The sequence below is a fragment of the Jaculus jaculus genome, chromosome 15 (genome assembly GCF_020740685.1).
Source record: "Jaculus jaculus isolate mJacJac1 chromosome 15, mJacJac1.mat.Y.cur, whole genome shotgun sequence".
Taxonomy (NCBI): domain Eukaryota; kingdom Metazoa; phylum Chordata; class Mammalia; order Rodentia; family Dipodidae; genus Jaculus; species Jaculus jaculus.
Genome location: NC_059116.1, coordinates 32,090,710 through 32,151,657, shown reverse-complemented (window position 1 = coordinate 32,151,657; position 60,948 = coordinate 32,090,710). Strand labels below are relative to the sequence as shown.

The 60,948-nt window shown below is 38.9% G+C and overlaps 1 protein-coding gene across 1 annotated transcript; it reads left to right on the top strand.

The window, feature by feature from the left end:
- The first annotated feature begins 10,576 nt into the window (after positions 1-10,576).
- Dsc3 (desmocollin 3) lies at positions 10,577-47,731 on the top strand. The gene is made up of 16 exons (XM_045134592.1): positions 10,577-10,655; positions 12,155-12,354; positions 13,516-13,635; positions 18,321-18,476; positions 19,862-20,006; positions 21,624-21,790; positions 24,625-24,759; positions 25,113-25,298; positions 31,919-32,178; positions 32,304-32,446; positions 34,243-34,467; positions 37,482-37,706; positions 39,687-39,808; positions 44,487-44,741; positions 47,476-47,518; positions 47,601-47,731. The coding sequence occupies exons 1-15, from the start codon at positions 10,601-10,603 to the stop codon at positions 47,500-47,502; spliced, it is 2,421 nt and encodes an 806-aa protein (XP_044990527.1). The 5' UTR covers positions 10,577-10,600; the 3' UTR covers positions 47,503-47,518; positions 47,601-47,731.
- Positions 47,732-60,948: the final 13,217 nt, after the last annotated feature.

Sequence of the window (60,948 nt, the reverse complement as noted above, 5' to 3'; positions counted from 1 at the left end):
AACGCCACCCAGAAACCGGAGGACCCCAGCAGCCTAATGATGGGGTCCACTGTGACTCTGGTTTTCCAAGAGTAACCTTCCAACTCATTCGCTATCTGAGGCTGGCTTTGAACGCCCCTGACCCTTCTTCTTCCTCTTTCCCAAGGCTGGGTTTGCAACACACACTCTTGTTGCTACCCGGGCCCCAAAGTAGCCTTTTATATAAGAATGGATTTTATATAAGAAATTATATACATATATGCAACAGCCTTCCTGCAACTCCTCCAAAGAAACCGATCCAAGTAGAGAAGACTGCAAAATGGGAGGCGCTCACAACTTTTTTTTTTTTCTTTCTGGTTGTATTTAGAAATGCTTCCAACATTTTTATTTAAAAGCGTGTGTTTGGTGTTTGTTTTTTTTTTTCCCTGAGAAAGTGATTATGGAAATAGAAGAAATTTTGGTCGTTTTATTTTCATTTTTTGGGTATCAGCTGGAGAAGAGGGCGCTGCAGGCAGGGCCCTTGGCAGAGGCGGTGCGGGAGTCCTCTGCAGCGCTCTGGGCCAGGGAGGCGCTTCAGTCCACGGCTGCTCCGCTGCTCTAGGACGTGATCACCGAGGATACTTTTAACGAGGGATTTCATAGAGCTTAGATTAAATGCTTTACTTGGAGTCTTGACTTCTGGAGAGAGTGCACAGAGATTGGTCATTACTTTCCTCTGCAATACTCGATTTGAAACACTTCGGTCTTGTGGCTGCATGAGGATCTGTACTATAAGCCCGATTTAGGTGACTCTCATCTTTGAGTACATTTTCTTAGAAATACTCCCTTTTATAGAGATTAATATACCTCTAAAAACAATTTCCTGTTCTGAGGAGAGCCTTTTCTTGAAAATTTATATATATATATTTGAGAGAGAGAAAAAAAATCAGCAGGGAGAGAAAGAGTGAGAGAGCCGCAGCAAATGAACTTCCAAACACATGTGCCCCCTTCTGCATCTGGCTTTTATGGGTCTTGGGGAATCAAATCTAGATCCTTAGGTTTTGCAGGCAAGTGCCTTAACCGCTAAGCCATCTCTCCAGCCCCTGAGGGGGGTTTCTGATAAAACAAAAAAGTCTTTAACACCAAACTGAGGCTTTTTAGCATGTCTGTCTAGCTTCTCTATCTTCTCACTACATTCTGAACTGCCTTCACGGGGATGGGGGCAAGGTGGAGAGAGAGAGAGAGAGAGAAAGAGAGAGGGAGAGGAAGGGAGGGAGAAAGAAGAGGAGAGGAGAGGAGAGAAGAGAAAGAGGAGAAGGAGAAGGAGAAGGAGAAGGAGAAGGAGAAGGAGAAGGAGAAGGAGAAGGAGAAGGAGAAAGGAGGGCCAGAAAGAGGAGGGAGAAGAGAGGAAGTTAGGGGGAAAACCCTGACAAACCATCTCATCATTATTGAAAGCTCCTAAGTATCTTTGAGTGATTTTCCTTTTAATTTATTAGGGATGGTGAAAACTAATTTGCACTAGATCAGCTGATTTCTGCAAGGTTCAGATAATGGGGTTCTCTTATGTATGTGCTCAGTACTATTTTCTATATCACATCTGCTTGGAAATTGCATTATCCATTATAAGGGTAAGTGGTATGTACTAGGTTAGAGTGTATCATGTTCCTAAAAGGGGTCTTCTTTCAACCCCTCCCATACTTCTCTACATTTCCCCTTTGGGGTACATGAAATCTAGCTGTCTGGATTGGCAAATGTGCCCTCTGTCCTTTCCAGGTTTGTGTTATTAATTATTGAAGTAGTGTGACTCTTACCAGGGAAACGTTTGTTTTTAATAACATATGACATACATATCTTGCTAAAATAATAGGGAATATAACAACTTTTGTTGACTTTTATATCCATGAAAAAAAATCTCAGCTAAAATAAGTAAATGAGAAGTAGTTTGTTTGTTTGTTTATTTTTGAGGTAGGGTCTCATTCTAGCCCAGGCTGACCTGGAGCTCATTCTGTAGTTCCAGGCTAGCCTGGAGCTCACAGCAATCCTCCTATCACTGCCTCTCAAATGCTGGGATTTAAGGTGTGTGCCACCATGCCAGGCAAATAATTATGTTTTGAAGCCCCATGTTAGGAATGCCAGTTTTATTGTATATACTTTAAACTGAAACACTGAGAATTACAAGCTGCTTTAGAAATATTCTTAATTTTTGCTCTGCTGGGTCTTAAGTATGCTAACTAGCTACCTTTTAAAAAGAGGTTTTGTGCTGGGTGTGGTGGCGCACACCTTTAATTCCAGCACACAGGAGACAGAGATGGGGAATCACTGTGAGTTCAAAGCCAGCCTGGGACTAAAGGGTGAGTTCCATTCAGTTTGTGCTAGAGTGAGAAAAACAAAGGAGTTTTTTGTTGTGTGTAGTATTGTATAGTGGTGGTGTGTTTGTGTGTATGCATGTGTTTATATGTGATAAATCCATGTGTATGTGTAAAGACAGGTGTGCAGAGGCAAGAGGAGAATGTTGAATGTCTTCCTCTGTCACTCATTCCTGTAGTTCCTTTTGACCAAGTCTCCCTTTGAACCCAGAGTTGCAGTTTTGTAAGCCCCAGTGATTTCCCTGGTGTTCACGTCCCACAGGACTGAGGTTACAGACATGCGTGGCCAACCCAGCTATTGATGTGGGTGCTGCGGAATTATGTTTTGGCAGTATCAGGCTCTCTCAGGTCTCTCTGCTTGCTTCCTGAGTGTGCACCTGACTGCTGAGACGTCTTCCGGCACATAAAAGATGTTCTTGATGTCCACGTGGAGATACCTAGATCCAGAGCAACTTCTGCCTGATAACTGTGAGCCTTTTCACAGTTTGAGTCCTATTGCCATCCCTGTGGCAGCCATGGTGACCCACAGTTAGTCACACTTTCTATCTAACCAGAATTCCCATCTTAAAATGAACTTGGCTAGAGGGAAATTTATTTGAGTCATGTAAGGACCATGACTATAGAGGGACAAACCTCATCGTTTATTCCGGAGGAAGAATTTGAAAGGTGATACATCCAATTTGTTAAGGGTGCACAGGAAAACAGGGATGCTTTGAACTCTAGTATCATTCTGCGTAGCCCAGAGGCTCCCCTTGTATCTTGCACAGTGGACAGTTCCATTCTTTCGCTCTAGTGCTGGCCAGGGAACCCAGGGCTTTGTCCATGGTAGGCATGTCCACTGAACCCTCTATGAAGAAAGTTAATTCAGAACACCTTCTCTGTGTGTTTAGTGCAGAAAACTAAACAACACAAACCAAACAATCACAGCCTGCTTCTTTATTGTTTTGGCATTAGGCTTTTCAATCAGGACAGCAATATTTCTGGTAACGTTGCAATCACGTCACTATTGAAGTTGATATAGTACTTCAACTTGAAATAAAACCATGTATTGTCCCTCACTTTTAGGAAATATTTATTTATTGCAGTGCTATGAATTGAAAACAGGACCTTGTGCATTCTAGGCAGATGCTCTACCACTGGGCTACACCTCCAGCCTTAGTCTATAGTTTTTTAAACTAAATTTTTACATTTTATTTCAAGATATTTTAACTTCAGGTTGTATAAGTCAGATATTTGAGGCTATTATTGAGAGCTTTCCATTTAAAGGCTTTCTTTTATGATCCAAAATGTCAGTGACATTTCTTATATGTTGCATGTTTTATTGTATAATATCCTACAAAGTGACTTTAACATCTCTTTAAAAGTCATCAGTTCAGTAGTTCATATAGTGCTGCCCTTACATTTGAAAATTTTTATTTAATTATTATTTATTGTATTTTTATATTATATTATTATTTATTTTAGCAATGTTCTATTTCTTAATCTCTAAGGTGGACATGCTAGTGTTTGGTTTATTTTTATTTAAACACACATATGCCATATATGCCAGCTTTCATATTTATAGTATATTTTGCAAAGGACATTAAGAAAAATGAAGCAATAGAGAGGACCAACAAAATCAAAAGCTCTTCTTTGAAACCATCGACAATCTTTGGTATGGTTAAGCAAGTAAAAATAGAGAAAGCACAGATAAAATAATATTAGGGGTAGCACTCAGGTTGAAGCAGGGGATTGCCATGAGTTCAAGACCAGCTTGTACTACAAAGATAAGTACAAAGCCAGCCAGAGATACGGTATAAGGCAGTTTCAAGATAAGAAAGAAAAAGAATAAGATATTTTAAAGTCCACAAACAAATACAGATTGAAAACTTGGACCTGATGGTATAAAACAGACACAGACACACACACACACACACACACACACACACACTTTATATGTATATATTGCCAAAATAGAAACTGGATTAGAAAACAAATATCCTCACAAACCATACAACACTCTTTCATAGCTACCAAGCCTAGACCTATGAAAAGTGAATTCTTTCACAATTATATGGAACAGATAACTCTTGTTTGTGTAATTTGCTTCAAAGTACAGAAAAAATGGAGCTTTTCCTAGATTTCTACTAGGATCTATAAAAGCATGTTTCCTGGATATAAGGTCAAAATTTATATGTTATTCCTATAGGATCTCCTCTCACAGAAAATGCCAGTTAGGAAGACTCTTGTCTACATAGCAATAAATGGTTAGTATGTTTTAAAACAAGCTAACAAGCACAAACTTGCAATCTCAGCCGTTAAGAGTCAGAGGTAGGAGGATTAAGAGTTCGAGATCATCCTCAGTTATGAAACAAATTCAAGGATAGCTAGGGCTGTAGAAAATCATGTCTCAAAAAAATCAAGCATAAATACATCTTATAAAATGTGATAGAACTTCATGGTAAATCTTACCACACTTTTTAAAAGGCAATAAAAAATAATTCATAACTAAATTAAGAGTACTTTGACTTCATGAATAGAAAGGCTCTAAGGTCCTACCATGGCAAATTCTTAGCATAAAAAATGCAGGGAGTTTTTATCAAAGTGTCCTGGAATACTGTATGCTGATCACAAATTGAGGTTCTGTTGAGGGCTAAAATATGCTTTTTTTCAGGAAGATGATAAGAGCCTGAGACCACCATAATAAATACGAGATTGGTTATGAAGCTGTATTGATTAAAACTGCACAGTAGACCCTGGGGTTCATCTCACCTGGACCATTGCGTTAGCTGCATTCTGCTGGGGTGTTTGACAAACATGATGCCCAGTCTGGCCTGGCTCCAGCTGGAGTCTTAAGGGTGGGTGGCTACAAAATAAAGATAAGTCCTTAATGATAGGAAAAGGACAACTGTATAGTATGGACAAATAGACAGACATGGGTACTTCTGGAAATGCAGGAAAAGCCTAGAAGCAGAGCCTGCACGTGGGGATCAGTGCATATTATTGTATGTTATAGATATAGTACTATCAGTTCAGAAAGGGAGATTTGTGGACTGAGCAGATGGCCCAAGTGGGTTAACTGCTTGTTGGGACAAGCATGAGTACTTGAGCTCATATCCCCAGCATCCACATAAAAATGCTGAGTGTGATTTCTTGTGTCTTTAATCACAGCACATGTGAGTTAGAGACAGCAGCATCCCTATTTAGCTGATTGGTAAGCAGTCTGTTCTACAAGCAACCCTGTCTCCAGGAATAAGCTGAAAGTGCTCTTGGGAGATCCAACACTAACTCTTGGCCTCCACATGCATGCCCACCTGCACCACTCATGTATGTTGATACACATGTGAATACGTGTGCAAACGTGTGCACTACAAATAGACGCCAAGAAAAGAAAGCGTTACTGTGAGGGTTTTGGTGTTCTCTTCAGCAACAGATAACATCACATAACTAAATGAACCAAGTGCAAGTGAATTATCACATGGTAAATTAGAAATTACTAATGTTAGGACTGGAGAGATGGCTTATTGGTTAAGGAGATTACCTGTAAAGACTCAGGATTCAAGTTTAATTCTCTAGTACCCACATAAGCTAGATGCATAAGGTGGCACATGAGTCTAGAGTCTGTTTGCAGTGACTAAAGGTCCTGGTGTGCTCATTCTGTTTCTCTAATAAATACAAATAAAATATATATATTTTTAAAATAAATAACTAATTTTAGTAGTAAATATTGAATATATATTATGATTGGAGTTGTTAAATTATATTAAAGCCCACCAGAAGTAATTATTAATGCTCACTATTAAAAATAGAAAGAAAATGAATAATAAAACTGACTGCTTTATCATTGTAACCAAGTCCATGAAATAAGGTACAAAATGAGAAAAATCACAATCTTACAATTAGTATCTTGCAATGAAAAATAACTCCAAATGGGGAAATTAACAGAGAGGTTATTGAATGATACAAATAGGATATAAGAGGCAAATAAATACAAGAAAATATACTCAACCTTACAAGAAATTAAAATGCAAATTAAATGGTCATTAGATTAACTAGATGTTTAAAATTTACCAAATGAGTGGGTGAGAAGATGGCTTAGTCAGTGAAGAACTTGCAAACAAGAGTAAGGACTTGAGTTTGGATGCCCAGAACTCACATAACCACCAATAATTCCAGCAATAAAGAGGTTGAGATGGTATCTCTGGGTCATGCTAACTGGCTAGACTTGCGGTGACTGGGCTTTGGGTTCAACTGAGGATTATGTTTCCATAAAAAAGGTGATGAGTGGGGCTGGAGGGATGGCTTAGTGGTTAAAGAGTTTGCCTGCAAATCCAAAATCTGACTCTCTAGGATCCACGTAAGCCAGATGCACGAGGGGACGCATGCATCTGGAGTTCGTTTACAGTGGCTGGAGACTCTGGCACACCTATTCTCTTTCTGTCTCTCTCTCTCAAAAATAAATAAATAAATAAATAAATAATATATATATATTTTTTCAAAAAGGTGGTGAGTGATTTAAGGAGACATGATGTTAACTCCTAGCCTATACACACACACACACACACACACACACACACACACACGCGCGCGCGCGCGCACGCACACACTCATATCCCTATGAATCCACACACATATGCACCCCCATGCAGGCTGCTACACATACACAAGAAACACACACCATGCACACCCACACCCTCGCAAAAATAAAAACACCTCATCAAATTAATTTTAGGAGAAAGAAATTGATTTTAGAACTCATAAGGCTTACAGTTGCATTGGCAGTAATGCTTTTAAGACCACTTATCAATACCAACTCTGAGTATTCGTAGACAGCACAGAAATTTGAGTTATAGGTATATATTTTAATATTTTGCATCTATTGATCTTCTCTGTTTATTATTATTTGTAGTAAATTAAGAAGAAAACAGCACAAATAACTAGCAAAAGGGAGTGAACAAACTTGTAATATGAATTATACTTAATATTAGTATATATCAAATTTATATATGGATTTTGATTATGAATATGTATATTGTCTATACATATGCTTACATTTATGCTATCATGGACAATATTTTACTTTGTGTAGGGATATTTTATACTTGATTATAGCATAACTGGAATCTGTCTTTAGGAAATATAGTCTTTATGATTATATTTTCCTGAAATGGCCTATGTGAATTTGTAAATCTGAGAGTCCCTTTCGCTGCAAGATGGTGGAGGTGGGTGGGGAATCATCCTTCTGTCAGTGCTGTCCTGTTTTCTTTCCAACAGCTTTGCTGAGTTGTAATTGACAGCCCTTAAAATGTACCTCTGTGAAGTTTTGCAGATTGACAAAACCACAGCAATCACCACAACCTAACTTCCAAGTGCCTCCATGGCATTCGAAAGAAGCCACTTCCCATTGCTACTCCCAACCTGCTGCAACCACTAATCTGCTTCCCCACTATACAATTGCCTTCTTCCCAAAAGTGCATATAAATGAAATCTTACAAATAAGGGTTTTTTTTTTGTGTGTGTGTGTGTGTCTGGGTTCTTCTGTGCAGTGTTTTTCTGCTGCATCCTGTTGGGGCATGTATAGTACTTTGTTACTATCTGAATTGTGTTCCCTTGTATGGCTAGATCACATTTTGTCAAACTTTCCCCTGGCTGAGAGATCTGTGGGCCGATGACATTTCTTGCTTATTGAAAATGGTGTTGTTATGAATAGTCATGTAGAAGGTTTTGGGTGGAAGCAGGTTTCGTTTCTTGTAAATAGAATGAGATTGCTGGGCGATACCTTCAGTTAGAGACTGATGAACTGTTCCCCATAGGTCTGCATCACTTTAAATGTTCACCAACAATCCATGAGGGTTCCAGGTTTTCCACATCCTCGCCAGCAACTTGTCATTTTCTCTCTCACTTACTTGAGCCTCCTGGCAAGTATCTCATTGTAGTTTAGATTTATATGTCCCAAATGCCTCATCTTTTCAAACTCTGCTTAATGGCCATTTGCATATTGTCTTTGGCTAATATTTGTAGTAGGCAGTTCCAACCCAACATTTTCATGGGAGGAAGGGATTTATTTCAAGCTGACAGAGCCAAGGGAAGTTCCATTAGTAGGAATCTGGCTTCCAATTGTAAATCCAAGCAGAGAGAAACCACCAGCAAACACCAAAAGCCGCAAACGCAAAGCCAGCAGCTCGCAGGATCCCCAGAACTCAACTACTCTGTTATACCTTTGGGCTGGAATCAGATCCACCCCGATGGCACCTTATGGCTGGACTCCATCATCTGCCTCCAGTGACACCTCCTCCATCTGGGTGGCTGGAGACCCAGGTTACAAGGTTAATTTCTACACCTGAGTCAATGGGGGACATACATCCAAACTACCACAATGCTTTTTGCTCATTTGATTATTGAGGTACATGATACCTTTTTATATTATAAAAAATAGGTTATGGGCTTAGTGGTTAAGGCACTTGCCTGTGAAGACTCAGGACCCAGGTTCAATTTTCCATGCTCCACGTAAGCCAAATGTACATGGCGGCACGTGCGTGTGGGGTTTGTTTGTAGCGGCTGGAGTCCCTTGTGTGCCTATTCTTTCTCTTTCTCCTGCCCTCTCTTTCTCTCTCCCCCTCTGTCTTAAATAAATAAATGAATGAATAAATAAATAAATAAAATTAAGATAAAATAGGTCACTTATTGTTATATGATTTGAAAATTCTGTGGATTGTATTTTCACTTTTTGTCATAATGCTCAAATAAGAAATATTTTACATTTTGATTCAGTTCTATTGATCATTTTTTATTTCTATATTTAGTGTTGTATTTAAAAGATCATTGTCTAACCCAGAATCATGAAGACATATTTGTTTTCCTTTAAATAATCCTAGATATTATATGCAGGTTTGGGATCCATTTTGAGTTAATTTTGGCATGCTCTCTTTTATGAAGGGGGAATATTCAATTCTTCTAGCACCATTTGTTCAAGAGATTTCATTCCCTTGAACTTTCTGGAAGAACAAACAAGCCATCCTATCCATTCTATTCCATGTATCTATATATTTATCCTTTTTTTTTTTTTTTTTTTTGGTTTTTCGAGGTAGGGTCTTACTCTAGCCCAGGCTGACCTGGAATTCACTATGGAGTCTCAGGGTGGCCTCGAACTCACGACAATCCTCCTACCTCTGCCTCCCGAGTGCTGGGATTAAAGGTGTGCGCCACCACGCCCGGCATATTTATCCTTTTGATACTATTATTCAGTTTGGGTTATTGTAGCTTCTTGCTACGTTTTAGAATTGGATAATGTAAGTGTTCAACTCTGCTCTTCTTCTTATGGTTTATTAGGGTCTCTTTTTGCATTTCCATAAAGTCTGGTGGTCAAAAACACTAGGGGTGGTTTTGACAGGGACCGCAGTGGACGTCAGGATAAGAGGCAGGACTATGTGTCTTCTGGTCCATGGAGATCAGTTCTCTCTCTACTATGTTGGGTCTTTCGTGGCTCCTTTCACCAATGCTTTCTTGTTTTCTAGCATAACCTTCGTTCACCAAATTTATTCTGAAGTATTTAATTATAATTATGTTATCAAGAATGGGATATTTTCTTGATTTTGCTCTGAGACATTTCATTGCTCATGCAGAGGAATATAATAAGTTTGCCTGCATTCATTGTATTTCCTCCAGCCTTGTTCTTTGTTTTGGTAGTTTTATAGTGGGTTCCTTAGGATTTTCTATGTGCATGATTGTGAGATCTGTGTGGAGATAGTTTTATTTCTTCTTTCCCAAGCCATCTATATATCAGGATTAAGTATTTTCTTTTGCATGTGTGTGTATAATTGCCCTGGATAGAAGCTCTACAACATTTACATAAAAGCAGTGAGAGTGGACATTATTGTCTTGCTTCTAATATTGGAGAAAAGCATTCATGGAGTCTCTCCTAGTTTAGATTAAGGTCAGTTGTAAATTTTTCATAGATGCTTTTTATTGTTTTGGTTTTAAAAAATTTATTTAAGAGGGAGAGAGAGAGAGAATACCAGGGTACCTAGGCACTAAAAATGAACTCCGGATGCATGTACTACCTTGTGCATCTAGCTTATGTGGGTCCTGGGTTTTGAACTAAGGTCCTCTGGCTTTGTAGGCACATGCCTTAATTTCTAAGCCATCTTTCCAGCCCATAGATGCTGTTAAATGAAGGCTGTCAAATTCTTGTTCTGTCTCTATTCAGATGTTCCTGGAGACTTAATTCTTTTTTTATACTGCATTAATGTGACCTTTTGCAATTTCAGGTCTTCAGTTTTGCTGGTGAAGCCTGTAAAATGGTAGTATTGAATGTGCCTTCTACACTAGGGGCAGACAAAGTGATTGGCAGAGGTGAGAAATTTCAAAATACTTGTATTAAACAAGAAAATTGTTGATTTAATCTAAAAAGAGTACCATCTTTGCATTTGGGAGTTGGTCTAAACATACTTATAAGTAGACGCACTATAGTATTACTTGAAATTTGCTTTTACTCAAATACTATTGGATTTTGTGGCTGGTTCTAGTGTAAATTTTCTATTCCATATTTTTGTATTCATCAAGTTTTACCAGTTTAAAACTTACACGAAGTGCTGAACTCTCAATACTCTAGGTTTCCAAGAACTAGAGAAAAGTAGATAAGCTCTAGGGAGAATCAGAAAAACATTTGATCAATACTATAGGCAAACTAAGAAGCACAACAATGTGTGACATTCCATTCAAAATACATTATCAGCCATTTACACTCTGGGACATGAGGAGCTAGCAAACCTTAGTCTTTCTCAACAGCTGGGAAGCTCTTCTAGCTGGCCTTTCCAATGGGTGCAGAGAACATGGAAGGTAGTCATCATAATTATAGTTTATTTTTGAAAAGAAGTATGCTAGTCCCAGAGATAGCAATATTATCTTTCCAACAAAGTGTCCTATTTCTGGGTAAAGTACCTCAGCTAATTTATCAAACAAATACAAGTTTTCTTCCTCTGGGAAAGAAGAGAAGAAAGGATGAGAAGAAACAGACAGCTGCTCCTGTGGTAGAAAGACCAGAAGGCACTTGCTCAGCTAGAAATGTGAAGATGAGATGAGCATGTGATCAGCCTTACAGATGTTAACTCATTTTTAGCTAAATACCGATTTTTGATTGTTTTGGTCTAAATGAAAAATAATGTGCTGCCTGGGGAGGCTGATTCCTTGAGTACTATTGGTTTGTTTAATTTTAAAGTAGATGGAGGAAGGTGTATTTTGATACTTACATATTTCATTATCTCCTATTAAAAGGCAAAATTCCCAGAGAGGGAAGATTCCATGAAGTTTCAGTGGATCAGAGGGAGGGATACTAAGTTGAGAGCACGCACAGATCCTTATGTCTGGTGGGGGAAATGTTTTGAAAAGTGCCAGTGGGAAGAATCGAGAGACCAATATTTCTTAGGCGACTGTTTGGCCAACTCACACCCTATTGTTCTTTGTGCTCTTGCGTGATCCTTTTGAATGAAGACAGGTGCATCTTCAGAGACTCATAGGATCTTGTTAGGGAAAGCTTTGATGTTTATTCAGGTGCCTGTGTGGGTGTGCAGTTCTTTCTCCTTCACCCTAGCACGGTGTGCATACCTCCTTAACTGGATAGCCATGTTCATAAGGCTGTTAGCAACATATTAAGGTTTAAAACACTCTGCTGAATAGAAATAGATAATCAAGAATCATTTTTAATTAAAAAAAGGATTATACTTAAGAATCTGAAAGCTCCAGTTAAGACATTTAACAGCTGGTTTATATTATTGACTATGGTTTTCAAGATCAGACATTTTTTCTGTTTTTGTATGCTTTTTACCCTACAACTGGTACATTTTTGCTCATAGTTAATTTGAAGGAGTGCTTCAGGTCTGCTGATATCATCACATCAAGTGACCCTGATTTCAGAGTTCTTGGTGATGGGTCAGTACACACAGCCCGGGATGTTGTGTTGTCTGGTGAGAGAAGATCATTCACCGTCTGGCTTTCTGACTCGAAGACACAGGCACAGAGAGAGATTCCTGTCCTTTTGGAACACCAGAGGAAGGTACTGAAATGACTCAATACACCAGACATGGGAGTCTTTCCACCCAATGTGCTGATTAAGAAAATGACAGTGAGGACTAAGAGATAAATGCGATATTTGCTCTTTCCTCCCTTCAATTCAACTCACCTTCCCTCTCCTCTCTTCCTCTCCCCTCTTTTCTCTTTCCTTTTGTTCTTATTGTTTCTCTTAGTCTTTCCCTGTGTATCCTCTCTCCCTCTGTCTAAATCATTCTCAACCCTTGTTAAGCACTGGCTTCTGATTCACTGTGTAAGTCTAAATGATGCCCCCTCCATGCACATTCTTTGATCTCTAAGTTCCAGTGAGTGGCATTTGTGTTCAATATCAGTTTGGAAACTATTTTGTTTTAGCCTTGAGAATCATGAAAGTAGTTGAAAAATGATGGTAGATTTAAATTTAAATTGCTCACACATGACCTTAGTTAACTGTACTGATGAGAATGCTAATTCAACAATTGCTTAGCACTTTACTAAATATTTAATAAAATTACTGATTAATGTCATGAAATCAAGAATCCCCCCCCTTGCTAAAACATGAAATAAGATGACTAACACTAAGTGGTCTTGTATATGTATATCTTGATAATGAGAGACATGTTCTATAATCTATTCTGTCTGGTGTGGTGGCCCAGATTTAAATGGCTCCAAAGCACTTGGCATGTGGCCAGTGCCACCAAAACATAGAACTTCTCACTTTATTTAATTATAGTTAACATACACAGTCACATGACCAGTGGTTAACGTGTTGCATAGTGCAGGTACCTGAAGCAGTGAGGGCCATACACTTCCTTACTCTGGCTCACCTGAGAATATGAGTTTGGAGCAGAAAGAACAGGCCAGTGCTGGGTAGTGACTGTTTCAGGGAGCACATGTTCTCTACTTGGGACAGAGCCAAGAACTGAAAGTGTGGCATGAAAGTATGACCAGCATTAGAAAAGCACACATTGCAATTCTATAGTGGATGAAACCTTCAATTTTTGGACTTCTTTCTTAACTTCTCAATGAAAAAAAAATAAATAAATAAAGTCTTTATTTTCCAGTTGTAGCTCTAGCATGGAAATTCCTCAGTCTGAGTTCATAAGCCATTTTATGACAAAGTAGACTGAGATGCTTCCATTTATTTACATCCCTTCTCTAAATTCAGGTACTGAAGAAAAGACGCACAAAGGAAACTGCTCTCCGGCGAGCCAAAAGGAGATGGGCACCTATTCCCTGTTCAATGCAAGAGAATTCCCTGGGTCCTTTCCCACTGTTTCTTCAGCAGGTAATGTGCATTCCTTGGATGGAATGCTTTAATTTGAAGAGTCTGTTTTGTTCAGGCTTAGTAAGCATCAAGCATTAAAAATAGATTGCAGCTGGGCATGGTGGCTCATACCTTTAATCCCAATGCTTGGGAGTCATGGATGGGAGGATTACCGAGAGTTTGAGGTCACCCTGAGACTATACAGGTCAGCCTGGGCTACAATGAGACTCTACCTCAAACGCTCCCCCAAAATAATAATGGATTGAGAAAAAAATGGACTGAAACATACATGAAGTGTAATCAAAGTGAATAAAATGAGAAGAAAGTTACTATAAAACTAATCATGTGACGTAGATGCTACAGCCATTGCATGATTTTATTCATTTAACATATAGTTAATGGGTTAGTGGCTCTGTACTGCTGTAGCATTGCTCTAGGTGCTAAGGAAAAGGAAATCTATTTATTGTCTTGTTTTTTGCAGCTTATTGATCTGGGGAAGGAGACAGAAGTAGGGAAATGTACTTACTGAGGAGAGCTATGGTGGACACATTGTGGAGCCATAAACATCAGGACTTGAGATGAGGTGATAAAACAGAACCAAGAAAAGACTCAGAGGAAGGGTCACTTAGGTTGAATCCTGGAGGGAGGGAGAGCCTTCTACAGGTACACAGTTGGGAAGCCCAGAGTAAGAACAAGCATGGCTTCTAAAAGAGGCTCCTCCTGGGTGAGGGCAGAGCAGGAGATGCCAGAGAGGCAGGTAGGGCTCAAGCCCTTATGGGCTGTGTGCCTTCTGCAAGGAGTTCCATCTCATCCTAAAAACAGAGAAACTTTTAGTCAGGGTGATAACATGATCAAGGTTACTTTTTACCCAAATCCAAATACTCACAGTGGAAGCAGTTTCTGCAGGGAGGCGTGGCTGCATCCTCTTCTTTTCTATGGTAAATTTCTTTTAGTTTGATGCTCGTTAATACTGATAATAGCTGGTCCTCTGGGCTACTCATTTGCACTTGCATGTTCTTCCAGAGTCTTTCTCTTGTCTTATTCTGTCCAGTGCTAGATCTTTCTTCTTCATGAATACTTCAAGCACTGGGAATGCACTCTGAAACATGGTCACGGGTGAGTGTAGTTTCAGCCTTTACAATGCAGTAACAACTCGTTACTCTTCATTTCCTTGGCTTAATCACATCCAAGTGCTCTTGTCTTCTCAGATACTGTTTACCCACGTTGCTACTTCCTCTACTGGACACTCCTTTTTTTTTTTTTTTTTTTTGTCTGTATCAACTTCTTTATTCTTCCATTTTTTGTTTGCTTATTTGTTTTGTTTTATGCTAGAGATGATTATTGAACCCAGTGGCTACTCCTTTTAATTTTTATTTGTTTATCCTTTCTCATCTTACCTTCCTTTTTTCTTTCTTTTTAAAATATATATATATACATAACTTCTATACTTATAGACAACAAACCATGGTATTTCCCTCCCCTTCCCTCCTCCACTTTTCCCTTCACAACTCTGCTCTCCATCATATTACCTCCCTCACTCCATTAGTCTCCCTTTTAATTTGATGTCATCATCTTTTTCTCCTATTATGAGGGTCTTGTGTGAGTATTCCTAGACAGCTCTAAACTTTGGAGAGCTTCAGAACTCGCTCCATCATATACAGTTTCTTGCTGAATGGAAATGAACTCTTTCATTCCTCAGATACATAGGCTGACCATCAGGCAGGCAGGTTATGTCAAAGCAGGGAACTCTCCCCCATAAGCTTCAGATGCTCTCTGATGACACACTTAGCCCTTGGACTGGTAGAAGCTGCGGTCTCTTAGTACATTCCAAGAAGGTCACACCTGACCACTTTATAGTCACCTGGATGTTAGGTCAGATACAGAGGTGTGCAATACATGGCTACTAAGGGGCTACAGGTAATTTGGCCCTGATCTTGCCATATTCTATCACTCTAAGAGGTTCTCACTACACAGCACAAGCTGGCCTTAACCTCATGATCCTCTTGCCTCAGCACTCTGAGAGTTGGGACAATAGGCTTAGCTTGGCCACCCCTGCAGGTTCATGAGGACTTACCACTGCGTCTGAATGGGAGTCACGTTACTTCACCTTCTGTGATATCCTGGATCCTGCATAGATACTGATGAATTTTTTTTTTGCTCATATTATTTATAATCTCGTCATTGTTATACGTAATTTGGTTTGCGTCCCCTTGGCCTGACCTTTCTATGTGACCCTAGCTCATGTCAAGTGAGACTAAGGAAAACCCTCTGCGTGAACACCTCAGTATTCTGCTGTGAGGAAGGTGGAAGAGTCAATATTATGGGATGCTGGCAGTCTCCAGTGCAGTGACATTCCTCTTTTAACCTATTACCATTCAGTGGCTAATTCTGAGCGTTGAACCTTTAAACTACACCCAGAATGTAACTACCTATCATGACCCCTCCTGCTTCCATCTTAGTTTAGTCAGTTGCCATTTGACTTTTGCAGTAACTTCTAAATGTTTTCTCTGCTTTTGCCCTTACCTAAGGGTGTAAGAATAGTCCTTTCTTGACGCAAGCCTGTAATCTCAGCAACCTGGCAGACTGAAGCAGGAGGGCTCATGAGTCTGAAATCTTCTTAGGCTAGTGAGATCCTGTCCAAATTTTAAAAACAGGAAAGGATATAAATCAGAAGGCATGGCCACATTTGAAATATATTTTAAAACTTATTTTTAAAGCAGCCTACAAAATCATAGAAAAAATTGCAAGCCATGTACCTGATAAATGGTTAATATCCAAAATAATAAGAAGTTCATATAGCAATAGCAATTATACACAAATACACTGGTTGGGATAGGCAGAGAACTTTAAAAGACAGTTCTCAAAACAGAAACCCTACCCAAGTGAACATTCCTTCATGGACAAACCTTCAGCATCATAAGTCGGAAATCATGAGATCACGTCACATGTCAGGATGGCTGTCATTGACACAGACGAGGTTAGTCCTGGTGAGGACGTGGCAAGAGGGGGATCCACGCTTCACTGCTGGTGGGAAAGTAAGCTGATATAGGCACTATTGAAAACGTTATGGAAATTCTTAAAAAAATAAAAATAAGGGCAGTAGAGATGGCTCAGGGCGTACGAGCGCTTGCTGAACAAGCATGAGGACCTTGGTTGGGGTCCCCAGCACCCACGTAAAATGGCCTGCGATCCCAGTGCTGACAGGGCAGCAGAGAGGAGGATTGCTGGGCTCTCAGGCCAGGAAATCTAAAGAAACAAACGGCAAGCTTCAGGTTCAGCAAGAGACTCTCTCTCTCAAGGACATAAGTGGCAGGGTGATATAGAAAGACGTCCAACATCCTTCTGTGGCCTCTTCACAGACTGCTTCACACATAAGTGCATACAACACACACACACACACACACGCGCGCGCGCAAGTGCACTTATGCACACACACTAAAAGGATAAAAACAAAAATAGAACTACCTAAGGATATAACATCAGTATGTCAGGAGGACATCTGAATTCCTGTGTTTACTGCAGCAATGTTCACAGTATGCAAGAAACTATGGAAACTCTCTAATGCTCATCAGTGGACAAATGCATGAGAAAACTCTGTCTCTATCTCTCATAAGGACATAAGAATATTATTCAGCGATATAGAAGGAAATACTACCATTTGCAAAATCATGGGCAAACATGAAAGATGATGTGCTAATTGAAATAACTCAAATTTAAATAACACTGCATAATCTCACTTGTATATGGGATCTAATAGAACTGTACTAAAAAAAAAAGACAGAATAGGACACTGTGCTGTGGCCTGAGAGGTGAAAGAAAGGGAGAGATGTTAAGGAAAGTACATACTTCAGATAGAAGATAGGCAAATACTATAAATACAGTATGTGGTGATTGTTGTGCTAATTTGATTGTGATGACCATCACACAATGTAATGCAATTTGAGTACACACAATATTTACTTGTCTAATATCTTTTTTGTTTGTCTGTTTTTTTTTTTTTTTTCAAGGTAGGTTCTCACTCTAGCCCAGGATGACCTGGAATTCATTAGGTAATCTCAGGGTGGCCTCGAACTCATGGCAACTCTCCTACCTCTGCCTCCCAAGTGCTGGGATTAAAGGTGTGCACCACCACGCCCAGCTCAAATATCCTTTAATGAAACTTACATTAAAAAAAAATCAGATGATGTTACTTTTGTCTAAATTCTCCACTAGCTTTCCATCTCCATTTTTTCCACCAAGGGAAAGCCAACATTCTTGGAGTTGCCTACATGATGTGATCCCTCTTAGCTTCCTGCTTTATATCCTGAACTCTACTGGCTCCTTCCTCTCCAACAATAGTGGTCTCCTTTAAGCTCTTTGGAGTCTCTAGGAATAACCATGCCTTATTTCTTTGCACTATAAGCTTTGTCAGAAAGGGCCTTATCTTGTTTATTCTCATCATTTATTTCTCTCATCCTGTTAGTTCTCATGCCTTCATGCCTGAGGCTCATCCTATTTGACATCCCCTCTTGTAAGAGCTCCTATTGGACTCATCCTTGCCAATCATAAGTGTTATTATTCTTGAAATCCTGTCATTAATGCACATGCACACACACACACACACACACACACACACACACACACAATCTTACAGTTTCATTTTTTTAAAATAACCTTTTAATTGAAGTTACCTTCAGTTGCTTATATGTGTATTTTTTCCCTCCCAGGTTCAATCTGATGCAGCACAGAACTATACCATCTTCTACTCCATAAGTGGGCGTGGAGTTGATCAAGAACCTTTAAATTTGTTTTTCATCGAAAGAGACACTGGAAATCTGTATTGTACTCGGCCTGTGGATCGTGAGGAATACGATGTTTTCGATGTAGGAGTTTTACTGATAAATATGACTCAATATTCATAAAATGTCTTCCTCCTAATGTTCTATCTACTCTTTTCTATCTTCTTATACTCTTACTGATGTACCCAGAATTCAAAGGAAAGTAGGATTCAGTATTTTAGAATACTTGGTCAATATTTCAGCTCATATCCACTTAGGTAAGCCTGAAACAAAATAAGAGATTTAAATATGTTCTAATTCAAATCCCAGTATATTTTTAGGAAGTTAGTTTCGCTTCTGTGATTCTTCATTTTTTTGAGAGAGAAAGGAAGAGAGAGAGAGAAAGAGAGAGAGAGAGAGAGAGAGACAAAGAGGCAGAGAGAGAGATAGAATGGGGTATTAGAGCCACAGTCATTGCAATCAAATTTCAGATGCTTACACCACCTAGTGGTCATGTGTGATCTTGCACTTGCCTCACCTTTGTGCATATGGCAAACATGGGATCTGGAGAGTCAAACATGGGTCCTTAGGCTTCGCAGGCAAATGTCTTAACCACTAAACCATCCCTCTAGCCCTGAGATACTTTCTTTTTCTCTGGTCACCAGAATAGATTTATCTCTTTAGAACCTTTTGTTTAAAAGTGGATTAGATAGTATTTTTTGCCTTTCTTCCAATGTATGTGTCTCTGATCAATCATATCTGCAAGTCAACAAGGAAATAAAAGCTGGAAACCAAGTTCAAGTAAAGGTTTCTTACCCAGTACTCTGATATGGAAGAAGGGTTCTCTTTCCAGAAGAGAAAAGACATGCTGAGTAACCAACCTGACCAAGGTCCCATGTGAAGATTTTTTTTTTTTTTTTTTTGCTCTTGATTAGAAAATGTTCCATGTTACCATTACATGCTGAATAGAAATACATTCTATTTGACATTACCTTTGACTAATTAGCAACAGTGAAAATAATAAAGGTGTTTTCGTAGATAAACTCTCCCAGATATGTGTCCAATGAGGGAAAGCAATGGAAATGCATGGGAATCACAAGATCAGGGTTGCTGCTTTGTTTAGATTATGTAGCTGGGACTTTTCCTACTGCAGTGAGCTTAATTGTTCTTCCAGCAAAACTTTCTGAGTATAGAGGGAATAAGGAGAATAATCTGAGTCTTTAAAAACACACTGAATTTCCAAGAATAATCCAGATTCATCTGTGTATCAGATCTGGGTTTTTATCTGAAGTGGAGTTATTGCTACAAAATACTCAATTATCAGTATTGTTAAGTATTTCTGTTTGGTTCACTAATATTTTTGAAAGCATTGAATTCCTGTCTTTGAAGCAGTTAATTATTGAAAAGACTTACAGAAACTATTGTAGCACATCTCACCTTCCTTTTGCTCTGATGGTTGACTGCTGATGTTGCTTATTCCTGTCTTTCAGCTAATTGCCTATGCATCCACCACCGATGGCTATTCAGCAGATTTACCTCTTCCACTGCCCATCAAAGTGGAGGATGAGAATGACAATTATCCTGTTTTCACAGAAGCAATTTATAGTTTTGAAGTTCCAGAAGGCAGCAGACTTGGTAAAATTGTTTTTATGTGAAATCTATTTGAATACATTTTTAAGACATTGGAAATTTCTATTTGTGGACAGTTCTCCTGAGACAATATTGAACTAAAATTAACATACTATAAATGCATTCACACATGCATGATTAAATAAAGATTGTCAGTTTGTAGTTTGGGAAATATATTTTTTCTGAAGGCTCTCTTCTTTTTTTAAAAAAAAATTTTAAAAATTTTATTTATGAGAAAGAGGGAGAGAGAGAGAGAGAGAGAGAGAGAGGAGAATGGGTGCACCAGGGCATTCAGCCACTGCTAATGAACTCCAGGAACATGCACCATCTTGTGCATCTGGCTTACATAGGTCCTGGGGAACTGAACCTCCTCCAGCCCAGGAAGGCTCTCTTCTTAATTCACTGTGAGAAATCATGGGAGTCATTCTGAGTGCTCTTCTTTTTTTAAAATTTTTATTTTTGTTTATTTTTATTTATTTATTTGAAAGTGATGGACAGAGAGAAAGAGACAGATATATATAGAGAGAGAACGGGTGCACCAGAGCCTCCAGCCACTGAAAACTAACTCTAGATGCATGCGCCCCCTTGTGCATCTGGTTAACTTGGGTCCTGGAGAATTGAGCCTCGAACCAGGGTCGTCAGGCTTCACAGGCAAGCACTTAACTGCTAAGCCATCTCTCCAGCCCCTGAGTGCTGTTCCTTGTAACAGTAGTTAGTTATGTTACATGATCTATACTGTTTGGTTTCCCAATTCCATGGCTCCATTGCTTTTTTTTCTAAGAGAAAAAAAAATCTTCAAATCATGAGAGATTGGACTAATATATATCAACTTGACCATCTCCATACCTGTACTCCAAATGAATACTGATTTACCTACTGATAAAGTCCAATAAAAATGTATTACCTGGGGCTGGAGAGGTGGCTTAGCGGTTAAGATGCTTACCTGCAAAGCCTAAGAATGCTCGTTAGAAGCCCCAGGTCCCATGAAGTAGCCACACGCAAGTGACACAAGCATGCAATGTCTCACATGTGCACAAGGGGGCGCACATATCCGGAGTTCATTCACAGTGGCTGAAAGGCTCTGGTGTGCTCATTCTCTCTCTCCTTTTCTCTCCCAAAAGTAAAATAATAATAATAAAATGAATTACTTTAAAAGATATGGTTTATGCCTCCAGATAGATTTATTATAGTATTTATGGGAATAGATATGGAAATTGTTTGCTGTTTAAATTTATCTTTTCTTTGAGATTGGTCTTGCTTATTGCCTAGTCTAATCTCATAATTCTACTTCCCCTGCCTCCTGAGTGCTGGGATTACAGCTGTTTGCTGCCATTCCGTGCTCTGAAATTATTCTTGAGTGGCAGTAAAGTATCGATTTTCAGTAATTTACTATCACATATTTTGATCTATGAGTGAATACAGGTCCACCTTGATTCTCAACACCTGAGAGTTTTGGATTCTATGTTTGAAGTCATCTTCATCAGTTCTAAATATGCAATCCATATCATAAGAAGTGCATTTTAAATTAGTTTTCCACTATCATTCTTCCAACTTGAAAAGCGTAGGTCTTGATAAACACAGTTTGCGATCCTGGGAACTCAAGGCTGTTGTTTAAACATGTAGGCACTACGGTGGGGGTGATTTGTGCCACAGACAGAGATGAGCCTGACACAATGCATACGCGCCTGAAGTACAGCATCATGGAGCAGACGCCACGGTCTCCTGGGCTCTTCTCTGTGCATCCTAACACGGGCGTCATCACTACTGTTTCACACTACATGGACAGAGAGGTAACACTAAAACTGAACTTTTTTGGGGGGGATTGGACTTCCTTTGCCCCCACTTACTGTAATTTTATGCCCTATCATATTTTATTTGAAGCATAAAAAAATAAGATTTCCTGCACATTGCCTATTTATTTTTGAACATCATTTCTATTTCCTTACATATGATAAACTATGAGGACTAGAAATGCAAGACAACTGATATTTGAAAGGGATGAAGGAGTATTTCTTGTGAAGTTTACAATTTAATTATTTATTATTTAATATTCCACTCCAGTGTTTGGCACTAGATTAGTAAATTCTTCACCTGTCATGTAGGACAATAAGTATTACTTATTTTATAAGTAAAGATCATATCCTGATCCTTGCTCAATTATAGATGTGTATATTTTTAAGGAAATGATGGGTTTAGATACAATTAACAATTTATTAAAATTCTTACTTGGATTTCACTTAGATTATAACACTAGCCTATGGCCATGAATATGGTATTTTATGTTCCAGTTCTTTATACATAATATTACCTGGTCTTTATAATTTCTTTGTTTGATGGGAAAGGCACTATATCTAATCTGAGTAGGAGAAATGTGATAGTCAGAAACACTGGCTGACTTGTCCAGATCAAATTATTTCACAGAATCTTTTTATATTTTGTTGTTATTTTGCTGTCCACTTTCTCAGTCTGTTTAACTCAGAGTTAGGCATTGTAACAGAAGCAAAAGAATCCATTTCATATGTACATGCTGACTTCAATGGTCCCCACTACAGCTAGAAAAATATTGAATGAAGGGTTGATATGAAAAGAGGAAAAACTATATATAAAAAGAATCAATAGATTTTCATTGCAAAGGACAAAGGGAATGTGGGGAATCTACAAGTGATAAAATAGCATGAGTGTTATTTATCATTTTATTTTTTGTAGCATTAGAGCATTTGTGGGATGCCTATAATGCCAGTGGCATATAGGCAAGTTTTGCAGGACCGATACACATAGGCTTGTATCCTTCCAGCACGTAAAAATGGTAAGGTAACCAAATCAAGACAAGGCTTTCTTCTAATTTTCATCAATTAATCCAGATGAAATTTAGAAATTTTAAAGATTACAAGATTTGTTTGAGGGGTAAAACCTAGGTCTGTTTGTCTGTTGAAAAAAAAAAAAAACTCTAGTGGGATTTTGTAGGAAACAAACATTTTGGGCAGAACAACTGAAGAAATAAACAAGATAGAGAAAGAATCAGTGAACTTAGATGACAGACACAAGGTGTCTTGAACCCTATGGGGACAGTGTGTCAGTATGGGAACACTGACTTACAACGTGGAAGGAAGACCAAGTTCATTGAAGACTGAGGGATGGGGAGAAAGGGGTCTGAAAATGAGAAGTGAACAAACAGAACGGGCGGGGGAAGAACTGGAAAACAAAAGGCAGCAATAGCGACAGTGCATCAAAACAAGAGTCCTCATCTCTCCATCACCGCATCAGGGACCGGAGGAGGAGGGGACCTGCTAAGGATCCCCGTCTGCGTTACCTCATGTCCCCGTCAGTTGCTGGCACTTACATAGCTCTTCTTCCTTGGATTTCTCATTTTTCCTCTTGCTCCTTTGATTTCCCTTTAAATAGTCCATGTTAGCTGGTTTCTTTCCTTCACCCTTGAGTGGCTGTTACTCTGGACTTCCTCAGCTCACTCCTATTGTACTCACTGCTGGGCATCCGATTCTTTTTTCTTTTTTTAATTTTTGTTTTTATTTTTTATTTATTTGAGAGTGGGAGACAGAGAGAGAGAGAGAGAGAGAGAGAGAGAGAGAGAGAGAGAGGGAGAGAATGGGCACATCAGGGTCTCTGGCCACTGCAAATGAACTCCAGATGCATGTGGCACCTTGTTCATCTGGGGAATCGAGCCTCGAACTGGGGTCCTTAGGCTTAGAGGCAAGCGTTCAACTGCTAAGCCATTTCTCCAGCAATGGGCATCCGATTCTTGCCATGATTCTAGTTGCCATCTGTACGAGATGCCTCCTCACTTGTACCTCTTGTCATGGTCTATGAAGGAAAGAGCTTGCTGTTCAGACACCTCTCAATCTCTTCCCTGTAGATTTCCATTCAGCACATAAAATCTTACATGGGCAAAGCAAAACTTGTGTTCTCAGTCCTCCTTGACACGTCTGGAATATTCTTGTCTTAGAGATCTGACCCATTCTGTACTTTCTGTGCTCACTCAGGATGGGGCTGTCTGCCTATTTTAGTGGGACTCCTGAACATTATACTCAACCACTTCTTTCCATCTAAGTTTGACTAATCAATTTCTAATTCCCAAGAAAATCTCTCTCCCCTTTTCTATGTCTGTCTGAGACTATTGTAGGAATTCTGTAGTGGATTGCTTTGATTGTTGTTCAGCTTGCTTCATTCCAAATGAAGCTTAATTTTCACAAAGAGCCTTCTAAACTCAAAGGGACTAGATGGGAAGAGGGATTGGCTCAGTGGAAGTGGGATGATGATGAGGAAGAGACAAGAAAGGTAATTGGAGAGGAAAAAAAATGAAATAAAAAAAGAAAGAATATTCTAATAGACTCATGTGTTTTTATTTTGTGCTACTGCTCCTACCGTCATAAGATTTTCCTTTACTTTCTGTTAAAGCATAAATCTAAATTCTTACTATGGCTCTTTGTAATGTAATTATACTGCTTCTTCAGTTTTATTCTTCTCTACCAAGTTCTTGAGAGTATACGTAATATGAAATCAAATAAAAGTGTATATATATATACAAATAGAAGAGCATTCAACGGAAGTTTCATTTATGAATTTAAACAAGTGGCCAAGTATAATTAAACACTTGATTTTCTTTCAGGTTGTAGACAAGTACACATTAGTAGTGAAAGTCCAAGACATGGATGGTCAGTTTTTTGGACTGACCAGCACATCTACTTGTATGATAACAGTGAAAGATTCGAATGACAATGCACCCACATTCAGACAAAATGCTGTAAGTTTTTCATACCCAAATTTATCTTTGGTTGATTTTTACTTGCTACTTAATCTAAATTCATAACACATTTTGCATACATGGAGTACATGTTTATTTGTAAATAAAATTAAAGTTTAAATACATAATATGCAAATCACTTTTATAGACACATTGGTATTTATGTTATCTTTCTCTTGTTAATGACCAGTAACTATGTTATTCATTTGTAGTGGAGTTTTTCATCAAAAAGATTATTTCACAAAGTATTGTATTATTTGTGATTCATGGCTTTAAATCATCTATGCAAAAATTACAAGGCTAAGTAATTTTGGAGCAGAAGGAACATTTTCTAACCGGTTCTTTTTTTCTAGTATGAAGCATCGGTAGAGGAGAATGCATATAACGTGGAAATCTTGCGAATACCTATAGAAGATAAGGACTTAATTAACAGTGCCAATTGGAGGGCAAATTTTACCATCTTAAAAGGAAACGAAAATGGACGTTTTAAAATCACAACAGACCCAGCCACTAATGAAGGTGTTCTGTGTGTTGTAAAGGTAAAAATATAGTAAGAATTGAGCAGCCATTCAACACTTAATAGTTTAATCAGCTAGGCAGTTTCAGATCATGTACTCTACAAGTTGAAAGAGAACTATATAGTCTGATGGCCCCCATGTCGGTCTCTCTTCCATGATTTTCTAGTGTACGTCTGAACACTCAAAGTTATGACTATCTTGGTATCCTCAGTGTCAGAGTGTTCATATTTAGAGACATCTAGTTCTCAGAAGCTCGTACTTCTAGTTTGCACAAGTCATTCTTATAACACACATCTGTCTCTGGGTCTGGTTTTATCTCTAACACAACTCAGAACGTATACCATTATTTTTATATGCTGCTATGTCCTTTTGAGGACTACCTTGTTTGGAGAATATTTTCTATTCTGTTTATCCTTCGGTGATATAATTTAGAACCTTATTCTTCTAATTCCCCCTAAGATGAATGTCTAGTTAAATCTGATCCTTTAATGTGCAGTACTGAGGATGGAATACAAGATTACCTCAGCCAGCACTGAGTGCATTTATTCTTTATTCTGTGTATTGGTATTTGGTTGAATGCTGCTTTCTTGGGCTCATTTTGAGGGCAGGAAAGGTTCTGTTTGCCAAGAATATTTGTATTTGTAATTTTAGCCTGGAACAGGAAATAATAATGGGTGGGCAGGCATATCAGATATTCAGTTACCTATCATTAATGCAGTAGTGGTGAAGCTGATAGATAGGCCTAGTATTTCTAGTTGCTTCTTCTGTACAAGTTCTCAGAGTTCTATATTACAGCTAAGTTTTGTCAAGACGTGAAGCATCGATTCTACTCATTCATCCCCAAGCTTTTCCCCATTTCAGTTGTCTATAATATGGTCTACTCAAATTGAACAGTGAACACTACCTACCTTCAAAAATAAAGCTTTATATTGACAGTAGAAGGGATGAAAACAATCAAATGACACAAATTGTTTTCCTACCATTTTTTTTTTTTAAATTTGAACTCTTAAGAAAACCAAGGCCAAGACAAGGATCTTAGTATAGGTGGGTATTTTAGAAGATATTTTAGATATATTGTGGAAGACAGAGTCAAGCCTGGGAAATAAGATAAGGAAGGAAAAAGAGTCACTAAGGTGAGTTATGGGACAGTAGGAACTCTGAGGGATATATCTCAGAACTATCTGCTCACAACTGCCAGAGTGGCTGACCATTCACTTCCCATTCTCAGTATCTAAGCTCTGTTGTTGGTACTTCTGTGGTGGGACGGGCCTGCCATTGGTGGAAGGCACTGTCCGTCATTGCTAGAAACCTCGAGTCCACAGAACTAAATCAGAATCAGTGTTAATGAGATCTTCAGGGGCAGCTGAAGTTAAGGGTGGGCTGAGGGGCTGCCAAGCACCATTTCTCGGCTTCAGCATTGATAAATCTGTAGCAGAAGTGTTGTGTCAGGTGTTCCCTGCTTATCCTTCTACCTATTGGCTTACTCATTTTATTAATTTAGTTTATATATTCATATTATCTATTTATTATTTTTTTCTGGAGATAAGATTAAAAGAGTTCTTTGAGTTCTGGAATAGAAAAACCATGCTAACTGTAGTAACTTATGACATAAGATTCAAGCTTGTACCTTTTAGAATGATTCTTCTCTGCCCTTGGATGAGCTTAAGTTAGGTCTCTCATTCAAGGCCCAGACTCAAGACTCATGAAGAAAGCTATACCAGACCATTATTATTATTATCTTTAAAAAATATTTTTTTATTTATTTACTTATTTGAGGGGGGCAGAAAGAGGGAGAGAAAGAATGGGTGCACTACTATTATTATCTTTAATTCTCTTTATTTTCTGGTAAAGAGATAGGGAAATTTGCATCTTAGGGTTCTTATATGGCTAAAAATGATTGTCTTTAGTAAACTTTCTCCAAATATGTATATTTTAGAAAAGAAGCAATATAATCACTGATTATATGCAAAAGTATTTGATATTTTCCCAAAGGAGTGTCTACTATAAAAAAATTGGAGGGCTGGAGAAATGGCTTAGTGGTTAATATGCTTGCCTGCAAAGGCAGAGGTCCCAGGTTTGATTTCCCAGGACCCATGTGAGCCAGATGCACAAGGTGATCCATGCATCTAGAGTTCATTTGCAGTGGGTAGAGGCCCTGGCATACCCATTCTCTCTCTCTCTGTCAAATAAATAAATAAATAAATAAATATTTAAAAAATTTAAATGTTCTTACAACTGTCATGGAAATTATAGCCTAGATCCTAGAATACTTCTGATTTCAAATGACAAGTCTAGTGAAAATATTCTGAGGACCTCTGGGGATCATCCAGGAGAGAGTGCAGAGAGGTGATGTACTTTCCTGCCTTGTCTCTGGTTCACCTTCTCTTCATTTCATATGTGAACATTATAGAAAACCTTCTCCCCAGTAGACATTGCATGCATTTATTTTTATTATTTGTAACATAATATAGTTTCACTTACATTTGCAATTAGGTACGTGCATTCCTAAAGCTTTACATAAAACATAATTTATGTTCCTACACCTATGAAATACATCTAGTATTTAAATTTTTAAAATATATATTTTATTTATTTATTTGAGAGAGAGAGAGAGAAAGGAGAGAGAGAGAGAGAGAGAGAGAGAGAGAGAGAGAGAGAGAGAATGGGCACACCAGGACCTCCAGCCACTGCAAACAAAATCCAGATGCATGCACAACCTTATACAACTGTGGTCCTTTATCTTTGCAGGCGAATGCCTTAACTGCAAAGCCATCTTCTCCAGCCCCCATATTTTTTAAAATACTTATTATGAACCAAGAACATTGTATGACACAAGCAATGACTGATGCTAGGGATTTTATGTAACATATCTAGTTGTAACTTTTCCTTTAGGATAAAATATTAATATTCTAAATTTATAACCATAAAAATGACAATATGAAGCAACTTGAGGGTGACGAAAACTCAGCTCCTGAAAGGAAAACCTAGTGATTATCCATCCTGGAATACAAACTTGGCTTGTATAGTCCCAGAGTTCAGGATCTTTACATAACTTCATGCCACATTAAGCCCACATAGCAATTGGTAGGTACCTCATCAGAGTGGCTGTTTGAATACTCTTCTCATAGAATCCAAATATATTCTTATGTTCCTGTCTGTAGAGTAAACCAACATTAGCAGCAATGTTTAGGATTTATTGATTACTAAATGCCAGATCTAACTGGTGCTTAATGTAAGCAAGCTTGTTTAAATATAAATAGATTATTCTTTAATTTATGGTTAGTGAATAAATTATTTTTATTTTGTTTCAAATAAACAGCTCATTTATAAACTTCAAAGTTCAAAACTGCAAAGTAGATACTGAAAATTCTTGCTTTCATGCTACTTCCCCAGTTATTCTTTTCTTCCTAGAGGAATCAATGAAATCCTGCTGTTACTTATTTGTTATTCCATATAGAAATGTTTAGTTTTTACCATGTTTGCTATTTGAAACAAATACATTGTTCCCCTCTTAACACTTATACAATATTATCATATTGTATTTGCATGTGGAATATTTTATGGTATGGAAATTTCATTTTTTTGAGGCGAACTGGCCTTTTTCTTTTTGCAAGAATAAGAGCAAAAGTGAGAGAGAGAACTGGTGAGTTGGCGTACCAGGGCCTCCAGCCACTGTGACCCAACTGCAGGTTCATTTGCTACCTTGTGTGTATGTGTGACCCTGGGCATGCGTCACCTTGTGTATCTGGCTTATGTGGCATCTGGGGAGTCAAACATGGGTCCTTAGGCTTTGCAGGCAAGTGCCTTAACCGCTAAGCTCTCCAGTCTGGAAATTCTGTATTTTTTAAGCTTGATCTATATCTATGGAAGTTTAGATGATGTTTCATTTAATAATTTATTTCTAAGGTCATTATCATAGTAGATGTAAATACTTTCTTCATTTTATAGGTAGATATTAAACTGTAATATCCATAGCATGAGTGTAAAATATTTAATGCATTACATATTATTGGGGATTTAAATAATATCAGTGGAAATTTTTTTTATGTCAAAATATACTCTGGGGCTAGAGAGTTGGCTTAGTGGTTAAAGCACTTGCCAACAAAGGACCCAGGTGTGATTCCCCATTACCCATGTAAGCCAGATGCACAAGGTGGAGCATGCATCTGGAGTTCATTTGCGGTGGCTGGAGGTCCTGGTCCCACCACCCCCCCTTGCCAGAAAAGAAAAAATACTTATATTCTCTAATGAATAACTATACACACACATATACACGTATATATTCATAATATAGGCTAAATTCCTGAAAATTCAAGGATATGGATATTTCTACATGGTAGTTACTTTTAAGTGTTATGTCTTAATTGAGCTTTAGCTTTCTAATTTATGTTTAGGATTTGAAGCCATATCCACATATGAGATTTTTCCATAAGCCTTTTCTTTTGTATAATTGCTGACAAGTTTTATTATCAACTGGACCTTTGTTTTGCAAGAATAATTTATTTTTCGCATCCTGAAACACAGTAGGAGAAACCCCAATGGCATTGAACCTAAAGGTTTATTTGATTCCACTTTTACAATAGGCACAGATGGCTGTAGCTCTCCTGCTTTGCATTCCCAAAGGAGGAGGCTGAATCAAAGAGAAGTAATATGCTACAATCCAGGTAGCTTATAGAGGTGTCTTGTCCCCACCCCCACTCCCCCCCCCCCACACACACATACATGGGCAGCTGAATGCCTAATCCATTCAGAACGCATATGTTGGTCCTTTCCACCCGAGTGCAAATCCTGACCTGCCCGGAGCAGAGCCCTTGCCATGTGGCTCCTTTCTCCCAGCTTCATGTCCTCGGGGCACGTTCTCTTATTTGCATATTTGAGTCATTCGGCTTAACAAAGCAATGGCTTCATGGACACAAAAGGGCCTTTTCCTCTTATAACTTTAATTTGGTTCACTTTAAAATACCTTTTTCTCTTCATTAACTCTTACCCCTGTTTTTGAGTCACAGTATTTTCCAGCATTTTAACCAACAAAATTTGCATTTGTCCTGTCATTCTCTCTTCTGTTTTTTTTTTTTTTTTTTTGCCAAATCTTAGAAAATCTATACTGGAAATGCAAAGGTGGGTTTCAAATGCTCATCACAGAGCTCTGTTGATAGCTCTGATCTTGGAAAGTAGCTTATTCTTTTTCTATGAAAATGTTTGTGTCAATAGTTGCTTCTTTAAGAACGTGTATGTGTGAGGGTACATGTATGTGTGTAGGCCATAGGGCAGCCTCAGATGTTGTTCCTTCAGATGCCACCTACCTTTCTATGTGGCAAGTTCTCTCATAGTGCTGGCACTCGTGAAATTGGTTAGTTTGGCTTGCTAGCAAGCTCAGGGGTCTGCTTGTCTCTACCTCCCCAGCACTTTCCTGACTGAACCACCTCCACCGCCCTTCACTTTCCATCTCTATTTAACCTCAATGAAACATCTTCTCTTTGAAAAAATCAAGCACAACTTAATCACGGCATTTGAAATTCACCTCTCTTCTAGGTACCCATGTTCCCAGTAATGCCTAATCTTATTGATTAAAGAATGCGGTAGTGGGCTGGAGAGATGGCTTAGCGGTTAAGCGCTTGCTTGTGAAGCCTAAGGACCCTGGTTCGAGGCTCGGTTCCCCAGGTCCCACGTTAGCCAGATGCACAAGGGGGCGCGCGTGTCTGGAGTTCGTTTGCAGAGGCTGGAAGCCCTGGCACGCCCATTCTCTTTCTCTCCCTCTACCTGTCTTTCTCTCTGTGTCTGTCGCCCTCAAATAAATAAAAATAAAAAAAATTAAAAATAAAGAATGAGGTAGTATGTTAATTTCACTAAAGGAATACTCCTTTTCCAATATCCTAGCTTTTCAGCATCACGTACAAGAGAAGTACATCCTTCCTTCATTTATATCCTGAAGGATTAAAAAATCAGTAGAGGGCTAGAGAGATGGCTTAGTGGTTAAGTGCTTGCCTGTGAAGCCTAAGGACCCCGGTTCGAGGCTCAATTCTCCAGGACCCACATTAGCCGGATGTGCAAGGGGGCGCACACATCTGGAGTTCGTTTGCAGTGGCTGGAAGCCCTGGCATGCCCATTCTCTCTCTCTTTCTATCTCTCTCTCTCTGCCTCTTTCTCTCTGTTGCTCTCAAATAAATAAATAAACAAAAAAATTTAAAAAAAATCAGTAGACTAAATCAAGGGTGGCTCAGGTATATTTATTTTAGTTCAGTAAAGCTAATTGTATTGTCTTGTTCTGTGGAAGCAGCAGTAGCATATGGGCCTGCGTGGGGACAGTACTGTTGTTGGTCATGAAGGGTCCTCAGTTCAAACACCAGGATTGGGCAAATTTCTAAGTTTTTAAAGATTTCATGTAGATATGGAAGAATTTTTTTTTTCTTTTAGCAATTTCAGGAAAGTTCTCGGTAAGGATGAAATGTAAAAGTCAGATTTTTTTTTTCCCTACAACTCTATACAACCATTTTTAGAAATTCCTGGGAATCTCTCACTCAAGGTAGGTTAGTATAGAATACCGTCTGTCTGCAGCAAGGGATAGCAGCCAGTGTGGCTGAATTGTGGACACATTGACATCTCACATAGATGCTGATCGTTATGCATCTTTTGTTTCAAAGCCACTGAATTATGAAGAGCACCGTCAAGTGATCCTGGAGATTGGAGTCAACAATGAAGTTCCCTTCACTAGAGATATGGCCACCGGAGTGCTGACCATGAACCGGGCCTTGGTCACAGTTCTTGTGAAGGATCAGGATGAAGGGCCTGAATGCAGTCCCCCCGCGCAATACATACAGATCAAAGAAAACTCAGCTGTGGGGTCAAAGATCAATGGCTACAAGGCCTATGACCCTGAAACTAGAAATAGCAATGGTTTAAGGTAAAAAAAAACAAAAAAACAAAAACCCAAAACCAACAGTAATGTATTTGTCATACTTGATACAGATTAATTATTTTAAACATGCTATGATGCCAAAGACGATTTTTACTTCTTTTCACTAACAGATACAAAAAATTACAGGATCCTAAAGAGTGGGTCAGTATTGATGAAATTTCAGGGTTACTCACAGTTTCCAAAGTCCTGGACAGAGAAGCCATGAGTCCCAAAAATGATGCATACAATATCACAGTCATGGCAATAGACCAAGGTAACCACTGCTTAAGCCTGGTATTTTATAATGGAATGTGAGAAAATATTGTACTTGTTCTTGGATAGAATTAAATTTGTGATAAATATATGAAATGCTTGGAAATTGGTGACAAGAACCTAGTTCTCTCTTTTCTCTCTCCCTCCCTACTTCCCTTCCTTCTTTTTTTCCCTTCCTTCTTCCATTCTTGAGATAGGGTCTCATGTGATGCAGACTGGCCTCAAGCTCAGTAGTTAGCTAAGGATGCTTTTGAATACCTGATTCTTCTGTCCCTCCTTCCCAAGTGCTGCGATTCCAGATGTCTGGCCAAGTGTGTGTGTGTGTGTGTGTGTGTGTGTGTGTGTGTGTGTGTGTGTGTGTGTGTTATTATTGCTGTTTGTTTCTGAGACTGGATTTAACTTCTTAGCCTTAGAACTCACTCTGTAGCCCAAGGTGCCCTTGAATTTGCGGTAATTCTTCTGTTTCTGACTTCAGAGTGCTTGGGTTATAGGTTCACATCACCATCTCAGCTAAAGAACCTATCTCACATTTGTCTTTATAGCTCTTCCATGGTAGGACCATAGCTTCTTACACAGCTCTTGTTAAAGGACAAAGATCAGGCTAAGCTCCAGGACTCAAAGCAATGTTCCTACAAGAACCTTCCAGATCATTGTCACTGCATTGAATGTTTAAATAGTTTAGCTCATTATTAGGTCAGGACAACCCTTAACATGAATTCTATTCTTGAGGTAACCCAGATTTTCTCTACTCTGGCTTCACATTAATGTGAATATTACCAATGTGTTGATATTACCTTGGACTAATTAAATCAGAATCTCTGGTTGAGAAGTTTTAGACATCATCTATTAAAAATATCCCCCTAAGGGTTGAATTTGTCAAATTTATCTAGGGGACAAAATAAATTCTTCATTACTTAATTGCTTATTATTATCTGCTCCAGGATCCAATGGAAAGACTTTATGATTTATGTTATTTATTACCAATATTTAATAATAATTCTGGTAAATGATTTGTAGAAACTTATATCTGATATTGTCAGTTACAGTAGTAATCATTTTAGAATATCTACAGTATGGACTCATATTTTAAAATTTATTTTATTTATCTGAGACAGATAGAAATAGGCAAGTAGAGAGAGAGCAAAAAAGAGAGAGAGAGAGAATGAGAGAATGGGCCCACCAGGGCTTCCAGCCACTGCAAATGAACTCCAGATGCATGTGCCCCCTTGTGCATCTGGCTTACATGGGTTCTAGGGAATCGAACCTGGGTCCTTTGGCTTTTCAGACAAGCGCCTTAACTGCTAAGTCATCTCCCCATCATGCAGTCATGTTTTTAATCTTCATTCTTCTAGTAATCAGTTAAAGCTTTTTTTATATATAGGTTTTAGATATACCACTCCTATGGTTCATATACCCGAAGGACTGTATATGACAGTGTACCACAGGGATCTTGGCACATCTGTTTATGGCTGCTGTACTATTCAAACTAGCCATGAGCTAGAATCAGCCTCGATGTCCATCAATAAATGAATGAGTAACAAAAATGTGGTACATGTAGGAAATGTAATTTTATGCAAACATGAATAAAAATGAAATTATGTCATTTGCAGGAGAATGGATTCAACTGGACATCATTGTATTAAGCAAAATAAGCCAGGCTCAGAAAGATAAATAGCATGCTTTCTCTACTTGGGTGTACATCAAAAAAAATACAGATTTTCATTTAATTTTCCCTTAAGGAAATTGACAGACAAGAATTTAAAAACAGTACTAATCCTCGCTCCTCTTGCTCCTTAGAAGGCAGGTCATGCACTGGAACGCTTGCAGTGAACATTGAGGATGTGAATGATAATGCGCCAGAGATCCTTCAAGACTACTTGGTCATTTGCAAGCCAAAGATGGGGTACACAGACATCTCAGCTGTCGATCTTGATGAACCCATCCATGGTCCTCCATTTCAATTCAACCTGGCAAACCCCTCGCCAGAAGTCAATAGGATATGGACTCTCAAACAAGTGAATGGTACTTAACCAAACTAATTATCCGTATGCTTTGTTACAACAGAATAACTAAAAAGATGGATTTCTTCATTTACTTACACAAAGTATAATGCAAAATTTTTAGAAGGTTAAATCAAACTTTTACAAATGGTGTACTGTGACTGTTACATATGATGGCTAAGTTATAACTTCTATACAGGCAAAAGTTGTACTTACAGCAAAGAAAAACCAGCTTTGTTAAAATATTGGGTGGGTTATTGTTAACATGAACTTTTTGTTGTTGTATTTCTTTTTAATTTTGTTATTTATTTGAGAAAGAGAGAGGGAGAGAGAGAAAGATTGAGAGAGAGAGAGAGAGATAGGGAAAATGGGCATACCAGGGCCTTCAGCCGCTGCAAACAAACTCCAGAAGCCTGCACAACCTTGTACATCAGGCTTACATGTGTCCTGGGGAATCAAACCTGGGTCCTTCTGCTTTGCAGACAAGTGCCTTAACTGCTAAGCCATCCCTCCAGTACCGTTGTTGTATATTAAAGCAATTCCAGTCAGGTACAGAATGACCAGAATATATGTAGAATAGATGGCATTGATTATAAACAGGCTCTGAAAGAAAGGAGTCTGCTGTAAGAAAGGACCATGCCAAGTCTCCCAGTGAGGGAAGTTGGCATTGTAGCCTTCAGGAGTTGCCTCTTAGGATAACCATTTCTGGGTGTGTACTAGCCTAGATTCAGTCCACATCCTCCTAGGATATCTGTATCTGGAGGTTGTAATAGCGTAGAGTTAGTCCACAGTTCATTGTTCACTCTGTTGTCATGCTCTTCCATGCTGCTGAACTTCGGTGCATGTCATTTCTTCTACCTAGAAAACCTCCTTCCAATGTACTAAATATCCCTTGATATTAAAAGATTAGTCATTGTTTCAGATTCTGGAGATATAAATGCACAAGACAGGTAACCTCAACCAAAATGATGGAGTTCTGGGATGTCCTCTTAAAGTACAAGGGATGGCACTGTGAACCTGCATTACTTCTCTCTTTCAACAAAAACATTTATCTTAGCATTTGTCACCCACCTTTGCATTAACAGTACAGAGCTCAGTCCCTAATAAGTACTGACTACTTAGAGTGTTTGTTTTTTTTTTCAATATTTTCATGAAAGAATATGCATAAAACAAAAATATCTATGGGAATAAGTAATTTATTATTAGTAGAGTTTAGAAGGTTTTCTTAGGAATGCTGAGCATTTGGATAGGAAGAAAGGTGGTCCAGTGGTGAATAGCTTCATGCCTCAGGCTAAGGAGACTGTCACTTTGATCAGAAAAGACAGCAGGAATGCACTGGGATTGCAGAGGGAGGGCATGCTTCGTCAAGATGTATGCTTTGCAAAGCTGACTTTGGTGACAGGAACACAATTTGAAGAGGGAAAGTTGAGTGGTGAGGAACCCAGGGGCTATTGAACAACTGTGAATGTATCAGTGTGGCTATAGATCACCATCTGTTTTTGTTTCCACATTTTATTTATTTATTTATATTCATGAGAGATATGGAGATATATATATACATATATACATACATACATATATATATATATGTATGTATGTATGTATGTATGGAGAGAGAGAGAGAGACAGAATTGATGTGCTAGGGCTTACAGCCACTGAAAATGAACTCCAGATGCCTGTGCTCCCCTTATGCATTTGGCTCATGTGGGTCCTGGGGAATCAAAACTGGGTCTTTAGGATTTGCAGGCAAGTGCCTTAACTGCTGAGCCATCTCTCCAGCTACTCACCATCTGGTTTTGATGAAAGACAGAGATTTGAAAAACCTTTCCTTATACACTGGTGGTCCTGAACATTCCAAAGAAACCCAAGTAATGATTTGCATTTATCCAGAGGCTTTCAGGTATGAGGTGTAGTCAAAATAGTAGTGTTAAGTACATTTATTATGACAAAAAATTCCAGGTGATTTCCAGTATGGCTGCTTTGCTATTTTATTTGCTCTAGTAGAAAAACCTAAGGTGGTTTTAATTGCTGTTGAAAGTGATTGTAAATTTTGGTAAGTTGAGAATAACATCAATAAATAAAACTGCAAAGACTATTGGAGATAATTAACTATTACAGATGATAAAAACAAATTGTTATGATGTCAATGTACTGGTTTTTGTTTAAGCTGGCAGGACATACTTAGCTTGCTAGTATGGCAATTACTTTTAAATTCAATGCATTGATCACCTAAGATGTATCATGAACTTTGAAAAACGGCTTTACCTTTAAGGGTAATGGACAGATAGTGGCAGGTAAGTGGCTAAAAGAATGTCCACTGGAGACATCTCTGAGTATATTAGAAGGTGTCAATTTCTCATCACCATATAAACTGGTATTAAGGAGAATGCTTGAACTGTATGTTAAAAGATAGTCTAATATTATCAGTCTGTACAAATAAAAGAATATTAAATATGGGTGGTATGCTACTTGGTTATTCCAATGCTAAATTATTATGCTTTTTTAAAAATTTACTTATTTGAGAGCGACAGACACAGAGAGAAAGACAGATAGAGGGAGAGAGAGAATGGGCGTGCCGGGGCTTCCAGCCTCTGCAAACGAATTCCAGACGCGTGCGCCCCCTTGTGCATCTGGCTAACGTGGGACCTGGGGAACCGAGCCTCGAACCGGGGTCCTTAGGCTTCACAGGCAAGCGCTTAACCGCTAAGCCATCTCTCCAGCCCTTATTATGCTTTTTTTGGAGACAGGATCTCACTATGTAGCCCAGGTTAGCTTCAAAATTACTATTTTCCTAACTTAGCCTTCTGAATGCTAGAAATACAGGTATGCACCACCAGTTTGGCTCTCCCAATTGGCTCTTTAGGGCCTTCAAGGGAATACATCTAAGGTAGTATCAGTCCCCAAAAGTGTTGAAGATGGTCCTCCCTTTGTGTTTATTTTCACCTGGCAGATGATTCATTGAAAGCAAGAGTGGTGAAACAGATGCTAAGGAAAGAATAAATGATCGTTAAGAAGCATCTCTTTATTTTCTCACAGATACAGCTGCCCGTCTGTCCTATCGGAAGAATGCAGTAGTCCAAGAATACGCCATTCCCATTACTGTAATAGATAGAGCAGGCCAATCTGCGACCAAAGTGCTGAGAGTGAACCTGTGCGACTGCGTTCACCCAAGCCAGTGCGTGGCCAGTTCAAGGAGTGCAGGGATAGCGCTGGGCAAGTGGGCCATCCTTGCCATATTACTGGGCATAGCACTACTGTTCTGTAAGTATTTCCTCTACCTTGGGAAGACCTGAGTTCAGGAACATATCTTTCAGACCCAGATGAGTTCCCTTTGGCCCATTCCTTTGTGTTGTAGCTGGTTCTGCTTGAATCTTTCATGTAGAAGAGAACATGATTCTTCCTGAGCTAGGAGATTTCACTCTTGAAAAGAATTGTCAAAAGTTCTATAAGTTGCACTCAGTGTGCCTACATTTAGGTTTTATTTCTTAGTCCTTCCTAGTGCTCCTCCTCACTAATGTAAAACACCTTGAATATGAAAGTCCATGAAATGCTACTTTCATGTCACATCTTCTCATCTTTGAGCTATGATTCAGGGGAGGTGTTCAGACCACAGCAAACTCATCTTGCGTATATCTTGCAAATTTTGAATTCTGTTATCTCCTTCTTACAAGCTGTATGGCTCTCAGTGACACCATAGTTTCTATTTGCTTTTATTTCAGTCCAGACTTCTAAGCCCAGGTTAGTTCTGGTTTATGATAGGAATGGTGCTTACTGGCAAGTCTGACAAGCCAAACCAGGTTTGTACCCCAGCCTTGTCACTTGGAAACCATGTGACCTGCGCTGTCTTTCAGCTTCCTCATCTATAGTAACAATCACCACAGCCTATTGTGCAGAGTACAGTCGAGTTACTGGATGTAGACCTCTTAGGAATCTGCACTTGACATTTCTAATATGTACCAAATTCCAGAAACGGTCTTAGGTGCTTGGAATCCATCAGATAACAAAATAGACAAAAACAAACGGAAGACTCCACACAATCTGCCTTCTGCTGTGAATCCATCAATGAAAGCCTCAAGGAAAAGGGAGAGTACAGTCGGGAAGAGCCTGGGTCTGCAGAGGCGTGTGAGGGCATCAGTGCTGGTAGTTGCAAGTTGCAGCAGATGCTCAGGTCATTAGGTCAGGTGTACATGAAAACATGATCTTTGATGATTTTGGGATGTTGACCACGTGGGATACCTGGGGAGAAGAGCTCCAGAGAGTCAGGCCAAAGGTTGCATGTTGGGTTTATGTCCAAAGAAATCAGAGAGTGACATGGACGCTACTGCAGAGGTCAATGAGGTGAAGAAGACTGGGCGATGGCTCCAGAAAGGCAGTGCACAGAGGGTGTGAGGAGAGGCCCAGCATGTCTGAGAATGACCAGAGCGTGTGTATCTTAAGCGTTGAAGGCTGTATGGTGCCAACTGAAACCAATCAAATCTGCTTGTAGCAAGAAAGCAGTCACTTAAAGTATGAAAGTGATGATTTGGTAGAACTTGAGATACACATGCTAAAATATAAATTTTGTGGAATTTTCATGTCATGCTATATTGCTATTTTTTTGTTTGCTTTTCTTCAGCCATTTAAAAGCTTAAAAAAATCTTCACTCCTAGACCATTCAAAAACCTATGGTGCACTGTATGTGGGGCCCTAGTTTACCAATCTCATATAGGGTCTTATAGATCATTGTAAGGAACTGTTATTACTGGTGCCTTCATTATCGTATATTTTAAACCTCCTCCATTTATGATGCAGAATAAAAATTCCAAATCAATAAGTGTAAAAATAAGATTAATTAAGATGTTGGAGGATAAATCTGTTCTGAGAAAAATATGCTCTTTATTATTTTTCAGAAGGCAAATTGTTAATTTGGGATTCAGTAATTCTGTTTTATTTCTTTGACTTAAATAGTATATTTTATATTTTTAAAAAGTCATATTTATTAACTCATGTTCATAACTTCATGTTTCACATGGAGGACAGAATTTAATCTAATCTTAGAGAGGAAAACTATCACAACACACATATAATCACTTTGCATTTTATAGAAAGGCCAGAATAATTTGTGGGAAGCCATGACTATTGCTTTCATTGTCTTCTGGAAGCTCTTAAGTCATGAAAAAGAAAGGTTGACTATTTTGTTCTGCATATATTTTATTGTATGTCATTTTAAAAACAACCGTTATTTTTGTTACTTTTCCTCAGCTGTACTGCTAACATTAGTATGCGGAGTGGTTACTGCCAGAAAAGGAAAGAAGTTTCCTGAAGACCTTGCACAGCAAAACTTAATCATATCAAACACAGAAGCACCAGGAGATGACAGGGTGGTGAGTAACTGATGGTGACTATTTCATCACCATTATTTATCATTTTAAAAATAACGGGAGCCAGAAGGATTGCTCAGTGGTTAACAGGACTTCCTGTGAAAGCATTAGGGGCTGAGGAGGCCCGAGAGACAATTGAGGTCAATCCCTTGAACCACATAAACAGGTGGATGTGGGCACGTGTGTCTCTAACCCCAGTTCTGTAAGAGAGCGAAGATCTGAAAATCACTGGAGCATGGGAAAAAAAATAGAAAGCTTCAGGATCATTCAGAGACTTCTGCTCAAATTAAGAATAGTTAGAGGAATGATGAAGCTGGGCATTGTACTCCAGCTTCCATTGGGGAATCGAACATGGGTCCTTCGCTTTGCAGGCAAGAGCCTTAACTGCTAACCCATCTCTCCAGCCCCTGAATATTTGTTCTTTTCCATTTGATGATGAGTGGATACTTCACCTATTTTCTTAATAATCTTTCTATGAGGGGGATTGAAATTACTAACTTGAATCTGAAGATGATCATCTGCAAATTTTTACACATCTTGAAAAAATTTCATATTGAATATATGAACTCATAAATACAATAAGAGCAGGTGACACTTTCAGTTTTGGGTCAGAGTTTCAGGTAAGACATTCAGGTTGGGATTAGGTTGGAAATTTATAGCTGGTATATTGCAGATGCTCTAAGGAGTAGCTGATACTCTGAACCACTGACGGATAAAGGTGGAGGTCTAGAAGGAACTGAGGACAAAAAAACAGCATTGGCATCAAATTCAGTTTATTTACAACTATTATTTTACTAGTAATCTATCTTTGAACATGTATTACTTATGGCCATGAAGGAGATTTAATAATAAAGATCTTTCTTTCTTTGTTTCTCTCTCTCTCTCTCTTTCTTGTGTTTTTTTTTTTTTTTTTTTTTTTTTTTTTTTAAGGTAGGGTCTCACTCTAGCCCAGGCTGGCCTCGAATTCACTCTGTAGTCTCAGGGTGTCCTTGAACTCATAGTGATTCTCCTACCTCTGCCTCCCTAGTTCTGAGATTAAAGGTGTATGCCACCACGCCTGCTAAGTTTTTTCTTTTCTTCTTTTTTTGTTCACTAACTGTAGCAACAGCCTAAGTAAACACAGGGTTAGCACTGCCACCAAGTGGCTGCTTTGCAATTTTCTTATGTGGTATTTTTCCCCGAGTCTATGAGGTAACATGCATGAATTTTGTAGATTTATTTCTGGTTTAGTGAATCTTCTGTGCATAAAAGTCTGTCAGGCCAGTTAGAGACTCTACACATTAAATACAAGAATAATTAAATTTGTAAGAAGATGGAGCTCTGGTGAACCTGCTTGTAATGGAATCTTATCATGAGATCTGGGCCTGGCTCCTAATTAGAGCTGGGGTTGAGGATAGCATGAGTAACTTAGGAGCTACAGCCCTCAGGGTTGGAGTGAAGTTCCAGTGCTTGTTAATACGTAATAAAGCATTTTCACTGTCACAAGTGTTTCTTTGACTCTTGTCTTCTTCCACTCCCCTCCATGTCACCCTTTTTTATTTTATTTTTTATTTATTTTATTTTATTTTTTAAAAATATTTTATTTATTTATTTGAGAGCGACAGACACAGAGAGAAAGACAGATAGAGGGAGAGAGAGAGAATGGGGGTGCCAGGGCTTCCAGCCTCTGCAAACGAACTCCAGACGCGTGCGCCCCCTTGTACATCTGGCTAACGTGGGACCTGGGGAACCGAGCCTCGAACCGGGGTCCTTAGGCTTCACAGGCAAGCGCTTAACCGCTAAGCCATCTCTCCAGCCCACCCTTTTTTAATTTAAAACCAGTTTAGGAAAGGAAATTTACACTTGACTTTTCTGCATCATTATTCCTGTACATCTTGGGAACTTTTTCTCTTAGGGGAGTGTAATAATTTTATTTTATTTTAATTTTTATTATTGACAAATTCCATATTTATAGATAATAAACCATGATAACTCCCTCAATGCCACCCCCACATTCCCCTTAACAGCTCCATTCTCCCTCATATTTCCTCCCCACTCTCAATCAATTTCTTTTATTTTTGACGTCATAATCTTTTCCTCCTATTTTGATGGGCTTGTGTAGGGGGTGCCAGGCACTGTGAGGTCATGGGTATTCAGGCTATTTTGTGTCTGGAAGACTGCAACTGTAAGGAGTCCTACCCTTCCTTTGGCTCTTACATTCTTTTTGCCACCTCTTTGGCAATGGGCTCTGCCCCTTGGAAGGTGTGACAGAGATGCTTCAGTGCTGAGCACTCCTCTGCCACTTCTTATCAGCACCGTTGTGCCTTTTGAGTCATCCCAGAGGTCACTGTCATCTGAAAAGAGAAGCTTCTCTAGCCAAAAGTGAGAGCAGCATTCATATATGACTATGAACATTAAGTACAGTGCTTTCAGGGCAGTTTGGTGAGAATAATATATGCATTTAGTCAGACACCACCAAGTGTTACACCCCTAGGGCTCATGACTTCCCCTGTCATAGATTACCAGTATCAGGCATGTATGCCTTCCTGTGGAGTGGACCTCCACTTGAATTAGAGAGTAGTTGGTTTCTCCCATAACAGACATGCCTCTATTGTATCCATTGGCTCACTTGACCTGAATGGCCAAACTTAAGGGTTGCAGTGTTCACTGTTATTTATCTCCACTGATGACTTCTTTCAGTGACCTTGCAGCCCAAATATGTGGAGTCTTCAGCAATAGGGTCTTACCATCTATTCCTCGTGGGAAACCAAGAGCCTCGGCAATGGCTTGTAATGTTTTTGGGGGAATCAGGGACCTCCCTGGCCAACAACTCACTGGAAGGTATCCCATCCTTGGCAATGAAAATTTTCTAGTAACAATCTATGTTTTTTGGGGCTAGTCATTGTCCAAAAAAGTAGGCTTCCATATGGCTTATTCACATCCTCCTAGATTTTTGATTAACCCTTCTCCACCCTTCCTTTACTTAATTTCTTCCCCTGACCTCACTTAGGCCATTGCACCTCCACCAATCTGTTCTTCTACTGACATAAATACAGTACCAATCCCTTAAGTCCTCCCTGCTCCTTCCTCCCTTATAGCCCCTTTCCAATGTACTGGCCTCTGCTACCATGTTTTATTCCAACTCACATACAAGTCAAACATTTGTAGCTAGAATCTACATATGAGAGGAAAACATGCAGTGTTTGGCTTTCTGGGCCTGGGTTGCCTCATTAAGTAAAATCCTTTGCAGGTCCACCCATTTCTCTGCAAATTTCATAATATCATTTTTCTTTACCACTGAATAGCACTCCAGTATATAAATGTACCATTTTTATCCTTCCTTTCTCCCTCTTCCCCCTTCTTTCCTTCCTTCCCTCCCTCCCTCCTTTCTTTTCTTTTTGGAATTAGTTCTTTTTGTACCTGACTTACTTTCCTTTCATATCATGGACCACATTCTGCTGCCACTGCATGACCTCTCTGGGCCCCTTGGCTATCTCGATGGCAGTTCTTGACCCATCCTGTCACAGCTCTGGCTTTCTTGATCATCCCTTTAAGCATGATTTTTTCCTTTTGTTCTATCTTTACCCCCTTTTTTAAAATTTTGGTCTACAGTTTCAGCTGTTTATCTCCACTCTTCCTGTGGTTTCAACTTCCACCTATTTGGTGGTGACTCCAGAATTGTATCTCTAGATCAGAACTGCCTTCCCCCAGAACTCCAAATACACAGAGTCCTATAACTATCTTGGACATCCCCAGTGCTCCTCCAGCTCACCACTTCCACACTGAATTGCCCACCTTCATCTTTCTCACAAGCATGTTCAAATTCTCACTTCAGCAAAAGGTCCCAACTGCATGTCCAAGAAGAACAAAAACAATGAATTCTGACTCTTTCCTTGGCACCACGACATATCCAGCTACCAGGAAATGAAGGAGTCCATCCCAGTTGGCTTGGGTTCTTATTAGTTCTCCACTGGGACAATTTGGTGACCCTATATGATCTCCATGATGCTCAGTTTGTCTTATTTATATTCCACATTGCTGCCCAGAATGCTCTTTCTAAAATGCACTGCTCCCTGCAGTAAGTTAAAATGCTTGATTAAGTTTCTCTAATCTTTACAATAAAGTTTCAAGTGACTTTTGCATGGCACATAGATCTTTTGTTATTATTCTTTGGATTTATATAACCTTTCAAGCTTCATTTTAAGTGCTCTCTTTCTCTTGTTTTTTTTTTTTTTTTCTTTCTCTCTCTCCCTCTTTTTTTCTGTCATAGCCATTAAGGAACCCAAATATCCCATTGCTCTTTGACTCTCTACTGTTAAGTCATATCCTTTCCCCAAATCGTATTGGTCTTCCATCCTTCTATTCAAAATTTCCTCAGCCTGTGTGACTTCTCTTTCCTATGCTTGAATTTTAATGTCCTGGTGCTGTCCTCCTATAGCATTCTGTATTTTGGGAGCATGGCAATCACATTCTTAAAATAGTGATGTGTTTCTGTCTTACTGGAATAAGGGCTTCCTGAGCCACTGCAGGACCCTGTGTATCTTTGCATCCCTATGGCATTGCGTCTAGACAAAGCTGATGTAAATATCTGCTGAAGGAATGAGGGAAGGTTGAATAACAAGGTTGCGTCTCACGTCCTCTGCTTTTACCTGGAGTTCTTTTCCTCCTAACGTGATTGCTGTCCTGTCATTCTGCACTGTAGTGTTCCGCCAACGGATTCACCACACAGACTGCAAACAACTCTAGCCCAGGTTTCTGCGGGACCCTGGGATCTGGAATCAGAAATGGAGGGCAGGAAACCATTGAGATGATGAAAGGACACCAGACCTTGGACTCCTGCCGGGGCGCTGGGCACCACCACACCCTGGATTCCTGCAGGGGGGGACACATGGACACGGACAACTGCAGATACACTTACTCAGAGTGGCACAACTTCACTCAGCCCAGACTCGGTGAGGTGAGTTTCATGGGCTTTTAACCTCTGAAGTGGTGACAGATAAGAGATTGAAGTTGATGTAGGTTTTCAGAGAACACTTTGGCAATTGTTTCATATTCCTTCTCTTGTTCACTCTGCTTTTTGAAAAAAACAAAAAAACTTTGATTTTGTGACATTATTTAATTTTAAAAGTTTTAATTCCCCTGACATTTTTACTTAGTTTCTAAAATCCTATAAAGATCAGAGGTTTCTAATATTCTCCACGAAGATCACATTTTTAGGTGGGTAACTGTTCCATGAACTCTTAATAAAGAAGAGTCTGAGGACAAATTTTAGTTTCTCACGATCACAAATTTCCCGAATCAAATATATATCTTACTGTGAAAACATAAACATCTGAATGCAGTTTTAGGCAAAAGGTTCCCACAATTCATGTTGCTACTGAGTTTGGTTTTTTGTTGTTTTTGTGTTTTTAAGGTAGGGTCTAACTCTAGCCCAGGCTGACCTGGAACTCATTCTGTAGTCCCAGGCTGGCCTTGAACTCACTTTGATCTTTCTACTTCTGTTCTCTAGTGCTGGGATCAAAGATGTGTGTCCCACCCCTCCTGGCTATTAAGTTTGCTTTTTAAAATTCTAACTTGACTAATTATATAATTGTGTATATTTATAGGGTATGGTAGGTGATGTCATAAGTACACAATATAACATTATTCAATCATACCAGCTGATTTTGTGATGAGGACATTTGAAATTTATTTTTAGTCATTTGCATTATCTAATATACTTTTAATAGCCATGGTCATCATTATATGAAACATTTTTTTTCTTGTTTTATGTTTTTTTGGTTCTTCAAGATAGAGTCTCACTCTAGCCCAGGCTGACCTTAAATTCACTACACAGTCTCAGGGTGGCCTTGAACTCACTGCAATCCTCCTACCTCTGCCTCCCAAGTGCTGGGATTAAAGGCATGCGCCACCACACCTGGTAAATATTTTTAATATTCAAAGCATTATGCAAACATACCATTCTTATGTAAAGAAAAGAAAGAAAATTAACTAAGTGTTTCTCAGTTTACATCAAAACCCTTGGAAAGCTTTTTAAAAATACTAATGCTAGGGCTGGAGAGATGGCTTAGTGGTTAAGCGCTTGCCTGTGAAGCCTAAGGACCCCAGTTCGAGGCTCGGTTCCCCAGGTCCCATGTTAGCCAGATGCACAAAGGGGTGCATGCATCTGGAGTTTGTTTGCAGAGGCTGGAAGCCCTGGTGCACCCATTCTCTCTCTCTCCCTCTATCTGTCTTTCTCTCTGTGTCTGTCGCTCTCAAATAAATAAATAAATAAAATAAAAAAATTTATTAAAAAAAAATACTAATGCTAAACTGGGTGTGGTGGCATATGCCTTTAATCCCAGCACTCAGAAGGCAGAGGTAGGAGGTGAGTTCTAGGCCACCCTGAGACTATGTAATGAATTCCAGGTCAGAAGCCTGAGCTAGAGTGAGACCCTACCTCCAAAAACCAAAAAATAAGTAAATAAAAATTAAAAACTAACTAATGCTGTGGCTTCATTGTAGAAGATTGTAATTTTATTTTTCTTTTTAAAATATATTTTTTTAAAATTTTTATTTATTTATTTGAGAGCAACAGACACAGAGAGAAAGACAGATAGAGGGAGAGAGAGAGAATAGGCGCGCCAGGGCTTCCAGCCTCTGCAAACGAACTCCAGACGCGTGCGCCCCCTTGTGCATCTGGCTAACGTAGGACCTGGGGAACCAAGCCTCGAACCGGGGTCTTTAGGCTTCACAGGCAAGCGCTTAACCGCTAAGCCATCTCTCCAGCCCTTATTTTTCTTTTTAAACAAAAGGTGATTAAGATGTGCAACTAGGGTAAAATGATCCTGGAATAAATATTCCTTCTGGTGATCCTTCTGCCTCTTGTATCAGAGAACATCACAGCTTTTGTAGAAAACACTGGGCCAGAAATAAACCTTTAATCCTTAGGTGGAGAACAAATAGGTAATACTGTGGGAGAAAGCTTTTGGATGTCAGTCATATGTTCCTAGTATTTTTATTTATTTATTTCATTATTTATTTTCTGTTTGAAGACACTTAGTGTTCATGTAAGTGCAGGCTGGGAAGGAGCAAAGCTTAGGGATGTTCTCAGTGTCATTACAAGGTTATTAAGAAGGACTCTTGATGACTAGAGAGATGGCTTAGAGGTTAAGGTGTTTGCCTGCAAAGCATAAGGGCTCAGGTTCAACTCCCCAGAACCCATGTAAGCAGATGCACATGTTAGCACATGCATCTGGAGTTTGTTTGCAGTGACTAGAGGCTCTAGTGCCCCCCTTCTCTCTCTCTCTTTCTCTCTTTCTCCCTCTTACCCTCCCTTTCATCACAAATAAAAAAGTAAATTTTTTTTTAAAAAGAAGGACACTTGATACCTGAAATCAGCCAAACAAGCTATGGGGTGGACATGCAGATACAGGTATGGAAATGGAGGTGGCAGAGAAGTTTGGCAAGTTGGAAAATAGGCCAGTGGGACCCAGTACTGATGGCAGAGGTGGCCATATGCTTGGCATGACCTGACTTCTGACCTGACCTCTGGATATAAACTATTGGGATAAATAACTCATGATAATTTGTGCATAAATATAGCATTTGTATACATAATTTTTATTTCTATGGACTATTAGAAATGTAACATATACTGACTTATGATATGGTTGTAATATAGACCAATCATGTGCATTTTTTGTGTGTAGGAATCCATTAGAGGACACACTGGTTAAAAATTAAACATAAAAGGTAAATAAAATACATTTTATGTTCATATGTTGACGTTGTTTAAAACAATAATACAATCTTTTATTTTTTTTTAATTCCGCAGAAGTTGCACGTGTGTAACCAGAACGAAGACCAGATCCCGTCACAAGACTACGTCCTCACGTACAGCTACGAGGGCAGGGGCTCTCCAGCCGGCTCGGTGGGCTGCTGCAGTGAAAAACAGGAGGAAGAAGGACTCGACTTTTTAAACAATTTAGAACCTAAATTTTTTACTTTAGCAGAAACATGCACAAAGAGATAATATTATAATGCTATCATTCAATACAGCCTTGACAGACATTTAGAGGTTTCAAAAAAATACTACTATAAAATATAGTTACAATTTACATAGAGTCCTTGACTTTTGATATTTTGACTTTAGACTGAAACTGTCACACACTGAGCAGAAACTGTACTTGGAACTTTGATCTTTTCCTGTTCTTTTCTCACTATCTTGCTGTGCTGGGCAGGGGCCACGAGCTGCACTTCCCGGTCTGCCACAGGGTCCCAGTGTGCTGGGATCAGCAGTGTGCTGTGTCACTGAGCTACATGCCCAGGAGGCCACATGTACTGGATGCATTTTTGAATTAACAATATTTTTATTTAGAGTAGTGCTATTTTACTTTATCATAAGTAGAAGAGTGTGTATCTATATAATGATTTTTTTTCTACATTTTAAATTATGTTCCCTTCCGCACTGTATTTTTAAAGCAATTTGTTGCTTACTGTTTCCTCAGTACAAAATGTTAAAATAGATAGCTAAAAAAAAAAATCTCATGTTATATTACTGGAATTTGGATCTCAAAAGAATTGGTTCTTCTCTACAGATAGGCTCCTAATCATTGTGCTGGGTAAATATTTGTGGACAGATAGCCTAGCTAAGCCAGTCACATTCCTATGCATAGTCACCTCAAGTGATGGTCAAAAAATAAGATAAAACAGTAACACTATTTGAAAAAAAAATTGAAGAAAAATAGTTCAATGAAATTAAAATTTTTGCAGTTCTGAAGATTTGGATTCCCTCCTCACAGTCAATCTCAAATGCTTATTCCTATTTGACTTTGGAAATGAAATTTTATGAGCTAGTCTACTGAGTGGCAATGTGATTCGATAAGAGCACCGTTTGGAGAGAATGTGTGCGTATACAACACATGTGTGAACATAACATTTAAAGTGCAATGAAAACAAAGAGAAAGACAGCGATTGAAACTGAAGTTGGGTGTGGTTTGGTCAACAGCAGGAAACAGGCTTTTAAAAATCAGAGCATCCTATGGGTTTGTGATATCTGAGCATGTCAGAAAATCCTGCATGTCCAGTTGTGCAATTCATTTAAATTTAAAAACAGGTTTTCTGGGTTTAGTGGGAAGGAAATAGGGAGCCAAGTGGAAAGGTAGATTTACTTTACAAGTTTATGTAAAGATTTGTATATCCAAAAATTAAAAGAAAACTGGGGGTGTCCCTTACAGAGGAGTTGGGTGGTGAGTTTATAGAGACCAGGTGTTTTTTTCTTGGAAGATAATACTAAAATAGTGTTTTACAAACCTCATATATGTTGAAATTACTTACTTTATCACCCTTTATTTTCTTTTCTTTTGGGGGGGACAGGAAAGGCAAAGGCCAGGCTGACCCCAAACTTATGACTCTCCTTCCTGATCCTCTGGAGGACTAGAATTATAGGCACATGTGCCAACACTCCAGGCATTACTCTCTGTTTCTTATTTTTCTATGATCATTTTCATTTGAAGCAATTAACCATGTTCTCTCAGCCAAAGTTCAGAAGCCAGGTAGTGCTGAGAGGCAGAGAGTCTTGACAACATACAGTCAGGAGTGAATGTCCTTATACACAACCCCAGGGACCCAATGTCCCTCACTGCATTCTAACCAGAAGTTGGGAACCCTGGCATTTCCATCGTCTTCTCACTGCTCTCTCTTAAAGCGGCTCTTGCTTGATACAACAAAAAACAGCCATTGTGGATTCCCGTGTGTCATCTACCTGCCAGCATTGTCCACAAGCCCTCCAGCCAAGGTTCACTTAGATAAAACTCCAGATTATCATCCTTCAGTGTACCTGGTTCTTCATCAGTTGGCTTTATTAGGAATTTGACTGTGGTGGAAGACATAGGAACTCAGAATGCATGAAAGAAAGAGATGAGGTAGTTATGGGAGAGATGATAGGGCCAAGTGGGGTATCTGGATATACAGAGAGCATGGAAACTCAAGCCTTCAAGAAAAGCTCCTGAGGCCTGCAAGGACTGTGATGGATTTCAAAGGCAACTTTGTTCCATATATATATATATATATTTCCTGGACAGGACCCTGTTTCTTCCTCTCCTCTTTAAGCTGGCATAGCTAACCTTTGCTTCTGGTGAGTTACCAGGTCTATTTACTACCTAAGTAAATCACTGCTGGAGGTCTGGGGGACACTGCACACAGATGAAAGAAAAGGATCCACCACAATGGCTGGGTTTTTTTTTTTTTTAGGCCTCCCTTTTATTGAGGTCTAAAATCAAAATGGTGGCTGCAGCTAGAGCTGGCAGAGTGCTTATGCAGCGGGTATGAAGGTATAAGGCCCTGTGTTTGATCACTAGCACCATACTTATGCAGCGGGTATGAAGGTATTAGGCCCTGTGTTTGATCACTAGCACCATAGAAACCACATATATGCCCACAATCTCAGCACTCACGAGGTGGATGCCGGAGGAACAGAAATTCAAAACTGTCCTTGGTTACATAGGGAGTTTGAGGCCAGCCTGGGCTACATGAGACCTTGCTCTCTAAGACAGAAAAAAAAAAATAAACAAGAAGATAGTAATTGAATAATAAATAAATAAACAAGGGCTGACTGTGTGATAAGTCTAAATATTTTAGACAGACCTGAGTGAGGTGTAGAGGAAAACCCATGCTTTCATGAGGAAGGATTTATCCCTTCTGCAGCTCTATAAATACTATGAAGACCTTCATTCAGATGTGCATCTAAAGTTTTGACATGATTCTGTAGTTTTTATTTTCCTATTGACCCCTAAGAGCTGTTAAATTTTTTAAGACTTAGATTTATAACAGTGTCTTTTCCCCTTAAAGGATTGTAATTTTAGCATATAGTATTATTCTTTCATAATATGTATAAGGTGAAAATTATGTGTAAGGAGATATCTTTTGCTAAAGCTTTCATTTTTTTCAGTGAATGACCTTGGGTTTTGTATGTAAATATATAGATTTTTTTTCTTACATTCATAAGGAAGCATTAATAGTTAAGAATTCAGTGGGTTTGTTTTGCAATGTTTTAAACAACTTTAATTTTGTAATTAAAAGAAATTGCTTTGGAACTTGGCAGGTTCAAAGAAGCAAAAACCATATGTGTGAAATAATACCTACAAAGAATGTAATAAAACAGTAGTAACTGGTTTCTTGTCTTTGCTGTGTTTAGAGATCTAAGGATCCAAAGTGGTTGCTTTGCACACGTGTTTCAGGCTAGCAGTAGGATTAAAATACTCAAGAAAGCCTTTTCTTTAGGCTGAAGTACTTTAGAGAATCAATCATTGTCAAGATCATCAATACATGTTGTATTACTGGTGACTGCTATTTTGAGACCTAGTTTTACAAATGAATACTACCTACATGTGCATCTTGATTTGGTAGAAAAAGTTTAGAAGGGGGTTATAATTGCAAAGTGGCAATATGTTAATACTTTGCATTCAGGAAAAAACATTATGAGTTTAGTAAGCGTTAAACAAAGACAGTCCATACTTTACTGTTACTTAGAAGATAATGTCGGAGTTTTAATCACAAAATGATCCAAAAACAAAATGTGGTGGGGTATGCTTCATAATGAATTTTTTCCCTTTGTACGTGTGAATGTGCAAAGGCAAGGGTATGCTTAAAATATTTGTTTAAGTCAAGAAACTTAAATTTCAATATAATTTGAAACATAATTTAAATTGTGGGAACTTTTTTAAATTACCAATTTGTTTTATTAAAAAAGAAGTTACACACATAGAACCCCTCCCCACTGCCCCAGTTCTGCTGAGAATCTTCGGTGGGGTTATTGGTATTCATTGTTGGGACCAAGAAGCTTCAGTCTGTCTCTGCAGGGATGGGGGAAACATGGTGTCTCAGGCTATTCCCAGTCACCCTGAGGCTCTTACAGTCCCCTCTTCTGCAATGCTCCCTGATCCTCGGTGAGCAAGATAGAGATGTGATTTAGTGTTGCTTTCTCTGTAGACTCTGATTGCCTGTTTTTATGAGATTTGAGTGACCACAGTGTCTGTCACCATTTCCCTGGAACTAATCTCCAGGCTCACCATGAGAGCAGTATTCATGTCACCACCTCCCCTGTATTGACTTCTATGCCCAGGCAGATGGGGTTGAGGAGACCCATCTCCTGGCAGACAGTCAACTCTCTCTTCTTTATGTATTATTACACCTTGTATTCTCACCTATCTGTAAAACAGAACAGATTCTCCAACCGAAAGTGAGAACAATTTGAATAAAAAGGGGATAGGCCTAGTCATTAGAAAGATATACTGATGTGTATACCCATTCTTCTTAGTTAGGGAGCAGTGGATACTATTTCTGGTCCCTACTGGTTTCCTGTTCTAGGGAATTTGGCTGGGTTCCCAGAGCCGGATATGAGTTCTCCCTCACTGAGCAATCTCATGTCAGATTTGTTGTTGGTTACCTGCATCAGCTGTGTGCCACTGTTGCACAAGTATCCACTGCTTTCTCAGCTGGTTGATTTGTAACTTGAAAGATCTCCTACTTATTCAGTCAGTTGGCAGCTGTTATTCTCCAGCCATTCTCATAGCACTTTCCAGCATTAAGAGGGCTTGTGAGGAGGGAACTGGATTCCCTCTCAGTTCCAGCATGATCCCTTGATGTCCTGTGGCTGTAAGCTGTGGTGTCTTCAGCAATAGGGTCTTGCCTTTTAGCTCTTGCAAGTAATCAAGTATTTTGAAAATGTCCTGTATGATTTTGGGGACCTCATGTCTCCCTGACCAGCATCTCACTTTGGGGGGAACCCAATTCCTACCCTAAGAATTACCAGCCAGTGTCCATGGTTTTAGGGTAATGCTTTCTTCACTGTTAATGGATCTGTATTTCTGAAACATATGAAAGGCACACTGAGTTGTACTCTACAATCTCAGATGCTCGTTAGAAACACAAATCCAAGAGCTAAGCTTGTCCCCCTGGTGTTTGTTCTGGCCGGTGAGTTTCGTGTGAAGCCTTCAGTCAGGAGAGGCTCAGAGTTCTGCCTTTACCTGTGGCCCCCACTTTCCAAGGCTTCTTTTCAAGTATGTACAAGACAGTGTGGGAACACCCTTCAATGACTCAAACCTCCTTTTTTTTTTCTTTTTTGCTGGAGCCAAGCAGGATCAACATGCTGACGATGCCAGGAAGTATGTTGTTATTACATGTAATTTTCAAAGTGGAGCATTAGCTTTGGTGCCAGCCATTCCATTCCCCCAAATGCTAGACCTTGACAAAAACAAAAACAAAAAAGCAACCTGGTAACTGCCTGTTCTATAACCTTTCTCCCCTGTGAACAGCATAGGCAGGGTGGTGGGCTATCCCATCAATTCTCAGCCAGTGCGTCATTGGCTTGTGTCCTTAGATACAGTACGATTCCAGTGGGATTATGGCTCTATACTGATTTTTTTTCTTACAATGCCTTATGTTAATAAGCTATGTGATATAAATATTCATCTTTATTGAAACATGGGCTATAGTTTTACCTTTGGTGACTTCCTTTACATATGTAATCTGAGTCTCTATAGTGAAATTACATTATTCGTTGGAGAATTGCGCTTTGATTTGAAATAATGGCTCTTGGACCACACAGGTTTCACTGATGTGACAGCTTCCACACCAGAGAGAGATTTCACACATATTCCTATGACATTGAAATTGCTTTTTTTTTTCCCCTTAACATGAATCATCATAGACAAGTTCAAGAAGATATATATAAATATGTGCTTAATTGAGGAGACACCAAACAATGGCTTAAGTGTATTAACACACACAAACAAACAACAGAGAAAAAAAGAGACGTGCATTTTACTGGCATCAAAGTTGGTTTAGGAATATTTTTGTTCTGTGATTATAACTTAGTGAAGTGGGTGTATCTGACAATGAGAATCAGGTTTCAAAGTTAAACATGAATTAGTTTGGATCTTGAAATGCCAGAAAGGTCCTATCATTCAGAAGGAATGAGATTTTATATGTTTACATTGGCGGCAACAAATATCTCCAATGATGAACTGTAATGTAGACTTTTTCTTTGTTTTTAATAACTTAATTTGTATTTATATGCACGTGTGTTTAGGTAGGTGAAAAAATGAGATAGAGATGCTTTGGCATCTGACTTTGCCTAAGAAACTCCTAAAGCTCAGAGACGAGCAGGCCTGGGAGTAACAGAACCTACACCACACGTTAAATGAATCACTACTGTTTTCTCCCTTTTCTCTTTCTCTTCGATTTCTTCTTCTCGCTTTCCAGCTTCTTCTTCATGTCCCTCTTTCCCTCTTTCATCCTTTTGCTGCATCCTTATTTGGCTGTCAAGTGCAAGCTCATACTTCACTGACTATGGAACAGCACAGAGCAGGCACGATAGGGCATGTACCAGCAAGTGTGTTTCCGAGGATATAAGTTGCCAACATCAACATTCCACATCTTGCTCCTCTTCCAACAGTGGGGATCTAACTTGTTTTCCAACATGTCTTTAAGGTCATGGCCCCAGTTCGATTTCAGAGCGAATAATTGGCCTACAGCTGGCTTGCTTTACTTTTGAACATTCTGTTCCCCCACTGCTTAGCCAGTCGACTCTTAAATGATGATGCGTGGAAAGCATCCCTGTGAAGCACAGCCCTCCTGCTTGTCTTCATTTCATGTTCCAGATTACAGGTTGTCTATTGGTCTCTGAACCGATAGTCCTATAATTTTACATACTGAAAAGAAAGGTAAGAGACACAAATCTTCATGCTTCACAGACCCTGCCAGACACACACCGAGCAGTCCTCTTATTGAGTCAGCAGATAACAGCGAGGATTTAAAAGATTGCAGTCGACAATTTATGGAACTGAATTTCAAGTTAAAACTCACAGTTGTGTTTACTGACATTCAGTATAAAGAGATATGAGGACACTTGTGAAATGGTTTTACTACAGAGATTTTTGTTTGCTTATGTGTCTAGCTGCTGCCGATAACTTGTGGAAGGCAGGAAACAGGTCCAATATGGACTGGAATTAGTAGTCCATTTGATCTTCTAATGACTTTAGCCCTTCCTTAACTCATAGCTAAGAAATATATTTAAAACCAAATGCTTCATTTCAATGCCCCATAAAAGCTCAGTATAATCTATGCATGGAAGATACCAATTCATAAGCACACTCTTCCTTTAGCACCGCATACCAAACATGAATCAAATAAATGTGCCTGCAATGATTTCTATGATAAAATTATCTCCCATATATTATCTACACTAGATGAAAATTCCAGTTTGACTAAGGTCAATTCTAAAAATTCCGTGTTAAAAATTGATGTTTATATGATGTGAGGACAGTGCCAATCAAGGCATCTTTTATCTTTACTGGGTTTATGTTTTCTGCCTCAAGTAGTGCTTGTTAAACGTAGATATTGTTCATGTTCATTTAAAACTCTTGGTGAGATGAATCCTCCATTGCAAATCTGTCAGTTCATGAATCCACGCATCTTGGAGTGCCAGTGGGAAGTCCTTTGAACTAGAGTTAAGTAATTCCCTATGGATCTTGAAAAGGAAATAGTGGACAGCTATTAAGAACAACAAGGGGTTGGTGTCCCCTGGACCTTGTGTGCATGCTGATGAAGCAGGCCTTGTGATCTGTCTTCCTGATTGAATAGCCCCTGGGTCCCCAACTCCCAGACCCACTGCTCCAGAGGGAGAGTGCTTAGGCCAGAGCTTCTGGTTCTTTCCCCACCTCCCAGTTCCCTAGTCCTGGAATTCCTGCTGTTGGCTTTTAGCACTCTCTTTGTTTGACTTTTATGTGGCTAACTAAATTAAATTTAAAAGACAATGCACAAACATGAAAACAGGTTATTTATGTTCATTATAAATATAGAAATCAAAAGGATATCAATATTGTTAAGCAAATTATTGACATTAACCTTTTATATTAGAATAACATACCAATTTGGTTTTTGATATGTTAATTTGTAAAACTTTGAAACAATAATATAAAACATACTGAAATATACATTATTTCTTATAAACATTAATCCTATTTGTCAGAGAATAGTTTAAGGAAGTGACTCTAAATGGGGAAATACCTAGAATTTTATAATTTTCAGTTCTAATTGGTTATAAACTGGCATTTATTACAATAAGAGGAATGAGTTTCAACTTGACAAAGTGTTCCCTACACTTAAAACATTTTCAGAGACTGGAACCATAGATGACATCTTCACTCTGCCTTTGCTTAATCAAAAGCCTCCATGATAATTGGGGAACTATACAGAATGCAGATAAATGAGTGTGGATTTTCAGACTAAACAAGAATGTCAAGAGGATTCAAAGCTATGAGGGCCATATGGCAGGACTTTGAAGGTGAACAGTGTCCATTATGGCAAACAGTTTGAAGATATTTAGAAATAGAACTACCATACAACCTAGCTATCCTGCCCTTCCAAATACACCCTAAGGAGAGATACCAGCACAACCATGCTTACTGCTACTCTATTGACAATAGCTAAGAATTGGAATCAACCTAAATTCTCATCAACAGAGGAGTGGTTAATGAAAAGGTGATACATATACACAGTGAAATTCTATTTAGCAGTATGATAAATGAAATCATGAGATTTTCCCAAAATGGGTAGATCTGGAAGGAAGTATACTAAGTGAAGTGACTTCAACTCAGACTAAAATTGCATGTTTCCCCTGATATGATGGCCTTGGCTTCTAATACCCCTGCATCTGTGTATATATAGGACAAATGTGGGTAAACCTGTACAGGTAGAATGATAACCAAAAGTAAATTGAATAAAATGAGCTGGAAGAGGAATGAGGAATGAGCAAAGAACAAATGTCACTTGTCAACAGAAGGGGACAGGTTAGTAGGGGGAGAGGGTGACTGGAGAGAGGGAGATGTGGGTTGGGGATAGGAAGGATGATAAGAATCCACAAAATTTGTATATGAAAATGACAAAATAAGCTACACCCAAATCTCTGTATTCTAACTGAAGAAAAGCATTTTAAGTGGCTATGTAATGTTAAAAGCTACTTCTACTTTGATATTTTCTTACTTAAATTCTAATAGTTAATATTTTCAGCAAAAGAAGAATATTTTCTTTATTATTATTATTCTTATTTTAATTATTTATGTACACAGTGTGTATACAACCATGTTGGTACCATCACTATCCTCCTCCCTGTCTTCCCCACTCTGCAGGGACTCTCCTCTTTGGGGAATGTGGGTCATGCATTGTGGGGTTAGCCATCAGTTATGGGGAAGAGGCAATGTCTCTTTGCATAATGACTTAACAAGTGTCTTTAACAATCTTTTTAACTCCTCTTCTGCAAATTTCCCTGAGCCATGTTGGGTTCGTTTTAGGTCTACTTCAGTAATGAGGTCTTGGGAGCCTCTGTGTCTTTGCATATCTGGTTTAATAGGAGTTGAGTGTTCTCTGTGAGTATCTCTTTCACGTTTGTGCTGGTACCAGGTTCATCAAGAAAGCAACACTCGGGCTGGAGAGATGGCTTAGCGGTTAAGCGCTTGCCTGTGAAGCCTAAGGACCCCGGTTTGAGGCTCGGTTCCCCAGGTCCCACGTTAGCCAGATGCACAAGGGGGCGCACGCATCTGGAGTTCGCCTGCAGAGGCTGAAAGCCCTGGCGCGCCCATTCTCTCTCTCTCCCTGTATCTGTCTTTCTCTCTGTGTCTATCACTCTCAAAAAAAAAAAAAAAAAAAAAAAAGAAAGCAACACTCTTGCCTATTTCCCCAATTACTCTTGGTTTCAGCTGGGGCCTTGTTGATGGGCTGATTCTGTCCTCAGGATCTGTGTCCATCTGAAAAAGAGAAGCAAATTCCCCAATGGAGAGTGAAGTCAGCACCAGATAAATGGGATAACCATTATTATTTTAGAGAGAAATTAATAGGTGTAGGCCTTCTTGCAGCCAAAGATTGGTGGGAGCTTGATAATTGAGAACAAGCTAGTTTTTTGGATATGGTTCTGACTTGTTTTCCAACTCCAGCTATGGGTTCTATTCCAATGAGCAGATCAGTTAGCCAAATCAATAGTGTGCCACTATTGCTTTTGTGTGAGCATCATGTCAGGTTGTTTGCTGCTGAGTAGTTTAGACCACAAGTTACTTGGACAGATGTTGGTCATTTTCCCCCTGTTGTTCATGTAGCATCTTCTGCCACTAAATAAGCTAAATTGTCTGGGGTCTAACTCTCTTCAAGATTCCAGCCAGGTCACTCCATGTTCCATACCAACAGCATATGGGGTCTTCAGCAGTAAGGTCTTACCACTAACCTATGGTGGGTCATCAAATACTCACAGAAATCTGTCTTCTTTTGGGAAAACTTGTAGGTCTCTGATCATCAGCTCATTGTGGATGTTAACTAAATGCTGGTACTGGGAGTAACAGCCCAGTGACAAGGAAAAGAAGGAAGAAGAAGATAGGTAATATAAAAGGGATAGAAGAGAGACAAGACAGAGCAGAGGGAAAGAGAGGAGAGAGAGAGAGAGATTGAGAGAGAGAGAGAGACAGAAACAGGAGAAGATTAAGATTAAGGTTAGTCTTATACTTTCCAGGTCCCTGTGATTCAGGTGTTCCCTCTAAGGACCTGATGAAGGTTCAGCCATTTAGGCTGTATATTAGGATGTAGAATTTTATGGTACCATTGCCATTTGGACCCAGTTTTGTATCCCTCCAATCCTTAACCCTCCCCTCCCACCTTCCATATTGTCCAGTCCCCGAGATTAGGTATGTCAGCATCTTGAGCAGATTCAGGTTAGAAGCCAAAGATGAGTGAAACCATGTAACAATTATCTTTCTTTGATTGGGTGAATTAACTGAGAATGATTTGCTCCAAGTTCGACCATTTTTCTTTGAAGTTCATTGTGTCATTTTTCCTTAAAGCTGTGTACAATTCCATCTTGGTTATACATTCGTCTAATGATGGACATCTGGGTTGATTCCAGCTCTTACCTATTATGAATTAACAGCTATAAACATGGTTGAGCAAATCTCTCTGAACTGAGGCATGGAGCTTTTAGCGTAAATGCCCAGTAAGGGAATAACTGGGTCTGTTGGTAACACTATAGTTCACCTTTATAGGAGTCTCCATATTGCTTTCCATAGTGGTTGTGCCATCTTACATTCCCACCAACAGTGTTTTTATGTTTTAATTGTATAGGACTTTTACCTACTTGGTTGCTATTATTCCAAGGTATTTTATTTTTTTGTTGCTATTGAAAATGGGACAATGTCACTTATTTCTTTCTCTGCATCTTTGTCTTATGCATATAGAAAGACTACTGATTTTTGTGCATTGATTTGTATCCTGCTACTTTGATGAAGGAGTTAAACACCTTTAAGAGTTTTAAGATGGAGGTTCTCAGGTCTCTTATGTATAGCATCATGTTGTCTGTGAATAGAGCTAATTTAACTTCTTCCTGTTACAATTTGTATCCTTTTTATTTCTTTCTCCTGTCTTATTGCTTGAGCTAGGACTTCCAATACTATGTTGAAGAGCAGAGGTAAGAGTGGATACCCTTGTGTTGTTCCTGATCTCAAAGGGATTTCTTTCAGTCTCTTCCCATTAAGTATTATTTGGGCTTTAGGAACTTTATATATAGCCTTTATTATGTTGAGATATAAATTGTGTTGAGATATAAATTGTCCATGCCTATTCTCTCCAATGGTTTGATCATGAAGTGATGTTGTATTTTGTCAAAGGCCTTTCCTGCATCTACCGAAATGATTATATGGTTATGTGTTTAAGCTTATTTATGTGGTGTATTACATTGACAGATTTCCATTGTTGAACCACCCCTGTGTTCCTGGGATGAAGCTCACTTGATCAAGGTGGATAATGCTTTTGATGTGTTGTTAAATTTGGTTTGTGAAGATTTTGTTCAATATTTTTGTGTCTAAGTTCATCAGGGAAATAGGCCTATAGTTTTCTTTTCTTGTGGCATCTCTGCCTGGTTTTGGTATTAGGGTGATAGTAGCTTCATAGAAGGAGTTGGGGAGCTTTCCCTGTTCTCAAATTGTGTGGCACAGATTGAGAAAGATTGGTTTCAGTTCTTCCAAGAAACTTTGATAGAATTCAGCTGAGAAGCCATCTGGTCCTGGACTCTTCTTTTGGGGGAGGTTTTAATTACCTTTTAAATCTCGATGGGTATGAAAGGTTTGTTTAGGAGATTAATATGCTCTAAATTTTGCTTTGGTAGGTGGTATGTGCCCAGGAATTCATCCATTTCCTCCATATTATCCAGTTTTGTAGAGTAGAGGTTTTTGAGATAAGTCCTGATGATTTTCCCAATTTCACTTGTTTGTTGTGATTGCTCCTTTTTCATTTCTAATTTTGTTAATTGGAAGTCTCTGTCTCTTTTTTTTTTTTCTTACTTGATCAACTTGGCCAGGGGTTTATCAAACTTGTTTATTTTTCAAAGAACCAGCTCTTTGTTTCATCAATTTTCTTAATTGTTTTCTTAGTTTCCAATTCATTAATTTCTGCTCTGATCTTAATTATTTCTTTCTGTTTGTAGCTTTTTGGGTTGAATTTTTCTTGCTTTTCTAGTGCCTTTAGATAGATGGTTAGGTTATTGACTTGAGATCTCTCTGTCTTTGTTATGAAGGCACTTAGTGCTATGAATTTTCCCTTGAGGACTGCTTTCATTGTGTCCCATAAGTTTTGGTATGATGTGTTCTCATTGTCATTCATTTCTATAAATTTTTCCATTTCAGTTTTTATTTTATCCACTACTCATTTATTGTCTAAGAGTGTGTTGTTCACTTTCAAGGAGCTGATGGGATTCCTGGGGCATCTTACAAAACAATATAGCATTGTAATATGATATCATGCAAGAAATTATGTTAATCTTCCTAAATATGTGGAGGCAGGCTTTATGGCCCAGCTCTATTGTAGAGAAAGTTCCATGGGCTGCTGAGAATAATGTGTAGTCTGAGGATTTGGGGTGGAAAGTTCTGTAGATGTCCATTAGGTCTAATCGATCTATGTATTTGTTATGCTCTCTCACTTACCTATTAATTTTCTGTTTGGTTGATCTATCTATTGCTGATAGTGGAGTATTGAGGTCCCCAACTATGATGGTGTTGGTGGTTATTTCTGTTTTGTTGTCAAGTAGGTTCATTTTATGAGTTTGTGGAGCACCTGTGTTTGAGGAATAAAGATTGATGATTGTGATATCT

Bases quoted from the DNA above. Each gene is read 5' to 3' on its own strand.
- Dsc3 (XM_045134592.1), top strand. From the start codon at position 10,601: ATGGTAGTATTGAATGTGCCTTCTACACTAGGGGCAGACAAAGTGATT. The intron at 20,007-21,623 runs GTAAAATTGTTT...TTAAACATGTAG, and splicing joins TCCAGAAGGCAGCAGACTTG to GCACTACGGTGGGGGTGATT. The intron at 44,742-47,475 runs GTGAGTTTCATG...TTTTGTGTGTAG, and splicing joins CTCAGCCCAGACTCGGTGAG to GAATCCATTAGAGGACACAC.